Source organism: Eumetopias jubatus, unplaced genomic scaffold (assembly GCF_037043125.1).
Source record: "Eumetopias jubatus isolate StellerSeaLion01/CBP00866 unplaced genomic scaffold, mEumJub1_p1.0 scaffold_11, whole genome shotgun sequence".
In the NCBI taxonomy this organism is placed as follows: Eukaryota; Metazoa; Chordata; class Mammalia; order Carnivora; family Otariidae; genus Eumetopias; species Eumetopias jubatus.
In genome coordinates this window covers 20000871-20072959 of record NW_028274817.1, presented here as the reverse complement: position 1 = coordinate 20072959, position 72089 = coordinate 20000871, and the positions used below count along the sequence as shown (strand labels likewise).

Here is a 72089-nt window from a genome sequence, read left to right as displayed (position 1 = left end):
TCATAAATTCAGTTCCTAGTATCCATCATTTTAACCAATACCTAAACTAAATGCTCAAATTCTTCAAAAAGAACAATGCCTAAAGCTAAGTTATCGGCCCAAATTTCCAGAGAGTGGGTTCAATTTTTAATTAAAATAGACCATGAGGAATCATTAGCTACTCCAGAACACCTCCAAACATATTATTAGTATTTCTCTAACCCTCAGGCATTCTAGAATACCAGAGTCCAGACCAGCATAAAGAAGTATGTTTTCAAAAAAAGGGAAATTCAAAATGAGAAATTACAGAAGGAAATTGAATCCACCAGACAAATTTTCAGCAAGAAATTAACATAAGCCACATTTGCAAAAAGGATAAAACAACTCACTCTCCCAAATATCCATATTTTAAATTAAACCTTTATTAAATATTGAGATCAGTTGAGTTCCCATCAATATTACACATGTCCTGCAATATTGTAATCATACATATTTCATTAACTACATATCCACAGCTTTCTAATAAGATTTCCATTTGGGCTTCCTGTCACTGGAGCTTATATTAGCATATAGGCACTTGGAGTCCATGAGGAAGGGAAGGAAAAACATAACCACCAAAATGTGCTTTCATTCTCACTGTCAGCAGGAACTGTAGCTTGAGACACATAATTGAAAAGCAATACTGGCTTGAAATACTGCATTAGAGAAGAAAAAATACAGCGGCAGATTCAGAACAGAGAAAAGAAAGCGTAACATTGTTTATCACAGGTAATTGCAGGTTTTCAATATTTTTTAATTTATTAGATATCGTTTCACCAAATTTCCTGTGTTCATTTGCATGAAAGAAAGAACTCTGACATTTGCTTCTGCAAAATACTCATTATCTGGTAGAATTTTGAAATCTAGAGCACACAGTAAGAGGCACAGACAGGCAGCCCTAAAGTTACAAGCCAATGACTCACAGTGTTCTGTTATTACTTGCTTAATTTCTGACACTTGCCTTTCAAGCCATCTCTTCAATTTGAATGAATGCTGCATGCACTTAACCTTCACCTTTATTTTTTCTTTACCATTTTTCAGGTCACGCTTGTCTTAACTTGACCAAGTAGAGCAGGACAGGGTCACCATGAAATGTCAGTGCCAAAATAGATTTGCAAAAGCAAAATCAGGGATAGCCTGGGATTTGTTTGCCTGGAGAACAGGGGCAGGCTGCCACAATCTGGCCTTTGAGGGAAGGAGAATTGGGAGCAGATTTAGGATCAAATATAGGGTCATCCCAGCAGGGAATGACAGATCCAAGCAGATGAAGGTGAGAGTTTACATCCATGGGCAAAACTGAGGTCAAAGCTATAAAAGGCCTGACAACTAGGGTGGATACAGAAAAATCCTATGTATAGCATTTCCTTGTTTTCAGGTACCTTTTGAAGGCATAGGACCCCAGTCCCTTAGATGTGCCTCTATCAGTATGAAGAGCACAGATCTCTTCACATTAAACTCCTATGATACCTAGCATGCAGTAAATGCTTAGAAATTATCTAAATAGTGTGCTATAAAATACAAGTCCATGATCCTTTATATGCAATTCCAAAATACAAAGCTCTCTGAAATGGAAAGATATTTATAACTCATTTGGCATCAAAATCTGACATGAACAATTGTGAGGTTATTTATAGTCTACATTTATCTTTCTTAGAGTGACTATTTATACATTTTGCTGCAGAAATATTACTGTGTTTGATTATGAAGCACTGCCCCACACTCCACTATGGACATCATAAAATGTTCGGTATACACACTGGATTACCCTACCAAAATCTGAAAAATTCTGAATTTCAAATCACAGTTGGTCCTAAGAATCAGATAAGGGATGTGGACCTGTATTAAAAGCAGTTGTCAGGGTGCCTGGGTGGCTCAGTCTGTTAAGCAGCCAACTCTTGGTTTCAGCTCAGGTCATGATCTCAGTTTCCCAGGATCGAGCGCCACACTGGGCTCTGCTTGAGATTCTCTCTCTCCCTCTCCCTCTGCCCCTCCCCTGCTCACATTTCTCTAAATAAATAAATAAGTCTTTAAAAAATAAATAAAAGCAGTTGTCTCTAAATACTGGAATTGTATACTTTGTTTTTTAAACTTTTCTGTATTTTCAGTATTTTCTATAGTACACATATTCTTTTTATAATTATAAAAATATCTTAATAAAATACCTATTCATCACAGATATTGCAGGACATCTCTCTACTCATATCCTTTTAATAGTTAATTCATTACATACACTTAAAACAGTTCTCTAAACATTAAATAAACATTATACTATAAATCAGGCTTTTTATCAATAGAAACTTTCACTTTATTCCAAATGAGGATGAGAGGTATTGCATCTTAATTTTTCTTCCCCAACCATTCATTTTTTAAATGAGTAACCTCAGACCAACATGCATATTTTAGAGGGAATTTATGTATTGAGTGACATTGTTTTTCAAACTCTTCTGCCAAGGCAGAAGAGAACAAACAGTTACTCCTAGGGGGCTGAGGGCATATAAAGTCTGTCTGCTTGGTTCTCCATTGTAACCTAGGTGCCCAACTCAGGTCCGGGCAGGAGTGAAATGAGTAAAAAAATAAATAAATAAGCTAATAAGCGGTCTGGGAACCTGTCAGGGAGGGTAGGAGTGTAAGAAAGGGAGGAAATGCAGGCCCATCAAGGGAAAACAAAAAAAATTAATGCAGCAGCTAAGGGCAAAAAACACTAAGAACAAACTGCTAGCTTTAACAGTTTTGCTAAAGACTGACTTCAATAGATACCAGAGCCAGGATATGGATTGGGGAAGTGGGGCACCTCAGCAAAGGAGCGGAGGAGACAGACAAGTATGTGGAGGAAACTGTAAGCCAGATGCATCTGCTCAGGGTTCACACAGTTGTTCCTACTTCTCTTTATGGTAAATGTAATTCAGACCACTGAGCGATCTAAGTCTTTCCTCCCTGTCCCACTCCCCTATACTCCTGGACAGGTTCCCAGACTCACCAAGATCTTGTTTCTAGTCTGAAGACTGCTTGAGTATGTGATTATAAAACAGGAAGTCACACAGGGCCCTTTAATGAAATCAAGGCCACAAATACTGTCTATGAAAGGCTTCCTGCACAAAATTAGGGTAAGACAAAGTGTCACTTGTCATAAATCTGTGCAATTATAGAAGAGATAAATCCACATTTGGAGCGTGATGTTGATGGATCAAATTCCCAATCTCTCTCTCTCTCTCTCTCTCTCTCTCACACACACACACACACACCTCTCACATTCTCCCTTGTCATTCTCATAAATACATACCTAAAAACACCAATATATCACCTACATCTTTGAGAATCTTATATTCTGAAGCATCTAAAATGTCCTTTGACAAATAATTAGAAAATATTTCCACTAAAGGCCAATTATTTTTAAATTAAAAAAAATCTCTAGATTCCAGCTTTAGTCTGCACCCTGACTCTGGACACAAACTTGACATCTAATTTTAATTATCCATCTTACAAATGTGTAATGAAACAGGTAAGGGGATATCAATGTGAAAGTATGGGTGACAGAACAAACACATCCCCAATGATGGAAAAACTCCAGAAAGCTCCTCTTCTTCCCAGAAGATCATCTTCATATTACAGAGGATAATGCATTTTGCTTTCTTCAGTGAAAGGAACACACCTGACAGGCCAGTTTTAGAGCATGCCAGTGACTTCAATGAAGGCCTCCTCCTTAGAAGACACTTGTCATCAAGTTTTCCATGCCACTCAGCCCCAGTGAAAAAGCTTAAGGCAAAATCCAACAAGTTCAATCAGTTTCAACTTCACAAAGGCAGAAAAATACCCAGCTAGATTTGCCTTCATGAGAAAGTACCTTTAAATATGCTTAGAGTCTTTTTTTTTTACAAGATCCCTCTGTTTGCATCTGATCTGCTCACTGCAATATAACACACGCATAAAACAGTGCAACTGTGTTTGTTTTAATAATCCCATTTTGAGCAGCTGTTTAATGATCCATGGTGTTAAATGAAAACTACAGGTGTTCCAAATGCAAACCTTATGGCCCAGGGCCCCCCTTATTACTGCTTCACAATTAGCAGCCAACTGCTCTTAGGCTGCGCAAAGAATTGCCACCATCATCATTACATTATTTCTTAATTTCATTCTCTACCTAAGTGTCTTCCCACAAAGGAAAAACCTGCTTGGCATGGGAAAGCATAACAGTGACAAAACTAAAAGGGAAGGAGAACACAAACCATTCCCTGTCCAATCACAGGCAGGCCTCATTTAAGGGGGAAAAAGCTGGCTGAAAGGCTCAGACACTTGAGGAATACTCGAGTGGCTTGATGGTCAAACTGAATAAAGCCTTCTTGAAACTATCAGTGTTCATGAAGATTCCATTGACTCTTTCCTCCCCATGATTTTCCAAGCTTTATTACTCTCCTAAACCAAATTACCAGAAGCCACGTAACTGAACCCTATCACTCTGGCTTCTGCTTTTACACAACTATCATTTTAACCTCACAACTTCAGCTTTCACTGAGGGTACATATAATAAGCAGTAAAGGAGAAAATTTTCCTTATCTCATGTGAAATTGCTAATCTATAGCATCATTCATTACATAGCTCAATGCCCCTTACATAAACATGCCTGAGACAAAATTAATCAGAGCTCAGCAACAAGTTTATCTTTCCATATCAATGGGTATTCTTTCTTCTATAAAAGTAGTAGTTCTCAATTCTGGCTGCACATTAGAATCATCTAATAGTCAGCATATTCACATGCCATCCCCATCCTAGACCAGTTAAATTTGGATTTCTAGAAGTGGGTGCTGGACAGGGCTGTTGAGTTGTGCAGCATCAGGGGTCACCATTTACAATGTGCTTGGCTAAGCTCCAGGATTATACTCTGCAGCCAAGATTGAGAACCACTGCCCCAGAAAATGAGAGTTTTATAACTCACTGCCTTTGCCTCTTCATTTTGGTTACTAAGAAGCTCAAAACTAATTGTGTTGAATTGCAGTTTTCTTCTGCCAGACTTTTTCAATATAATTTTCCCTCTGAATCCCCTTGCATTATTGGTTTTACCAGTACTTTAATGTAAGCTACCAAATACTCTTTTTGTAGATAAAGCAAAATAAAACAAGCAAATAAATAAAGTAAGAATTTGTTGGGAGGCAAAGGTAGATCAATATATATCTTTAATAATCACTTCAAACATAAGATGGCCAAAAATGAGCCCCTGGTTCCCCTCATACTAGCTCTTCCCTAATTCTTCCCCATTGCAGTAAAGGATGCCCCATTTGCTCAGTTGCTCAAAAGTGATCCTTGACTCTTCTCTTTCATCCCACATCTTGGAAACATCAGCAAGTCTTTTTAGTTATACCTTCAAAATATATGTAAAATTAACCACTTCTCACCATTTCTACTGTTACCAGTTTTTTGGGGGGGAGTTCGTTTTGTTCATTTTTGGGTTTGGGTTTGTGGTTTTGTTTTTATTACTGTTTTTGGTAGCTTCAAACAATCCCAGAATCTCTGGGGCTTCTGGAAATATTTATTTCTTGCTCAAGTTACATGAGGGCTGCAACTCAACTGAATTCTGCTGGGTTCCACTGGGATGAACTGTTTCATGTGTCTACAAAGGACCCTGAAGGCCATGATATTCTCATAGTGGAGAACAGAAGCTCAGGGGCAGCAGAGCCAAACCATAAGTGCATTTGCAGCTCTGCTCTGATAGGATATAGGTTACATCTTCTCAAATTTAATTGGCCAAGTCAAGTGACATGGTCAAGCCCAAAGTTAAGAGGGAGGGAAAATATATTTAGCCTACAGGAAATCATGGCAAGAAAGGAACAAATACTTTCGAACAAATATACAATTACCACAGTCTCCTAATGGCTATCCCAGTTTCCACCTTTGATGCCTTTAGTTTTTTTCTCAACATAGCAGCCAGAAGATTCTTATTAAAATTCAAAACTGATAACATAACTCCCTTGCTTAAAACCCTCCAATGGCTTCCCAACACATTTAGATTCAAATATAAATAATTTGTTTGTTTGTTTAAAATTCCCTTCATGATCTGGCCCCTGCCTACCTCTATGGTCTTCTCTTAGTACTCTCCTCTTCACAAAATCTGTTCTGGCTATATTGATCCTCAAATATACCTTCCCCCACTCAGGGCCTTTTCATTGGCTATATCCTCTACCTGGAATATTCTTCCGCTTGGTCTTTGTAGTCTGGCTCCTTCTTTCACTAAAAACTAAGTATTTCCTCCTCAGAGAACCCTTCCCTGACAACATAATCTAAGGTTGCTCACCCCACTCACTCTATCACATATGCCTATTTTAATTACCTGCATGCCATGTATCATTACCAGTAATCATTTATATTATTTTATTTACATGTTATATAAGCCCTCCTTACTCAAGTTTAAACTTTTTTAAGATTTTATTTATTTATTTGAGAGAGAGAGAGCAGAGGAGCAGGGAGAGGGGCAGAGGGAGAAGCAGACTCCCCACTGAGCAGGGAGCCCAACACAGGACTCGATCCCAGGACCCCAGGACCATGACCTGAGCTGCAACTGAGCTACCCGGGCACCCCAAGTTTAAGCTCTTTGGGGGCAGAGGCCTCATCTGTTTTATTAACTGTTTTATCTTATAGCACTTAAAACAGCATCTGAAAAATAATAGGTGCTCAATAAATATTCATTGAATGACTCAATCACTCCCCAAGTAATGCTTATACTTGTAAATATTTAAGTAAATATAGTCGCTATAGTTTCTTCAAGCACAGGACAGGGAATTGGACAGATTACCTTTTAAGTCTCATCAAATCTTAAGATTCTATGGTTTTCTAGCCAAGTCCCTACATTTGTACAGCAATTTTCCACCTGCAAAGACATTCACAATCATTACCACTTTTGATTCTCACAAGAACCCTGTGGGATTTCCAGGGCAAGGTATTAATACAAGTGAAGAAACTGCTTTATACATTGGGTCAGGATAAGGGAGAGGCAACAACTGAGAAGAACACTGTTACTGACTGACCCTTTAGTACATGGACAGATGTAAGCAGTAAGATCTAACCTCTTCAGGTTCTACACTTTCCCCCTCTGATCCCCTTAAGACATTCAGACACTGATACTAGTGTTGTACACCAGCCCCAACCATCTCTTTTTTCTTCAGAATCCAGACTTTCCTATCCTATACTCCTCCACTCAACTGAATCTGGTCAGAGAAGTCCATGACTAGATTGTGACCTTTTCCCAAAGCAGTTTGTCCTCCTCCAGGAGAAAGAAACAATCTCCAGAAGTAAACAAGGTGAGATTCTCTGGCTGGTGTAATGCTTTGAAAAGAGTCCAGACCATGGTGAGGAGTGTCTCACTATTCCCCTGTTTACAAGTAAGCAGAGAGAGAAACAGATGGGCCAAATTTACCATCTTACAAAAAACAGTGTTTTCAATACGGTTTCCAATATGGAATTTTGTTGGGGGACTGGATGGCCAAAGAAATTATTTCAGGAAGACAACAATAAACCTAGTTATGGGCAAGCAGCATGTTTTTTGATTGATAGCATTAATTAAAGTGTGGACCAACAAATGAGCCAGTCTTCTGCAGTATGTAACCATCCTTGGAACAAAGTTCAGGTACAGACCGAGCCTGTTGAAGCATGCCCAAATCCTCTACCTCCCACCTGCCAGTGTTTGGAAGTCTTCACAGAGAGCCTTGCCTCTGTTGGTTCTGCTAACAGAGTTGGTGCCTGCCTCTGGCTTCTGAAGAACCCTGCTTTACTCTAGGTAAGATCACCCACACTGGCTTTGTCTATTCTCACTAAGAAGCAGGTTAAATCAGAGCAGAGGAAAATAATCCTGCCCAGTGAGACAGCAATACATCAGTGGGGTTCAGAAAACACTTTCCTTTTTTTCCTTCAAATTTATTTAAATTCTAGTTAGTTAACATACAGTGTAATATTGGAGAAACTGCTTTTAATCTTAACTTTGGGGAACACTACGCTTAATGAAAGGTAAAGAGGAATGCAGATGATCACCATATGGCCATGTTTAGAAAATAGGAAATGCATAATGATGGTGGAGTTTAACGATGCTTAACTTAATTCCCGATTTCTGATCCCCAACTACCACCACCCCTTAGGTAGATCCTAGTATAATTCCCTCATTTCCAAATGAGAACTCCCATTTAAGGTTATTTTAGCAAGCATAATTTGTTAGGTCAAAGGTATAAGACAAGCAAAAAAAAAAAAAAAGCACAAGGCAAGCATAACTGGAACATAAAATTGTATATGGATGCAGGGGAGTCAAAGTTTGGAAAAATAAAGAGGAATCTGATCATGCCAGATGTTGCATGGAAGGCTGAAGAGTTTAGACATTCATTTAATTGTAACTCCTGACTTGGCTGGGGAAAGTTGGTGGGCAATAGTGAATATAACAAAGGAACGACTTGTGAATCCTAGCTCTAACATTACTCACAGATAAAAATAAGCTGTTTAACTACAGGAATTTGAGCAGCACCAACAAGTCCCCATGCTTTGTCCATACCCTCTTCCCACTGACCCAGCCGCTACCACCACGCCCAAAATCCCAATAATGTAATAACAATAACAACATTAGTCACTAACCTTTACTAAGCACTTACTATATTCCAGAATCTATTCTAAGCACAACACATAGATTATTACTCATTCCTCTAGTTCAAGACACTAAAACTTCCTGACAAAATGCATAAGTTTCTGGAAATAATACATTAACCCATTATCAATGACTAACATCTAAATATTCACTGGATCATATTAATGAAGGGTGGTATGCAGAGAAATAACATGATGAAAAAAGTTTCTGGAAGATTCATTTGACAGCTGTATAGAGAATCAATTAGGACTAGAAAGAACATAGAGCCCTGCAAATGAGTTAAAGGCTGTTCTATAGGAAATCCTGTTGTCAATCCTGTCAATTAAGTTTTAATTGATATATGTTTTATAAATTTAGATATATATGTGTGTATATGTATGCATGTATACACACACACATACACACACACTCATTTATGTATATACTAGTAAACAAACCCAATCAGATGGGCCCTTTTAAGCAGTAAATGTACAACTGAAAGTATGCAAAGGGAGGCCCAGAATTAAGTTTTGGAGTTAGCACTAGAGAGCCTAATTGCTCTGCATAAGAAAATTTGTAATACCTTCAGATTCCTCCTGAGAGGATAGGAGCAAAAAGTAAAGAAAAGGGAAGAGGCCATGAGGAAAGATCAAGGAGGCTAAGCAACATGGTGGGAGGCTGGAGATTGGGCTAAGGGACTTTGAAGGACAAGAATAGTTACTACTCCATTTAAAGTTGTTTGCATGCCTGTGGTAAAAATCCCCCCATATCCCCCAAGCTTCATTAAAATCAGCCACATCCACTTTCCTTGTGTGAGTGGGTTTTTGGAAAATTAAGGCTAAGTTCTGAGTTTGAGACAACATACTATAGAACAGAAACTGCACATACAGCAGAGTGAGAAGACCCTGACATGGCAAGTGCTCAGAGCTACGAGTGACTGCAATGGCACTCACAGCTCATGGAGGGCTTTGGACTTTTCACAGTCACTGGGATAGAGGTTCCAGCCAATCTTATTTAGATTCTAAGGATGATGAGGGTGACTCTAGCTGACATTATATTGCATGTGTATAGGATTTTCTTAAAATGAAATGCAAAAGCAACAGGAACTAGGAAGTTTTCCAACACAATTTGGTTGCCATAGACCCCTAAGCTGAGCTATTTTTTTCTTTTTCTTCTCATTTACGTGTGTGTGTGTGTGTGTGTGTGTGTGTGTGTGTGTGTGTTTTCCCCTTTCAAAGCTGGAAATAGGAAATTACAAAAAAAGGTCTAATAATTCCAATCCCAGGTATATCATGCCTGCATTCTGCAATCTGTAAGTGAGCTTTATGAAGAAAGAAAACTGATCAAGGTAGAAGAATATTGCAAGCCATATGCCAGTGTCAGGCAGGAAAGCTGCAGCTGCACTATCAATTAGAACATTCTAATACCCGGTTATGAAGACTGACACTTTGAAAGTAATTAAGTATTAGATATTTTTAGGTAATTGCTGCTGCAGGAACATACAACCTGTGCATTTGGGAGATCGAAGACTTGATAGTGGCATCTTCCTTGGAGGCTGCACTACCTTAATTGTCCCTAATCATTTTCAACACCTATGGTGTTTTGTGATTGCCTCAAGCATAGCAATTGGTCAAATGTGAACCAAGGGAGAACCACCGCCTCTTCTTTTTTGCTAAGTATCACGGAAATCAGCAGGGGCATATTGGAATATCAAACTAAACCACAATGACAGAAATAGCCCATTGACATGCTAGATTCCCATTAAAAGCATACACTGCTACAGCTAATTTCCTATGGCTAGTAGGGGATTCTAGGAGGCAATAATCATTCTGTCAAGATGCTGAGATCGTCAGAGATGTCTCTTTCTCGCTGGGGTAAAAAGAGAGGAAAATCTTAGCCGATCATTATTTTAGTTAACATATTGGCATTGTGTGTCCCTACCATGTGATCAAGCCCTAGGCCACACATTGTGGGGGAGACAGAAGGGCCCTCAATAACAACAAAGAATTCACAGCAGCACCTTTGCATAAAATCATAGAATTGTAAAGAGCTTCCAAGAACTACCATACCTGAGACTCACCCTTTACCAATCAAATCAGAATTTTGGGGAGGGGGTGGGCATTGGACATTGATATATTTTATATATATTTTAGAGCTCCCCAGATGATTCTAATGTCAGCCTGGGTGGAGAACCACTTGTTCATCCAACCGCCTTATTTTACAGGGGAGAGAACTGAAATCCACAAGGTCACACATTTATGACAAATCTACACCTAGAATCAAGCCTCTGAACTCCCAGTGAGAGCTCTTTTCTCTGTCACGTAATGCTGCTTCCTGTCTAAGGAACCAAGATTGATAGAAGGTAAGGAACTTACTCAAGGTCACACATCTTGTAAGTGGCAGAACGGATATTTGAACCCAGACAGTCTGATTCCACAGTCTGTGCATTTAGCCACTATGCTGTTTACATCCCAAAACAAAGCCAATCAACAGGATCAGGCCAAATGATAATGACACCAACAGTGCTGTAGGAATGTAGAGAAAGGAGCAGTGCATAGAGGGAGGCCATGTTTGAATTGAACCTGGAGATCCAGTAAGATTTGGAGATGCTGACTTGCCAGGTTAAGGAGAATTGTTGTGGGAATGGTATCAGTGAGGGAATGGATGGGAATCCACAAGGTATACTCATAAGGGAAACAGTTGCCATCATTCTTTGAAAATAATTTCAAACTTAAAAGTTACAAGAATAGTACACAGAATGCCTGTTTGCTTTTTACCCAGGTTTATCTCATTCTCTTCCTGCCATACACACAAGCACACATGTTGATCAGCTTTGTTTTCGGATGCAGATAGCAGAGTAGCCAAATGCATAGACTGTATATATACATACATACATGTGTGTATGTATAATTTATTAAATACAACTAATTTCTATATCTTATATAGAATTTTATATATATTTAATATATGTATATATATAATTTGTTTTCAGAACCATTTGAAGGTAAATGACATACATCAATCCCCTTTGCCCCCTAATACTCCAGTTTGTACTTCTCCTAAGGACAAAGATATTCTCTTAGATAACCACAGTATAGTTATCAAATTTAGGAAATCTAACATTGTTACAATACTTTTATCTACTGCCCATATTCTTATTTCATCAATTGTCCCAATGTCCTTTATGGCATTTTGGTTCCTCCAGCATAGGAAGCAACCCAGCATCATGACTGTGTTTAGTGTCATATCCATTTAGCTTCTCTTAATCTCAAACAGTTCCTCAGCCTTTCTTTGTCTTTTATGACATTGACATTTTTGAAGAGTAGAGGCACATTATTTTATAGACAGTTCCTCAATTTTGGTTTGTCTGATGTTTCCATATGATTAGATTCAGTTTATGCATTCCCAGCCAGAAAACTACATAAGCAATGTGTCCTACTCAGAGCATCACATTTTGAGGACAAAATGTCTGCCTATGATATTGATTTTGACCACCTGGTCAAGGCATTGTCCAGTTTTTCCACTATATAGTTATTCTTTTTCACATCATAACTAAAAAGCCATCTATGATGAGACATTTTGGGACTATGCATATATCTAGCTCTTCATAAAAATCCCCCCGCCAAAGTTAGCACCAGTTAATGATTCTTGCCCAAACCCTACTATATTATGATGGCAGCAAAACGATGATTTCCCAGCTCTACCACTCCCTCCACATAAATCAGTTGGCGTTCTACTATAAGGAATCCTTTCTCCCCAATTTATTTGTTTATCTATTTATTACTAGTGCACACTTTAATGGTTCCTACACCTGACTGCTATTCACAATAGAGGCTGGCTAAAATATTATGGTAGAATGGGGTGCCTGGGTGGCTCAGTCAGTTAAGCATTGGACTCTTGGTTTTGGCTCAGGTTATGATCTCAGGGTCACTAGATCAAGCCCCACATAGGGCTCACGCTCAGCACTGAGTCTGCTTGAGATTCTTCCCCCTGCCCCACTCCTCCCCTTGCTCTCTGTCAAATAAATTATTTAAAATATTATGATAGAAGCCAGTGGAGGTTCCAAATATATGCAAAAGGGTTTTGGCACTTTATGAGAGAAACAAGGCATGCACATCTGGAGATAAAAGGAAAAAACTAGTAAACCTATAGGAAGTCCTGGTGGTGGTTAAATCAGATATAATGCCCATTAAAAATGCAGCCAACTATTCATAGTAATAAACCTGAAATCCAAACAAAAGTACTTTGCTGTTTGCTTGAAAGCACTGTACCTATTTACATGTAGCATCTCAATTTTCAACCACCAGCCCAGCAAGGATTGTTTCAAGAACCTAGTTTTGTCCAAAAAAAAAAAAAATGCATTCAGCTAAATGCATCTTGACAGTTAGATTTCTCACAGCTACAGAAATAGCTTTCTTGAGGTGGGTTTGCAGAGAATGAGGGATTGGACTACAGGAGGTGGTAATAAATCTGATAAAAATCGCTCAAACTGTGAAAAAATTAATCCTGCTGAGATTTCAGGGTATGTTAGCAGTTCAGTTAGGGTTTGTGCAAACCATACCAGCAACACTGAAATACTTTAACAATTAAGAGCTGATGAGGCCCAGGGGAGACTTTATTATCAATAAATTAAAAAATAGGACTGCAAATCCAAAGAGTGCTTTACACATCAGTGGATTTAGATTCAGGTTGAAATAAGTCATGTGAGGAATATGCATCAAATTTCTTCATTAAAGCACACAGAGAAGGCCATCTCTTTTCCCAAGTGCTTTTTTTCCCTCCTATTTTACCCCCTTCCCAAAAGCATACTCAAATGTGAGTCTGCTTTGGTCACAGCTAGGTCTGGACAGACCAAGTAAGTATGGGGTTACCTTCTCTCTGCAGCGCCCTCACATAAAGAGGCTCCAAAAAAATGATTTCCTTATATTTTCTGAAACTGAATTTCCCAATTATGGTAAACAAGGCTGATACCAGCTTTGCCTCATGCTGTCTTACAAAAGATTTTTGTGCTGCCTCAGAATGTAAAAAGTTGTAAGGGAGATACACTCTGCATGAGAAAATGTTGGAATATTTCGGGAGTGTCAATAGTTAAGGGGTCTGAGAGGACAGATTTTAAAAAGATCTCATTCCAGAAAATTAAGAACACTGGGCTGATGTACAAATATAAAACAACAGGGATTTCTTGGCACTCATTTTATTAAAGTTTGATTGAGTTTTTAAGCCTTTTTGGAAAAAGGATAGATGATTTCAAGGTAATAACTGTAACTGGTTTACATAAAGGATTCAGGTTCTAAAAGCCACAAGTGAATTCCCTAATTTCAAACCATATGATGGGTCCATTGTTCCATCAAAATGACTTTTTTTCTTTAAATTTTTTATTGTTATGTTAATCACCATATATTACATCATTAGTTTTTGATGTAGTGTTCCATGATTCATTGTTTGTGTATAACACACAGTGCTCCACGCAGAAGGTGCCCTCCTTAATACCCATCACCAGGCTAACCCATCTCCCCACCCCCCTCCCCTCTAGAACCCTGTTTGTTTTTAAGAGTCCATTGTCTCTCATGGTTCGTCTCCCCCTCCGATTTCCCCCCCTTCATTATTCCCATCCTGCTATCTTCTTCTTTTCTTTTTCTTAACATATATTGAATTAATTGTTTCAGAGGTACAGGTCTGTGATTCAACAGTCTTGCACAATTCACAGCGCTCACCATAGCACATGCCCTCCCCAATGTCTATCACCCAGCCACCCCATCCCTCCCACCCCACTCCCACTCCAGCAACCCTCAGTTTCCTGAGATTAAGAATTCTTCATATCAGTAAGGTCATATGATACATGTCTTTCTCTGATTGACTTATTTCACTCAGCATAACACCCTCCAGTTCCATCCACGTTATTGCAAATGGCAAGATCTCATCCCCTTTGATGGCTGCATAATATTCCATCGTGTATATATACCACTTCTTCTTTATCCATTCATCTGTCGATGGACATTTTGGCTCTTTCCACAGTTTGGCTATTGTGGACATTGCTGCTATAAACATCGGGGTGCACGTACCCCTTCGGGTCCCTACATTTGTATCTTTGGGGTAAATACCCAGGAGTGCAATTATTGGATGGTATGGTAGCACTATTTTTAACTTTTTGAGGAACCTCCATACTGTTTTCCAGAGTGGCTGCACCAGCTTGCATTCCCACCAACAGTGTAGGAGGGTTCCCCTTCCTCTGCATCCCCGCCAACATCTGTCCTTTCCCGACTTGTTAATGTCAGCCATTCTGACTGGTGTGAGGTGGTATCTCATTGAGGTTTTGATTTGGATTTCCCTGATGCCGAGCGATGTTGAGCACTTTCTCATGTGTCTGTTGGCCACTTGGATGTCTTCTTTGGAAAAATGTCTGTTCGTGTCTTCTGCCCATTTCTTGATTGGATCATTTGTTCTTTGGGTGTTGAGTTTGATAAGTTCTTTATAGATTTTGGATACTAGCCCTTTATCTGATATGTCATTTGCAAATATCTTTTCCCATTCTGTCGGTTGTCATTTGGTTTTGTGGACTGTTTCTTTTGCTGTGCAAAAGCTTTTTATCTTGATGAAGTCCCAAAAGTTCATTTTTGCCCTGGCTTCCCTTGCCTTTGGCAATGTTTCTAGAAAGAAATTGCTGTGGATGAGGTTGAGGAGGTTGCTGCCTATGTTCTCCTTTAGGATTTTGATGGACTCCTGTCTCACATTTAAGTCTTTCAACCATTTTGAGTCTATTTTTGTGTGTGATGTAAGGAAATGGTCCAGTTCCGTTCTTCTGCATGTGGCTGTCCAATTTTCCCAACACCATTTGTTGAAGAGACTGTCTTTTTTCCATTGGATGTTCTTTCCTGCTTTGTCAAAGATTAGTTGACCATAGAGTTAAGTGTCCATTTCTGGACTCTCTATTCTGTTCCATCGATCTATGTGTCTGTTTTTGTGCCAGTACCATACTGTCTTGATGATGACAGCTTTGTAAAAGAGCTGAAAGTCCGGAATTGTGATGCCGCCAGCTTTGCTTTTCTTTTTCAACATTCCTCTGGCAATTCGGGGTCTTTTCTGGTTCCATACAAATTTTAGGATTATTTGTTCCATTTCTTTGAAAAAAAGTGGATGGTATTTTGATGGGGATTTTACCGAATGTGTAGATTGCTCTAGGTAGCATTAACATCTTCACAATATTTGTTCTTCCAATCCATGAGCATGGAACGTTTTCCCATTTCTTTGTGTCTTCCTCAATTTCTTTCATGAGTATTTTATAGTTTTCTGAGTACAGATCCTTTGCCTCTTTGGTTAGATTTATTCCTAGGTATCTTATGGTTTTGGGTGCAATTGTAAATGGGATCGACTCCTTCATTTCTCTTTCTTCTGTCTTGTTGTTGGTGTATAGGAATGTCACTGATTTCTGTGCATTGATTTTATATCCTGCCACTTTACTGAATTCCTGTATGAGTTCTAGCAGTTTTGGGGTGGAGTCTTTTGGGTTTTCTACATAAAGTATCATATCATCTGCAAAGAGTGAGAGTTTGACTTCTTCTTTGCCAATTTGGATGCCTTTTATTTCTTTCTGTTGTCTGATTGCTGTGGCTAGGACTTCTAATACTATGTTAAATAGCAGTGGTGAGAGTGGACATCCCTGCCATGTTCCTGACCTTAGGGGGAAAGCTCTCCGTTTTTCCCCATTGAGAATGATATTTGCTGTAGGTTTTTCATAGATGGCTTTTATGATATTAAGGTATGGACCCTCTATCCCTATACTCTGAAGAGTTTTGATCAAGAAAGGATGCTATACTTTGTCAAATGCTTTTTCTGCATCTATTGAGAGGATCATATGGTTCTTGTTCTTTCTTTTGTTAATGTGTTGTATCATGTTGATTGATTTGCGGATGTTGAACCAGCCTTGCAGCCCAGATATAAATCCCACTTGGTCGTGGTGAATAATCCTTTTAATGTACTGTTGGATCCTATTGGCTAGTATTTTGGTGAGAATTTTTGCATCCATGTTCATCAAGGATATTGGTCTGTAATTCTCCTTTTTGATGGGTCTTTGTCTGGTTTGGGGATCAAGGTAATGGTGGCCTCATAAAACGAGTTTGGAAGTTTTTCTTCTATTTCCATTTTTTGGAACGTTTTCAGAAGAATAGGTATTAATTCTTCTTTAAATGTTTGGTAGAATTCCCCTGGGAAGCCATCTGGCCCTGGGCTTTTGTTTGTTGGGAGATTTTTGATGACTGCTTCAATTTCCTTAGTGGTTATAGGTCTATTCAGGTTTTCTATTTCTTCCTGGCTCAGTTTTGGTAGTTGATACATCTCTAGGAATGCATCCATTTCTTCCAGGTTATCTAATTTGCTGGCATAGAATTGCTCATAATATGTTCTTAGAATTGTTTGTATTTCTTTGGTGTTGGTTGTGATCTCTCCTCTTTCATTCATGATTTGGTTGATTTGGGCCCTTTCTCTTTTCTTTTTGATCAGTCTGGCCAGGGGGTTATCAATCTTGTTAATTCTTTCAAAGAACCAGCTCCTACTTTTGTTGATCTGTTCTACTGTTCTTTTGGTTTCTATTTCATTGATTTCCGCTCTGATCATTATTATTTCTCTTCTCCTGCTGGGTTTAGGCTTTATTTGCTGTTTTTTCTCTAGCTCCTTTAGGTATAAGGTTAGGTTGTGTATTTGAGAACTTTCTTGTTTCTTGAGAAAGTCTTGTATTGCTATATACTTTCCTCTTAGGACTGCCTTTGCTGCATCCCAAAGATTTTGAACAGCTGTGTTTTCATTTTCATTTGTTTCCATGAATTTTTTAAATTCTTCTTTAATTTCCTGGTTGACCCATTCATTCTTTAGTAGGATGCTCTGTAGCCTCCATGTATTTGAGTTCTTTCCGACGTTCCTCTTGTGATTGAGTTCTAGTTTCAAAGCATTGTGGTCTGAAAATATGCAGGGAATGATCCCAATCTTTTGATACTGGTTGAGACCTGATTTGTGACCTAGGATGTGATCTATTCTGGAGACTGTTCCATGGGCACTAGAGAAGAATGTGTATTCTGTTGTTTTGGGATGGAATGTTCTGAATATGTCTGTGAAGTCCTTTTGGTCCAGTGTGTCATTTAAAGTCTTTATTCCCTTGTTGATCTTTTGTTTAGATGATCTGTCCTTTTCAGTGAGGGGGGGTGTTAAAGTCCCCCACTATTATTGTATTGTTGTCAGTGTGTTTCTTTGCTTTAGTTATTAATTGCCTTATATAATTGGCTGCTCCCATGTTAGGGGCATAGATATTTACAATTGTTAGATCTTGTTGGATAGACCCTTTGAGTAGGATATAGTGTCCTTCTTCATCTCTTATTATGGTCTTTGGTTTAAAATCTAATTTGTCTGATATAAGGATTGCCACCCCAGCTTTCTTTTGGTTCCATTAGCATGGTAAATGGTTTTCCACCCCCTCACTTTCAATCTCGAGGTGTCTTTGGGTCTAAAATGGGTCTCTTGCAGACAGCATATCGATGGGTCTTGTTTTTTTAATCCAATCTGATAGCCTGTGTCTTTTGATTGGGGCATTTAGCTCATTTACATTCAGGGTAACTATTGAAAGATATGAATTTAGTGCCATTATATTGCCTGTAAGGTGACTGTTACTGTATATTGTCTGTGTTCCTTTCTGATCTATGCTGCTTTTCGGCTCTCTCTTTGCTTAGAGGACCCCTTTCAATATTTCTTGTAGGACTGGTTTCATGTTTGCAAATTCCTTTAGTTTTTGTTTGTCCTGGAAGCTTTTTAGCTCTCCTTCTATTTTCAATGACAGCCTAGGTGGATATAGTATTCTTGGCTGCATATTTTTCTCATTTAGTGCTCTGAATATATCATGCCAGTCCTTTCTGGCCTGCCAGGTCTCTGTGGATAGGTCTGTTGCCAATCTCATGTTTCTACCATTATAGGTTACATATCTCTTCTCCCAAGCTGCTTTCAGGATTTTCTCTTTGTCTCTGAGACTCGTAAGTTTTACTATTAGATGTCGGGGTGTTGACCTATTTTTATTGATTTTGAGAGGGGTTCTCTGTGCCTCCTGGATTTTGATGCCTGTTTCCTTCCTCACATTAGGGAAGTTCTCTGCTATAATTTGCTCCAATATACCTTCTGCCCCTCTCTCTCTCTTTCTTCTTCTTCTGGGATCCCAATTATTCTAATGTTGTTTTGTCTTATGGTATCGCTTATCTCTCGAATTCTGCCCTCGTGATCCAGTAGTTGTTTATCTCTGTTTTCCTCAGCTTCTTTATTTTCCAACATTTGGTCGTCTATATCGCTGATTCTCTCTTCTGCCTCATTTATCCTAGCAGTTAGGGCCCCCATTTTTGATTGCACCTCATTAATAGCCTTTTTGATTTCGACTTGGTTAGATTTTAGTTCTTTTATTTCTCCAGAAATGGTTTCTCTAATATCTTCCATGCTTTTTTTCAAGCCCAGCTAGTATCTTTAAAATCATGATTCTGAACTCTAGGTCCGACATCATACTAATGTCCGTATTGAGTAGGTCCCTGGCAGTCGGTACTACCTCTTGTTCTTTTTGTTGAGGTGATTTTTTCCATCTGGTCATTTTGTCCAGAGGAGAATAGATGAATGAGAGAACAAAATGCTAACAGGTTAACAACGTCCCCAGAAAATATACTTTGAAGAAATCAGAAAAGACCTGAAACCAGGGGAAAAGAAAGAAAAAAGAAAGAGGAAAAAAAAGATAAGATAAAAACAAACAAAAACAGAACAAAACAAGAAAAACATCATAGGATCAAATATGATCAGGTGGTGCAGAGATCAGTGCCACACACTAGATTTTGGGTGTATTTTGGTCTGTTAGAAGAAAGGGCCTCCCAAAATTTTAAAGAAAGACTTATATATGTACAAAATAAGGGTTGATATGATGAAGGGATGGAATATGACTGTAAAGATGAAAATTATAAAAAATTTTATAAAAGGAATTGATAAGATAAGAAGTTGTTTGAAAAAAGAAAGAAGAGAGGATTTAAAAAAAAAGAAAGAAAGAAAGAAAAAAAAGGGGAGAGAATGTGATCAGGCAGGAGACTAGAACAAAGCCACACACTAGAGATTTAGGGTATATTTTGATCTGTTAGAAGAAACTGTATCTCAAAATTTTAAAGAGAGAACAACTTATATATATATGCCAAAAATAAGGGTAACTACTATGAAGGGATAGAATATGACTCTAAAAATGAAAAATAAAAATGTTTTTTTAAAAAAGGAATTGATAAGATGTTGACTGAAAAAGGGAAAAAGAAAAATTAAAAAAAAAAACAGTTAAAAAATTAACTTTGAAAGACTAAAGAATCACGGTAAAAAAAGGCCATGAATTCTATGTGCAGTATTCCCCTAGCGCTGGAGTTCTGCCATTCTCATTGATCGGTAAACTTGGTCTTGGCTGGCTGTTCTTGCTCATCTTCTGGGGGAGGGGCCTGTTGCCGTGGTTCCCAAATGTCTTTGCCGGAGGCGGAATTGCCCCGCCCTTGTCAGTCCGGGCTAAGTAATCTGCTCGGGTTTGCTCTCGGGAGCTTTTGTTCCCTGCAAGCTTTCCGTATAGCTTTGGAGGACGAGAGTGAAAATGGCGGCCTCCCTGTCTCCGCCCCGGAGGAGCAGAGAACTCGGGGTCCCGCTCCTCAGTGAGCCCCCAGAAAAAAGCAATCACTCCCGTCTCCCCGGTTTCCAGCCACACTCTGTGCTCACCCGGCCTGTGACGGAGCATTTCTATCTCTGGCACCCGAGCCCGTGTGGAGTCTCCAAACCCAGCAGATCCCTGCGGTGCGCTCCCGCGCCACTCCTACCAGGGGAGGAAGGGGAGTCTCCCTGGATCTGCTGCTTGTTGGGTCCCTGCTGGAGGAGCAGTGGCCCGACTGTGTGACTGATCACAATTTATGGCAACCCCGAGCTGAGAGCCCGCGCCTCGGCTCTGTCTCTGCAGCCAGCTTCCCTGCTCCAATACCTGGGAGCTCTGCCGCACTCAGATACCCCCGGTCTTTCTGCGACCCCGAGGGTCCTGAGACCACACTGTCCCGCAAGGGTTCCACCCCCTGCTTAGCCGCTGGAGCGATGTCCCTCCACGGAGCAGACTTCTAAAAGTTCCGATTTTGTGCTCCGCAGCTCTATCACTTGCTAGAAGCGGCTTCCGGAGGCCCCCTCCCCCGCCGTCTATTCTCCCGAATATCGCCTGGGATTCACTTCTCTGCACGTCCTTCCTTCCAGAAAGTGGTCACTTTTCTGTTCAGAGAGTTGTTGCTACTCTCCTCTTCGATCTCCTGTTGAGTTCGTAGGTGTTCAGAATGGTTTTTTCCCTATTCAGCTGAATTCCTGGGACCAGACGAAATCCAGGTCTCCTACTCCTCCACCATCTTGCTCCGCCCCCAAGTTCAAAATGACTCTTTTGCACCAACAAAGCCTGACTTCCCAAGTTCATCCACCATGAGAACCTTAAACAATTTGTTGGTGACCAAGTAGTTAATCAAGTCCCTTCTTGGGAGAATTGAAGTTTCAGTTCCTGGAAGGTCCAAAGCAGAGGAATACTGGCTGTTGTGCACAAACCACCCACAGGATGCTTTAAAGGACTCTTGACATGTTGGAGACATTAGATTCAAATTTGCTATTAAGCTGCTGTAATATTGTTCAATTTCTGAAATGATTTTGTGATCTTTAGAACGATGGGATTTCTCATAGAGCTCTTTGGCCTTGAAACATACTTATTCACAACATTTGTAATATGCAGCGACATTCAGCTACAGCAGAGTAAATAGGTTTAAAACAGTGCATTCTGCCTGCTGGAATGCTTTATCATTATACTTTGGCATCCTCAACTGCAATAAATGTGGAAATTTGGAATTGAAGGGCTTGATTTTCAGTCTCATTGGCCTCTCTCCCTTTGAATTAATGTGCTGCCATTGAGTTCAGCAATAAACATCTCATGCTAACAGAGAGAAAATATCAACTTTCTTCCTGTGCATATGTGAATTTGGCAAAATATCAGTAAGAAGGCAATATAAAAGTAAAAATTATTTAGCCATCATGAATATTAGAAGGTGAATTTGATGCATAACTAACACCCTGCAGAATTTGTAGTTCTGGCATATTGGACGAGGTAAGACATTAATTGAGTTAAGCTTTGGAAGAAAACCCTTTTTCTATTGATAAAAGCAAAGTAGTATTCTGAATGCTTTTCTCTAAGTAATATTACATTTAAATCACCTTATCATCATCATCATCAACAAAGAATTGCTGTTTAAAATTTCCTGTTTCTAGGCATGCATAGTATAGAGAAGGCATTATACATATTCTCCCATTCTTAGCTCTAGTGTCTTGCCTGGTTCCTCTCCTCTCTCGTTGTGCCACTCCCTTGGCTAAAGCCATTTGCAAAATGAGCCACAAGCTTGGGACCAACATGTTCCTTATCCCTGCTCCAACCATGCAGGGCAAAAAATGCTAATTATCCCCAACTTTCATTTCCCCTTCTTCCAGTTTTAAAGCCACCCAATCCAGATGCCACCAGGCTTCCACCTCACCAAATATCTTGTGTTTGTGCATTCTTTCTGCTTCTAAACTCTGCAGTGCTGTTCTCCTCTGTTCAGGAAAATTGTGCCCTTGACAGATCTGATGCTGGCCATCTACCTGAACTGCTTCCTGTTGCCTGTACTAGATTTTTCTGGACATGAAGCTGAATCCATTACTGAGTTGGGATCTCCCAGACATGTTGGTTTAGTTTCCCGTTCCAGATCTTTCTTGCCCTTGCCCATCATGCTGTCTTCTAAAACATCTAACACTGTTTCACACATTTACCACTTAACCATACCCTGACTTGTTTATGACCAACTATTTACTTCATGTATTCTTGAGTAAAGTCAATTCCTAACTTTTCCTCTAACACCACCTTCCGATGGGCAGAAAGAACCATTTATATACAAAAGGTCATGAGAGACTATGGACTCTGAGAAACAAAGTGAGGGTTCTAGAGGGGAGGGGGTTGGGGGGATGGGTTAGCCTGGTGATGGGTATTAAAGAGGGCATGTACTGAATGGAGCACTGGGTGTTATACGCAAACAGTGAATCATGGAACACTACATCAAAAATTAATGATGTATGGTGATTAACATAACATAATAAAATTTAAAAAAATATACAAAATGTCAGACTGGGTAGCTCAAGAAAGCCTGTATTTCAAGAAAATTATACTTGTATAAGGTACATTAAAATGTATTTCTAAAATCCCTGAAGGTTATCAAAGGCCAGGACAAGTGAGACACTGCCCTTGGATGCAAAATGTAAGGAGGTAGCAAAAGACTCAGAATCAAGATAAATAATATTTTAATGCAACCATTTTTTAAATAAAAAATAATACAAAATACATGATGAACAAAATATCAAAATTTTAAATAAAGACAGGATCAGAAAATGGCAGTATCTAGCCATATTGGGGCCTGAAGGCAAAAGAAAAAATCAGCAATATTGATTGTCATAAGTAATGTTCCCTGCCTTCTAAAGATGAAGATCCCAAACAAAATGGAAGCCTGAGTTGCTACACGAGGATGTAAACTGAAGAAGCTCAGAGAAAAGTTAAATTGCTCTCTGTAAGAAAGGAGACAGGGTGCCTGGCTGGCTCAGTCAGTAGAGCATGCGACTCTTAATCTCAGGGTCATGAGTTCAAGTCCCACATTAGGCATGGAGCCCACTTAATAATAAATAAAATTAAATAAAAATAAAAATTTAGGGGTGCCTGGGTGGCTCAGTTGGTTAAGCGACCACCTTTGGCTCAGGTCATGATCTCAGTGTCCTGGGATCGAGCCCCACATCAGGCTCCCTGCTTGGCGGGAGGCCTGCTTCTCCCTCTTCCACTCCGCCTGCTTGTGTTCCCTCTCTTGCTGTCTCTCTCTCTGGCAAATAAATAAATAAAATCTTTAAAAAATAATAATAAAATAAAAATTTTTTAAAAGCAACAGAAAGGGGATAGAAGTAAAATAGAATGTAGGAGGAGGCAAGAGAGCAGAGGAACTGAGGAGACAGGAAGAGTAGAGTAAGAAAGAGGGGAAAGACCTAAGGAGAGTTAGAGACTTTGGGAGAGATATGTCCAATGAAGGAATCAGATTAAGTTTTACTCTATGGTGTGCAATGTAACCAGGTCTTCCATTCCCCCACGAAATGTCAGCAAATTGCACATTGCCCATCAGTGGAAGTGGATTTATTTGTGGGATAAATGACAGAGTGATGAGTCTTATCTCAGGAAAAGCATAGGGCAAAAGAAGAGGCTACCCACAGGGAGTACAGTCTAAACCTTCTTCATCTAATCACTCACAAAGCTCTAGTAATGCTACCTCTTAAATATTTCTTTAATCTGTCTACTTTTTTCCATCTATACTGCAATTATCACCTTAGATCATCATCTTTCACCTTAACTATTGCACTAACCTTCTAACTGATCAAGGTTTCACCTCCCCTGCTCTTCAGTTCATTCCCCATGCTGCAGTTCATTTCTAAAAACCTCATGTCACTCCCACTGCTCCTAGGATAAAGTTAAAATAGTTCAACGTGGCTTTCAAAGCTCTTCAGAATCTCACCCTGCTATTATCTTTTACCATACCCCATTATAATCAATGCACCAGCTACAGTAGACTTCTTCAGATTATTTGAATGAACACACTATGATAAAGTTGGGAAAATTAAAAAGCATAAAGGTAGTATTTGAATGAATGCACCATGATAAAGTGGGGAAAATTAAAAAACATAAAGGTAGCACATAGGAAACAAGTTGCGAGTTCAAGAGCTATACCTCAAAATTATAATAATTAAAGGAACAGTAGGATAAATGGAAGCTAATCAAGTCTAAGATCTGCTTCATTACCCAAAGACACTCATTTGGTTTATGGTTTATCATTTTTTCCTGTTTCATTCTGTAGTTCAAGTCACCAATAGTATGATATTGAAATAGAAATTAAGTTTTTTGGCTTTGACTGAATTATAAATGTCCCATATAAAGATGGAACTCTGGTTATTATATCAGCAGCACAGAAGAAACATTAATAAATTCTTTAATCAAAATCTTATTTACATTTCTTTTGTGAAATATTCATTTCTCTGCTTCAAACAAGATGCATTACTTCCATTAAATTCATTAATACCCATTAGTAATGGATAATATGTTTGAACTTTCCATATCCTTAGATTGACCACAGAGACACATGCTGCACAAATACTGGCATGCTCTCATCTAAAATCAAGGTGAAGGGTCTATCTAAAGCTAAAAAAAGCCTATTCTTCTCAATAGAGGTATAAACTGAGCTTAGACATATGGATTTTCTGGTTGTTCTCTTTTCCTTACAGTTTTGTTGCTCTTGGATCTGGAAACTGACCTAAATTCTATGCTATGCTGCCCAATATGGTAGCCACTAGCTCGCAAGGCAATTTAATTTCAAATTAATTACAATTAAATAAAATTTAAAGTTAAGTTCCTCAGTCACACTATCCACATTTCAAGTGCTCAATAGCCATAGGTTGTCAGTGGCTACTGTATTGGACAATGCAGATACAGAACATTTCCATCATTACAGAAAATCCTATTGGACAGAGCTGCTCCCATACATTCCAAAGCCTCCACATCCCCTGCCCCAGTACAGGGATCAAATGGAGATCTAATTTCTCGGTTCCCCCTCTCCCCACATTCTGAAAGATTTAGATATTTTTTTAAATCCCCTATTACAACCCAGCCTAAGTCAAAGTGGAGACTCTGACAGTTTTATTACTACCTTATCAAGTCATTTCATGATTTTTAAGAAATTTTTATTCTAAAAACCCATTTATCCAGACCAGAATTGGTAGCTGTATGAAGTCTATTAATTTAATAGAAACTGACTTCCAGCACATGGTTCCTGGCTTCCTTGCCCCCTGATGTGCTCTGTACCCAGCAGCACTCACAGTATACGTCCTTTCCAAGAAAGTTTCCTTCCATCAGCCACATTCACAGACCCATTTAAAATCATGTTAAGGCATTCACTTTATGTTTTCACAGTCACAGGAAATTACCTCTTTCACTTGAGTTTCATTTTTTCCCTTCCATTTTTTTTAAAAAAGACTGTCACCCATGGCAATAAAGCATTTGTGCTCTCTGCAGTTGGATAATTGGAGAAGAAACACTGACAGGCATATTGCTATATCAATAATGCACTGCCCTTCACAGACAAAAGGTACAGCTACTGACCCACATCTAGTAAAGCACAAGCCTTGAACTGGGTCTCCAGTGGTGAGAATGGGTTTGCCTTAACCCATCTGATAATGATCATTTGTGTAATAGCTGTGTAGAGTTTAGGTGCCAACTGTGGCCAGAATAGGGCTCAATCTGTGGTAAGGGCCAGGACTCAGCTTTAACTACAGTCAGGAAATGATATTGTGGCCAGAATCAAGGCTCAACTTATATCTAATGCTGATGGTCAGAAAATACATGAGGATTAGGGATTAGTAGTCATGGGTTTTAACCCTTGGACCTACCAAGGTACAGATAATAATAGTTTTTGGCAGAAATCTACAACTTTCTCCTCTACTCCAAGGATAGTACATTTTTGAGGTGTGTGTGCTGTCAATCTCCCATCACATACCTACAGAGCAGACATCACTAATGGGTCGTGGCCTTCTTTCCTGCTGTGTTCAGATGAGGCCTCAAATGACTTCACCTTGCAGTGGCCTATGCAGCCATTACTATCCAATCAGAATTGGCCCCAAATATAAAACCTATTTATCATCTTTGCTCCAGAGAAGTCCATGAACCAAGCAGCAAATTACTCCTGCAAAGAAGACCGTTATGATTCTGAACATTTTTTGAGATCAGAAGAAGGTATGGAACAACTTAAGGGTAAGACCTGAGGCAAATCAAAGTATCAGGCACTCCCCTGATTCAAAGGTGAAGAGTTGGCACAGTCTGAGGAGGGATGGGTAAAAGGCAGGGAAGTGTTATTCCCAGACCAACTGCCCTAGTCCGAACTTTACATACTGTTGGAAGTAACAGGGTTTTGTACCAATTGGATATATTTGCACCTCTTTCTACCTTTTGCTGTATGAGTCACTGAATAGTTTCAGCTCCTTCTTTCTATGAGCAGCCACTGAGGCACCCCCAAAAATAAGATCCAAAAGATTCAACTTATTTTGCCATCCTCTAGCAATGACTTTGACCAACTCAGAGACAATCTAGAGTAGCACCGTTCTTTTCTGGGCATGCCTTTCAGTCACTGGAAAGCATCTTCCTGAGTTATCTCTTTTCAATTTCAGGACTACACATATGTAATAGATTTACTGTCTTTCCAGAGACTTGGTCCACGATTCCACTGGAAGCTTTAGTTCATCATGCTTGAGAATAAATGGCTTTTATAGTTTTAAGTTCTCAAACTTTCTCCAACTACAATTCCAAAGAATCTCAGTGATGGAAGAACCCTTAAAATTCATCTTGTCTAGCCACCTGTCTATTACTTGAATCTCCTTCCCAGCATCCTCAACAAGTTGTCATTAGGTGATTCTTGGACCATTCCAGAGCCAGAGCCAAACCAACAACCTTACCCAAGGCATTCATTCCATCAACGTCTTTCACTGTACATTTTCCCTATCAGCAGAGTTCCCACTTCTGTATATTTTTTCCTTATATTGTGCCCAAAATCTCTCTCCTGATTTCTTCTACCAATTGGCCCTCCTTCTGCCTCATGATACCTTACAAAAAATGGAATCTGTTTTTTACTTCTGTATGACAGTCTTTCAGATGTCTGAGGACAGTTATCATGACCATCACTGTGCCTTCTCTTCTCCAAGCTAATCAAGCCCTATTCCTATGACTGGTAGCCATCAAGTCCTTTCACCATCCTAGTCATCCTTTTTTTTTTTTTTTTTTTTTTTTTTTTACTAATAAGCCAAGAGCTTTATGATGTAGCAGGCACTTTACAATGAATCCAAGAGGGCCTGTCTTCTCTGGGAAGACAGGATGTCTGTACAAACCCTCGAAGTTTTACTTCAAAAAAACAAGCTCTCCCTTTTACCACAGCCTCTGGATCTGTACCTGCCCAAATTGCCCTCCCCCATTTGAAATAGGCAGAGCACACAGGTATACTGACCAGCACTGGCCAGCCACTCCAATAGACAGTTACCAGTCAGTTCTGTGTTACTCGTGGACAAAGGCATAGACTATCAGATCCTGCAAAGGATTTAGGAAACAGATGAGTTCTCCCTCTACCTTGAAAATAAAATACACTTTAGCAGATGCATGTCCTGAAATAGTTTAGTTGGGAGTTCCTAGGAAGACGGTCCATTGTCAATCCCTTCTTTATCAGCCTGTACGTCCAAAATTCTTCTCAAGGTAACATGAATCCTTTTACTTTTTTAAAACAGTCTTTCTTCCTGTAAGAACCCTTATAACGGAGCCTAGTCCTCCTACTGCTAATGCCTTTTCATGCCAGTGGAGTAACACTGAGCTGCTGTTTTCTGTGGGCTTCTCAAACCCTTTATAAATGTACTTCATTAGCAAGTAAATGCCATTTCTGTCCAGTGACTGCACAGCCTGCTCAATTGCACTGCTCTTAAAGTTTGTAAGCACGTTCAGCACCACATGCTAGGCTCGTTCCTTCATGGCTTGATTCTTGGTGTTGATAGGAGAGTTCCATAAGGCTGCATGGAATGTCTGAAGCATGTCCCCTTGCTACAGAAAGCCATCCACCTCGCTAGGGTCCGGGCCTGGCTTGGCTGCTGCCGCTGCCACCTCCTCCTTCTCATCTACGAATTTGTTCTCATCAAACTCGTCGATGTCCAGCTGATGGAAGCACGAGGACAGCATGCTCTGGGCCGTGGCGGGGACTCGGCGCCCACTCAGCCGGCTCTGCTCCAGGTCCGACCTCTGCTCTACCCCACTCGGCATTGGCTCAGGCTCGGGCCTACCTAGTCATCCTTTTTTAAGCATGCTTCGGCTTATCAATCTCCTCAAGTCTCAGAACTGGATGCCTTTAAGTTTGGCTTGATCATAGCTGTTAAGTCAAAGCTGTTATTTTTCTTTCTCTAGCTATTATACTTCTATTGATGTAGTTTTTAAATTTATACTCCTTTCCTTTGGAAATCATCTCACACTCTTGACTCAGAGAGCTTCCTAATCACCTTTTCCCTCCTTCCCAACAGTTCATCCAATCTATCAAGTCTTCTTTTAAAATACTTCTTGGGTCTCTCCCTTTCTTCCATTCCAGTAACTCCCAACTATAATTTGGGCGTAATCACCTCCTGAATTACTACAGTGGTCTCCTAACTGGTCCTCCTCTCTCTAGTCTTTCTCCTATTCCTATTCATCCTCTGGCCTACTGCCACTTCCTAATGCATAATTTTGATGGTAGTTTAGTATAGTCATTCAGGGCTTAGACTTTGGAGCTAGACTGTTGGGTTCAACAAGCTCTACTGTTTATGAGCTCTGTGAGCTCGGGGAATTCACTTAACCTAAAAGAGCATTATTGCATTCATCTTTCAAATATGGCTAATAATGGTATCTATCTCCCAGAGTGGAGTAAATGAGATATCACATACAAGTTAGCCTCAGGCTTGGTGCATAGTAAACATGCAATATGTGTGAACTATTATTATATCTGCTGTTATCACCCTGCTGATAAAAAATCCCCAGTGTTTTCCACTGCCTATCAAAAAAACTGAAATATCTTTTACAGAACATCTGAAGCTATAATGCCAAACTACTATAAACCAGCTTGATTACTTTGAACAAGTTACCTGTTTCTCCACCTATAAAATGAGGGGGACAGATTAAATTATCTCAAATGACCCTTCAAGACCAGACATTCTATAATTCAACCTTTCTAGTCATTTTTCCTTTCCTATCCAATTGTACTAATCATAGTTCTCAAAAAAAAAAAAAACTGTCCTTTCCAGCATCCATGTCTTTGCTCATGCCATTTCCTCCATTGGAAATGCCACTCCCCACTTGTCCTTCAAGATGTTGTTCAAATGGTATGCCCTCCATGAATCCTTCAATCAGAAGAGATCACTCTCTTCTCTGAAGTCCAAGAACTATGAGTTTCCTTGGCTCTGTGATACTCTTCACATTCTACCTATGGACATATGTCTTATACCCCCCACCAGACTATAATACAGGTACTGTATCTTTTTCAGCTATGTATTCAGCTCATTGTATTCAGTACTATGCCTCTTACATTGTAGGATATTACAATGCTTATTGAATACTTGAAGAATGAAGCTTTGCTTATATGTGACACAGAATTTTCATCACTTGATAGTGTATGTATCTTCAACCAATTCATGTTTCTTTGACATATATTTTAAAGAATATTCAGGAACACAAAAAACAAATAATCCAATTTAAAATAAGCAGAGGACCTGAATAGACATTTTTCCAAAGAAGACATACAAATGACTGACAGACACATGAAAAGATACTCAACGTCACTCATCATCAGGGAAATGCAAATCAAAACCATAGTAAGATATTGCCTGACACATATCAGAATGGCTAAAATAAAAAAGACAAGAAATAACAAGTGTTGGCAAGGATATGGAGAAAGGAACCCTTGTACCTTCTTGGTGGGAATGTAAATTGGTATGGCCACTGTGGAAAACAGTATGGGAGTTCTTCAAAAAATTAAAAATAGAAATACCATATATCAAAAACTAATGATGTAATGTATGGTGATTAACATAACATAATAAAAAAAATAGAAATACCATATGATCCAATAATTCCACTACTGGGTATTTACTCAAAGAAAATAAAAACACTAATTCAAAGAGATATATGCACCCCTGTGTTTACTGCATCATTATTTATAGTAGCCAAGATATGGAAGTGTCCATCAGTAGTTGAATGGATAAAGAAGATGTGCTATGTATATACAATGGAATATACTCAGCCATAAAAAAAGGATCAGATTTCTGCCATATGTGAAAACACGGATGGATGTAGAGGGTATTAAGCTAAGTGAAATAAGTCAGACATATACCATATGATTTCAGTTATATGTGTAATCTAAAAAACAAAACAAACAAAAAGCAGAAACAGACTCATAAATACAGAGAATAAACTGACGGTTGCTAGAAGGGAGGGGAGTAGGGGATGGGAAAATGGGTGAGGGGGAGTAGGAGGTACAGGCTTCCGGTATGGAATGAATAAGCCACAGGGATGAAAGGCAGAGCATAGAGAATATAGTCAATGGTATTGTAATAGTGTTATATGGTGACAGATGGTAGTTATACTTGTGAGCATAGCATACCGTATAGACTTGTTGAATCACTATGTTGTACTCCTGAAACTAATGTAACATTGTATGTCAACCATCTTTCAGTAAGAAAAATATTCAGGAAATCAGCAAATGCCCACCATACCCATGCTGAGCACTGGTTGTACATTCCTTATTCCTTTGGAAACTTCTAATTACAGATGTTTAGACAAAAGCACTATTTTTAATAAAATAATTTGTTCCCTAAAAATGAATGTGTCAGAAGAGTTAAAGTCTAAGAACTGTAACTGTAAAGTCTAGAAACAGTTAAATTCTAGGAAATTGAATAAGGAGAGAACTTAACCAAATCAAGAATGCTGAAAAAACAAGGAAGACCCATCCTCTCACCTAAGGGAAATAGGTGCTGGAGCCTGCTCAAGAAGATGGGCTGAATGCTCCATGAAGATCTCCTGTGACAAACCTCTTTAGCTATAACATCTTCAAATATCAAAATAGTTGAAGTTGTGTCTCCCTCATACATAGGGGAAGTGTGATGAGGGGCAGTGCTCAGAGGTTTCCTTACATAAAGCTCTATCCCACCTGTCAGCTTATGTGACACAAACTCTCAGAAATCCCCACCATTACTCATTTTGTCCTACAATGATACTGCAATCCTTGGTTTCTGATTAGACACTGTAAAAAGGGAAGGAGTATGAAAGACAGCACAGAAGACACTACTTAAGCTACAATTTTGTCTAAGGCATGAGATGTTATAGTGCTGAGAGTTTTGAGAAACATCTATAAGTTCCTGTGGGCAGAAATAACCTTGCCTCCACTCCCTTACTATGAGGGGAAGTCCTCCCAACTTTATGTAGCATTCCTTGGAGATGGAATATTTCAGAGTTGGGAGACATTCCTCCATACTCAATATTATCAGTACAAAGCCGTAATACATTTTGATATTTGTCAGTATGTGACCTCTCAGTCACTTTCCACCCTTCAAAGCACTTTCATATACATTTTTATTTGTTTCAAATACTGGAAATAATGACCAGTCACTGTTCTGAGCACTTAACATGAATTACATCATTTAATCCTTACAAAAAACCCTATGGAGTAGGTGGCTATTATTACCCCCATTTTTAAAATGTGCAGATCAAGACATGGGGAAGTAAATAATTTACCCAAAGTCAGACAGCTAGTAAATGATGAAGCCAATATTTACACTCAAATCTGCCTAACTAGAGTCACCACTATTTAACAAATATAGCATACATATCATAGTATATTTACACTTTGTAACCTGCCTTTTCACTCAATAAATATTATAGAACCTTTCTTTTTTTAATTTTTTTATTTATTCATTCAAGACACAGAGATATAGACAGAGAGAGAGAGAGAGAGAGAATGAGCAGAGGGAGAAGCACAGGGAGGGGGAGAAGCAGACTACCCACTGAGCAGGGAGCCCGATGCGGGGCTTGATCCCAGGACCCTGGAATCATGACCTGAGCCGAAGGCAGACACTTAGCCATCTGAGCCACCCAGGTGCCCCAATATTATAGAATCTTTCAATGTCAGTAAATATAACTCTACATTGTCATTTCAAATGCATGTGTAGTATTTCGTATAAGGCTATACCAAAATTTACTTAGTCTCTTATTGATAAAAATTTTGGTTATACCTAGTTTTTCACAATTTTAATATTATTGTGCTAAAAACCTTCTATGTACATAACATCTTCATGCACATATATTACTATTTCCTCAGAATAAATTCTCAGAACTTTTATGTCACTTTCAGGATGTGACAGGAATGATCTATATAATATTCCAAGGAAAGACTCCAAGGAAAGAGCCAAGCAAATGGCCTTATAAAGTTAAGCACAAATTCCAAAATGAAGATGTGTTTAATGGAGAGTACAGAAAGAAAAAACAAAAGCAAAATAGCAAGTATCAAAGAATAAGAAGAATTTATATACAGAGTCAAGGAGGTAAGTGAAGAAGAGAAATCTAAAACAAAACTAAAGACAGGACCTATGAACATTTGATAATGAGTGAGTAAGAGAGAAGAATATTGTCTGGTGGCGGCCTTAATGGACAAAATGGACAGATTGACATTGTAAAATGAGAAATTTGGATCGTGAAGTTCTTTTCAGAATTAGTTTTGGAGCAGAGAGAAGGGAGGGACCATGGTCTTATGTTGAGGCACCACTCAAAGGAGAAAGAGACAGCTAATAGAAGAGCTGACATGAAGGATCCAGAAGTGAGCAGCAGGATCCAGTTGTTGAAAAAGAGAAATACTCTCAGCCCTGCCAGTCTCACTGCTGAGTTCAACACAACATTGGAGGACAGAAGTTTCAGCAAAGCTTTAAAGGCTGCTGTTTTCAGTGGCACCTGGGAGGAAGGGGAAATGGCCTTCAAGGTGACACAAGGAATCCAGCTGCAGAAGGTGCTGAAACTGGCAGAATTCATACTTCTCAAAGTGCTAGAAACAGCAATAAAGGGATAGGCAATATTTGACTGACAAGTATTAGAATTTCTCTGAAATTCTTTAAATGTCAAAGGCTGTGAAATATGTCTGGATCAAAAAAAGTTTTGGTATATGATTTTCTTCTCAAATTCTTGCAGAGAAATGAAATGCCAGATGTATTTATGAAATAAAAGAATATAGCACATAGCAATGGGTAGGTAAGGGAAGAAAATGAAGTAATAGTGAAGCAAGAAACGGCTACCATTATATGTAGAGGCCACACCTCTCTTATGGAAACTGATGCTATGTTTGAAAGAAGCAAAAGTCTAAAGACAAAAAGGGGATGGTTTATATATAACCAGTTAAATATTTTTCAGATGAAATCATTCTGGTAAGATGCACAGAAGGCCAGAGAAGCTAAAATCAGACAAAGTGAAAAGTTATAAATATATAAGTCAAAGGCAGATATGCTAGTACCAAATTCTATAAGTGGTGAAAGTTCTTGGCATCTACTTTGTAGGGAAAAAAGACACAGGACTAACTTGGGAAATCAAAATAAAGATCAGAAGAAAATAAAATAAATGTGGAGAATTTGTAAGTTATAATATAGGCTAAGACTGAGCAAGCAGATTGGGTGATATAAAGTCAACCTAATGGGAACCACTGAAGTAGCTGTCTAGAACAATAAATCCAAACTTCAGGAAGGTCACATTCTAGCACCTGGAAGAAGACAAGGTGGGTGTGATCAAGGTGGAGGTGTTAGAAGAATTAATATAGTGAAGAAAAAAATACCTGAATTTAGGCATCAGACATACCTCAGCTTGTATTTTAGTTCTGAAATTTACTAGTTATATGGCCTTAAACAAGTTATCTCTCTAAGCTTTGGTTTCTTCATTGTAAAATGAGCATAATAATGGTATGGACCACAGAGGGCTATTGTTAAGAAATTGATAAGATAATACTCATAAAGTTCTTAGAGGGGTTCCTGGCGTATAAGAAGTGCTCAATAAATATGGGGATATCAGGAAAAATGTTCCCCAAAATTTTAATAGTAATATCTCTTAATGGTGAGATTTATAGAATTCTTTACTTTACTTCCTCCTTTAATTGTTTTATCTCTTGAATGGACTTTTTTTTAAATTTCAGTTGTTAACATGAAGTGTTATATTAGTTTCAGTACAACATATTGATTCAACAATTCCATACATCACCCAGTGCTCATCACAAGTGCACTCCTTAATCCACATCACCTATTTTACCCAACCCCCTCCTTAATCCCCATTGCCTACTTTACCCACCCCACCCCCACCCACTTCCCCTCTGGTAACCATCAGTTTGTTCCCTATAGCTAAGAGTCTGTTTCTTGGTTTGCCTTTCTCTGTATTTTTCCCTTTGCTTGTTTTTTTGTTTTGTTTTGTTTCTTAAATTCCACATATGAGTGAAATCATATGGTATTGGACTTTCTCTGGCTGACTTATTTTGCTTAGCATTATACTCTCTAGCTCCATCCATGTTGTTGCAAATGACAAGATTACATTATTTTTAATGGCTGAATAATATTCCATTGTGTATATATAGCACACCTTCTTTATCCATTCATCTATCAATGGACATTTGGTCTCCTTCCATATCTTGGCTATTATAAATAATGCTGCTATAAATATAGTGCGGCATGTATCCCTTTAAATTAGTGTTTTTGCATTTTGGGGGCAAATATCCAGCAGTGATTACTGGATTGGGGGGTAGTTCTATTTTTAACTTTTTGAGGGAACTCCACACTGTTTTCCACACTGGCTATACCAGTTTGCATTCCCACTAACAGTGCAAGAGGGTTCCTTTTTTTCCACATCCTCACCAACACTTGTTGTTTCTTGTGTTGCTGATTTTAGCCATTCTGATAAGTATGAGGTGATATCTCACTGTAGTTTTGATTTGCATTTCCCTGAGGATGAGTGATGTTGAGCATCTTTTCATTTGAATGGACTTTTTAAATAACATCTTATTTTGAAATATTTTAAGACTCACAAGAAATTGCAAAAATTATTATAGAGTTCCTGTATACCTTTCACCCGGTCTCTACCAATGTTAATATCTTACATAACCATAATACAACATCAAAACCAGAATGTTAGCATTGCTACAATACTATTAACTACGCTACAGACTTTATTTGAAGTTCATCAGTTTTTATATGTACTTTTTTGGCATACAGTTCTATAAAATTTTATCATATGTATAGATTTGAGTGACTATCATCACAATCAGGACACAGAACTGTTCACTGGGCTTTTTAAAATGACACTGTAGCATGTTTTCCTTCTTTAAAAATACAGTATTTATAACTGTAAAATTATAATATTTTTCTTCTCCTTTAAAATATTCCTACCAAAACTTATAAGATGAAGAAAAAAAAAAGAAGTTTATAGCTATAAACACCTACATTAGGAAAAAAGAAAGATCTTAAATAAACCACCTAACATTACACTTCAAGGAACTAGAAAAAGAAAAACAAACTAAGCCCAAAGTTAGCAGAAGGAAAAAAATAATAAAGATTAAAGCAGAAAGAAATGAAATAGAGAATAGAAAGCAATAGAAAAGATTACAAAACTAAGAGTTGGTTTATTGAAAAGATAAAGAAAATTAACAGACTTTTAGCTACACTAACCAAGAAAACAAGAGAGAGAAATCAAATAAATAAAATCAGAAATGAAACACATTACAACTCATACTCTACAAGTACAAAGGATCATAAGAGACTACTATGAACAATTATAAACCAACAAATTGGACAACCTAAGAGAAATAGGTGAATTCTTAGAAATATGCAACTTAGAAAGATTGACTCATAAAGAAATAGAAATTCTGAACATACCAATTATGACTAAGAAAATTGAAACAGTAATCCAAAACCTCCTAACAAAGAAAAGCTCAGAACCAGATGGCTTCACAGGTGAATTCTAACAAATATCTAAAGAAGAAATAACATAAATCTTTCTCAAACTCTTTCAAAAAATTGAAGAGGAGGGAACACTCTCAAACATATTGTATAAGACCAGCAGTACCCCGATACCAAAGCCAAATAAGGATAGTATGAGGAAAAAAAACTACCAACCAACATCCCTGATGAATATACATGTAAAAGTTCTCAACAAAATACTAGCAAACCAAATTCAACAGCATATTAAAAGGACATATGCCAGAAAATAAAAATTAAAATAAAAAAATAATAAAAGGATCATATGCCATGATCCAGTGGGATTTATCCCTTGGATACAAGGATGATTCAACATATTCAAATCAATAGATGAGATACCTTACATTAAAAGAATGAAAGATAAAAATCATATGATTCAGTAGATGCAGAAAAAGCATATGACAAAATTCATCGTCTTTTCATGATAAAAAAGTGGGTACTGAAGGAACATACCTCAATATAATAAAGACTGTATATGACAAACCCATAACTAACACCATATGCAGTGGTGAAAGGATGAAAGCTTTCCTCTAAGATTAGGAACAAGACAAGGTTATCTATCCACTTTCACCATTTCTATTCACCATAGCACTAAAAGTCCTAGTCAGAGTGATTGGGCAAGAAAAAGAAATAAAAGGCATCCAAGTTGAAAGGAAAAAGTAAAATTGTCTCTATTTGCATATGACATGCTATTATATATAAAAAACCCTAAAGACTACACCAAAAAACTTAGAACTAATACATGAATTCCATAAAGTTGCAGGATATAAAATCAACATACAAAAATCAATTGTGTTTTTATACACTAATAACAAAGTATCAAAAAAGATTTTTAAAAAGTACAGGGGCACCTAGCTGGTTCAGTCAGAGGAGCATGAGACTCTTTATCTCAGGGTTGTGAGTCCAAGCCCCCATTTGGGTGTACAGAATGCTTAAAAATAAAATATTTAAAAAAAGAAAATAATCCAATTTACAATAACATCAAAAACAATAAAGTACTTAGGAATAAATTGAACCAAGGAGGTAAAAGATCTCACTGAAAACTACAAGACTTTGATAAAAGAAATTGAAGAAGACTCATATTAATGGGAATATATCCTGTGTTCATGGATCAGAAGAACTAATATTGTTAAAATATCCATATTATCCAGTCATCTATAGATTCAATGCAATCCCTATCAAAATCACAATGACATTTTTCACAGAAAAAAACACAGTCTCAAAAATTTATGGAAATAAACAAAAATAGCCAAAGCAATCCTGAGAAAGAAAAAGAAAGCTGGAGGCATCATACTTCCTGATTTCAAACGATATTACAAAGCTACAGTAATCAAAACAGTATGGTACTAGCATAAAAACATAGACCAATGGAACAAAATTGAAGCCCAGAAATAAACCCATATAGATATGGTCAACTAATATTTGACAAGGGAGCCAAAAATACTCAATGGGGAAAAGACAGTCTCTTCAACAAGTGGTGTGGAGAAAACTGGATATTTACCCGCACTAGAATGAAATTAGACCCTTATCTTACACCACTCATAAAAATTAACTTGAAATGGACTAAAGACTTAAACATAAGATCTGAAATCATAAAACTCCTAGAAAAAAAAAGGGGGAAAGTTTCTTGGCATAAGTCTTAGCAAAGATTTTTTTTTGATATGACAATGAAAGCACAAGCAACTAAATGAAAAATCAACAAGTGGGACTACATTAAACTCAGAAGCTTCGGCACAGCAAAAGAAACAGGCAACATAATTAAAAAGGCAACCTATGGAATGGAACAAAATATTTGCAAACCATATACATGATAAGACATTAACGTCCAAAACATATAAGGAATTTCTACAACTCAGTTGCAAACAAAATAAAACTAAAACAAAAAGTAACAAAATTTTAAAAATTGGCAAAGGACCTGGATAGACATTTTTCGAGGGAAAATATACAAATAACAAAGATACAAGAAAAGATACCCAACATCACTAATTCATCACAGAAATGCAAATCAAAACTATAAAATATAATCTCATACATGTTAGAGTGGCAATAAATAAAAAGAGGCAAAAAATGTTGACAAGGATGTGGAGAAAAGGGAACCCTCATGCACTGTTGGTGGGAATCTAAATTGGTACAGCCACTATGGAAAACAGTATGGAGGTTCCTCAAAAAATTAAAAAAAGAACTACCCTACGATCCAGCAATTCCATTTCTGTGTATATATCCAAAGAAAATAAGATCATTATCTTGAAGATTTATCAACACCCCCATGTCTATTGCAGAATTATTTACAATAGCCAAAACACAGAAATAAACTAAGCGACCATCAATGGATGAATGGATTAAGAATATGTGACATATATATACAGTGCGGTATTATTATCCATAAAAAAGAAACCCTGCCATTTGTAATAATATTGATGGACCTTGAGGGCATCATGGTAAGCAAAATAAGTCAGAGAAAGACATATACTATATGATCTCACTTAAATGTGGAATCTTAAAAAAAAAAGAAGAAGAAGAAAGAACTCAGAAACAGGTGATTGCCAGGGCTGGGGAGGAGGTGACATGTGATGGTGGTCAAAAAATACAAACTCTCAGTTAGAAGATGAGTAAATTTTGGAGATGTAATGTACAGCATTGTGACTATAGTTAACAATATGGTATTGTATACTTGAAAGTTGCTAAGAGAGTAGATTTTAAATGTTCTAACCATATACAAAAAAATGGTAACTATATGAGGTGATGGGTGTGTTAACAAACCTTATTGTGGCAATCATTTTATAATATATATGTATATCAAATTATCACATTGTAGGGGCGCCTGGGTGGCTCAGTCGTTAAGCGTCTGCCTTCGGCTCAGGTCATGATCCCAGGGTCCTGGGATCAAGCCTGGCATTGGGATCCCTGCTCCACGGGAAGCCTGCTCCTCCCTCTCCCACTCCCCCAGCTTGTGTTCCCTCTCTCACTGTGTGTCTCTCTCTGTCAAATAAATAAATAAATCTTTTTAAAAAATTATCACATTGTATTCCTTAAGCATACACAATGTAATATGAACATTATATCTCACTAAAGCTGGAGAAATTCTTCCATAGGTATCTAGTATATTCGAAAGTTAAAAAGGTGGTCTGATTGCTGTTGCTAGGACTTCTAGTACTATGTTGAACAATAATGGTGAGAGTGGGCATCCTTGTTGTGTTCCTGATCTTAAGGGAAAAGCTCTCAGCTTTTCCCCATTGAGGATGATATTAGCTGTGTTTTTCATAGATGGATTTTATGAACTTAAGGAATGTTCCCTCTGTCCCTATACTCTGAAGAGTTTTAATAGGGAAAGGATGCTGTATTTTGTCAAATGTTTTTTCTGAATCAATTGAGAGGACAATATGGTTCTTCTCTCTCCTCTTATTAATGTGCTCTCACATTGATTGATTTGCAAATGTTGAAACACCCTTGCATCCCGGGGATAAATCCCACTTGGTCGTGGTGGATGATCCTTTTAATGTATTGTTGGATCCTATTAGCTAGGATTTTGTTGAGGATTTTGGAATCCATATTCATCAGGGATATCAGTCTGAAATTCTCCTTTCTGATGGGGTCTTTGCCTGGTTTGGGGATTAAGGTAATGCTGGCCTCATAAAATGAGTCTGGAAGCTTTCCTTCTGTTTCTATTTTTTGAAACAGCTTCAGGAAAATTATTTCTTCTTTGAATGGTCAGTAGAATTCCCCAGGGAATCCATCAGGCCCTGGACTCTTGTTTTGGGGAGGTTTTTGATCACTGCTTCAATCTCATTACTGGTTATTGGCCTATTCAGGTTGTCAATTTCTTCCTGTTTCAGTCTTGGGAGTTTATAGGTTTCCAGGAAGGCATCAATTTATTGGCATATAGTTGTTGATAATAATTTCTAATAATTGTTTCTATTTCCTTGGTGTTAGTCGGGATCTTTCCCCTTTCATTCATAATTGAATTAATTTGGGTCCTTTCTCTTTTCTTTTGGATAAGTCTGGCCAGTGGTTTATCGATCTTATTAATTCTTTCAAAGAACCAGCTTCTAGTTTCGTTGATCTGATCTACTGTGTTTCTGGTTTCTAATTCATTGGTGTCTGCTCTAATATTAATTATTTCTCTTCTAATGTGTGGCTTAGGCATCGTTTGTTTTTTTTTTTTCTCTAATTCTTTAAGGTGTAGAGTTAGTTGGTGAATTCAAGATTTTTCTATTTTTTTGAGTGAGGCTTGGATGGCTATGTATTTCCCCCTTAGGACCGCCTTTGCAGTATCCAATAGGTTTTGGACCGATGTGTTTTCATTCTCATTGATTTCCATGAATTGTTTAAGTTCTTCTCTGATTTCCTGGTTGACCCAAACATTCTTGAGCAGAGTGGTCTTTAGCTTCCAAGTGTTTGAATTCCTGCCAAGTTTTTTCTTGTGATTGAGTTCCAGCTTTAAAGCATTATGGTCTGAGAATATGCAGGGAATAATTTCAATCTTCTGGTATCAGTTGAGACCTGATTTGTTACTCAGTATGTGGTCTATTCTGGAGAAAGTTCCATGTGCTCTAGAGAAGAGTGTGTATTCTGTTGTTTAAGGGTGGAATGTTTTGTATATAACTATGAGGTCCATCTGGTCCAGTGTTTATTCAAAGCTCTTGTTTCTTTGTTGATTTTCTGTTTAGATGATCTGTCTGTTGCTGAGAGTGGAGTATTGAGGTCTCCTACAATTAACGTATTGTTATCAATATGACTCTTTACTTTGGTTAACAGTTGGCTTATGTAGGTGGCTGCTCCCATGTTGAGGGTGTAAATGTTTCAATTGTTAGATCACCTTGTTGGATAGACCCTTTAAGAATGATATAGTGTCCTTCTGTGTCTCTAACTACATTTTTTAGCTTAAAATCTAATTTGTATGATATAAGAATTGCTACCCCAGCTTTCTTTTGAGGTCCACTGGCATGGAAGATGGATCTCCATCCCTTCACTTTCAGTCTGGGTGTATCTTTAGGCTCAAAATGAGTCTCTTGTAGACAGCATATGGATGGGTCCTGTCTTTTTATCCAATCTGCAACCCTGGGCCATTTTATGGGCACATTTGGGTCGTTCATGTTGAGAGTGATTATTGAAAGATATGAATTTATTGTCATCATGTTGCCTGTGAAGACCTTGTTTTTATAGCTTGTCCCTGTATATTTCTTTTCTATATCACTCTTGTGGTCTTTCTCTTTTATAGAACCCCCTTAATATTTCTTGCAGGGCTGGCTTAGTGGTCACATATTCTTTCCATTTCTGCCGGTCTTGGAAGCTCTGCATCTCTCCATCCATTCTAAATGACAGCCTTGTCAATATGGGAATATTTCAGAGTGTTGGAAACTATAGATAAAGGTTTCTAATAGAAGTACCTTTGATTAAAAGGGGAGGAAAGTACCTTTGGTTAAGAGGCTGTTTTTTATGGCCTTTCAAATTCAGTTTCTCACATGCACATCTCACAGCAGCCAGCCAACTTTAACCTGCCTCCTAAACCTGACAAAGAAAAATCAAAGAATGGAGGCAGATAAGATGCTTTAGACTACTGTTAGACAATGTATACCCTGGGAGCTTCACCTTGGAGCTTTTTGTAAATGAAGAATCTCAGGCCCCACCCAGAACAACTGAATCAGAATATTTACTTTAACAACATCTGCTGGTGATCATTATGCACATTAAAGTCTGAAATGTGCTGTTCTAGGGATATGGCAAAATTAGAAATGGGAATATATTTTTAAGCATATTTATTTCTTCATCAGAATGAAGGACCAATAAGGACAATGAAAACAAGAGAGGAAACACCAGCCGATAAAAGATTTGAAGAAATACTTTAGAAGACAGAAAGTAGATGAAAGAGTGGTCACTGGTTTGGCGAAGTAGAGAAGCTCATGACCTAAAACATGCAGAGAGGGGATTTTAATGAAAAGATGCCTGAAAAGATTCACAGAGTCCAGGAGAGGCTCAAATCTTAGAAGTATCATTTCTGGCAGTTGATAGGAATGGAGTTCTGGGGTAAAAATAGGGATAGATTGAAAATGTATATATGGAATAATCAAAGTTTGCCCCCTACACACACACACACACACACACACACACACACACACACACACACACACACACACACTACTCCTCACACTCACAGAACATCCTCAGCCAGAACCTACTCACCTACTCTGTAAGCCAGAAGCCAATGGAGATTTATTAACTGGTAAAGCTAAACTTAAAAATCTTAGGAATCAGGGACAGCAAGAAAGATGATGGGTGAGGGTAAATACAAAATTGGATGTAAGTTGAAATGCTGCATATGAAATGGTCAGACACCCATGCATACCCCTTCCTCTATACTGTGGTCAGAAAGTCTTAGAACCAAATTAATAACCTAAGGCAAGTAATTGAAAGAGCAATCTCTGGAGAAAAATGGCTTAAAAGAAAAGACTCTACATAGTGACAGTTTGGGTCCCCAATGAACTACCTGAACAATCAGGAGTAAACTTCTCCAGACTGTACACCCTGCCCATATACACAAAGCTCCCATTCAGCTTTTATGTATCAAACCTACATATGAGCAGGTAACCAATCATCATCGTATCACTGAGAAAAGCCCTCAACACATGAGAAAAGCAAAAATAAACAGAAAGAGACTCAAGAAAAGAATTCAGAGAATAGGAAAAAGGGTACAAAATATGAGAAAGTGTGCCTTCCATGAAATAGACATAAAATGTTATGAAAAAATCAGGAAAAAAGTTAAAAACTTAAAAAATTAAACCTTAATAAGAATTCATATAATTCATTTTTTACATAAAATCAATACATATAACTTAACAAAATAAAAATTCAATAGAAAATTAGAAATAAAATCACAGAAAATTCCCTAAAAGTAGGACAAAAATGAATGGGAGTCAAAAAATAGAAAAAAATTAGTGTCCTCCAGAATCAATCCAAGAGAACTAATATCCAACTAATTAATGTTAGGTCCTGAAAAAAAAGAGTAGAGAAAGTAAAGAAGAAATTTTCAAAGAAATGCCATAAGAGAATTTCCCAGACCTGAAAAACATGAGTATCCAGATTAAAAGTGTTCACAAAAGTTCCAACAAAATGAATGTTAAAAGCTTTGCCTATACCAAGGCACAGCACTGAAACTTCAGAAAAGTCCCAAGATGATACCTGTAGAGTAGGCTAAGGGACTAACCAGTCTAGACAGGAAAAAGAAAGCAAAGGACCTCAAGGAAAAGAAATTTTTAGGAAAAAAAAAGCCTTATGGTAGATAAGTTAATATGATGAAATATTTGAGAGAAGAGAAAAGGACAGGTGGGAGGCATGTTTGATGGAACAACTTGGGAAAAATTAAAGAATACTATTTATTATAATAATATAAACACTGATACCAGTTTAATGAAAAAAATGGTGACATGACTATATTGAAAAGATGATGAAAATGAGGTAAAATATATGAGAAAACTAAATCCTTATCTACCACCCCAAAAAAATCAATAGATATATTAAATTTTTTAAGTCAATAAGTAGTGGAGTGAGCATATTGTCTAGAAACATGGAAGGAAATAATAGAAGAAACAGCTAAAAATATTGAAAGTGGTTGCTTCCAAAGATGCAGACCCAGGCATATGTAAGGAAGGGGTAGGGGACTGCAGATTTTTATCATAAATGCCTTAACTTTTCAAACTATGTAAATAAGTTACTTTGATTTTTTAAAAAATAAAATATTTCTGCTTCTTGGAATTTGGAGTAGAAATATTTTTCCTTATTCTCCCCACTAAGAACAACTAAAAACCCTGGAAATTATATATAAAACAAGCATAGGAAGACTCTTGAAGGTGGAGAAAAAAAGACAGACCAGCTAGGGACTTCAGTTGCTGAGGAACAACACAGTTGTAAATTCCTCCAGTTTTCTTTTTGCTTAATATATCTCAGACTTAGAGATGAAGAATCTAGCAACCGAGAAACACCAGTGGGTGCAGACAAAAAGAAAGCACAAATTAAAGACTGCTTTCACTAGTCCAAGGATCAGGAAAGCCTAGCAACGGTAAACTTTTAGACAATTAGCATTATACTCTAGTCAAACACCACAGAAAACAACAGTAGCGCCACCTTTACCCATGCCAGCAAAGGCTGAATGGGAAAGAGGCATGCATTCTTGCTGCCCAAAACCTCCATTGGGTCGTACCAGAGAAGACCATGAAAGGAGTTGGAACTTCATCACTCCTGGGCAATAATGAGGCCCCCAATAGTAGAAATCACCTGAGCAGCCTAGACTTCCACACACCCCCAGAAGTAACAAGGTGACCTCCACACTGATGGAGGTGATGTTAGAGAAAGCTGAGAGTCAGATTTTTCACCACTGTCCAACATAAATGAGACCTTCCCAAAACTTTCAGTATTAGGGAAAGTCAGATGGGGAGCAGTAACAAGACATATCTACCCTTCCCAGCCAGGGAGTCATCAATGGAGGCCTAGTGAGGAGATGGAAATCCTACCCTTGACCAGCAGTAATGAAGATTCCCCCATTCTTGGCTGTCAATTGAGAGTGAATAGGGAATATAGACTTCTATCCCAACCTGGAAATAATGAGGTGACATCCCTTTTACCCTGCTAATTCAGTATCCAAAAAGGCCAGCTAAAATAGAAGGTTTAAATAAGATCCAGAGCCTCATAATATAAGAGCCAAAATGTCCAAACTTCAATTAAAAATTACTTAGCTTACAAGGAACCAGGAAGATCTCAAACTGATTGAAAAAAAGACAAAATAAATGGTAACACCAAGATGACATAGATGCTAGAATTATCCTGTCAAATATTATAAACCATCATCATAATCATGCTTCAATAGGCAATTATAAAGACACTTGAAGCAAATGAAAAAATAGAGAAACACAGGAAAAAATAGAAAGTCTCAACAAAGGAATAGAAGATATAAAGAACAAAATGTAAATTTTAGAACTAAAAAATAAAATCACCAAAATATAAAGCTCTGTTGATGGTCCCAACAGCAGAATGGAGGGGATAGAGGAAAGAATCAGTGACCTAGAAGACAGAACAACAGAAATTACCCAATCCAAAAAATAGTGAGAAAATATAGTGAAAAATAATACACAAAGCTGCACTGACTTGTGGGACTATAACAAGACATCTAGTATTTGTATCATTGGAGTCCTGGAAGGAGAGAAGAGAGAGGGTGGGTCTGAAAAAATGCTCAAAGAAATAATGGCTGAAAAGTTCCCAAATGTCATAAAAGATATAAATGTACAAGTTCAAGAAGTTAAGTGAATTCCAAAATGGTAAATGCAAAAAAGTCCACACACATCATAGTCAAACTTCTTAAACTAAAGTCAAAGAAAATAAATATTGAAAGCAGTGAAAGAGTAATGATTCCTTATCTATAGGGGGAAAACAATTTGAATAATAGCAGACTTCTCATCAGAAACCATGAATGCCAAAATAAAGTAGTACAACATCTTTCAAGTGCTGAAACAAAAACTATCACTCCAGAATTCTATATCCAGCAAAAATATCCTCAGGAATGAAGGGGAAATCAAGACATTCTCAGATGCAGAAAAACTAAGAAAATTTATCATGAGCAGAACAACCTATAAGAATGTCTAAAGGAAGTTCTCTAAACATATAGAAAATGGTAAAAGAAGGAACCTTGGACATCAAGAAGAGAAAGAACATGGTAACCAAAAATATGGGTATATACAATAGGTTTTCCTTCTCTTGAATCTTCTAAATTATGTTTTATGGTTGATGCAAAAATTATAACATTGTCTGATATGGTTCTAAACATATGTAGAAAAAATATTTAAAACAATCATATTTTAAATGGGAAGGGTAAAGGGACAATCATTTTAAATGGGGAGGGTAAAGGGACATAAAGGGAGCTAAGGTTTCTATACTTCATTCAAACTAGTAAAATGATGACACATGTGATAAGTTACATACATGTATATAAATGTAATACCAAAAGCAAACATAAAAATCCTATACAAAAATATAAACTCAAAACCACTATAGATAAATCAAAATGGAATTCTAAAAAATGTTCAAGTAATCCACAGGAAAATGAAATAAATAAAACATATAAATCAAAAATAGGGAACAAATAGAATACAAAAAATAAAATGGCAGATTTAAATCCTAACATATCAATAATTTACAATGGTCTAAATACAACAACTAAAAGACAGATTAGCAGAGTGAATTTAAAAACATGATCCAACTTCTGGCAGGGGAGGAGTTAAGATGGTAGGAGAGTACAGGACCCTAAGTTTGTCTGGTTCCTTGAATTCAGCTAGATAGTTATCAAATCATTCTGAACACCTGAGAAATCAATTGAAGTTCTGAGAAAAGAAATGCTATAATTCTTCAAGTAGAAAAGTGACCACTTTTTGGAAGGTAGGAGGTGCAGAGACTTGAATCCTGGGTGATATATCTGAGGATATGGCAGTGGGGAGGGAGTCTGCTTAAGGAGACTACTGCAAAATATTATAAGCAGCAGAGCACCAAACTGGAACTTTAAGAAGTCTGCTACAGTGGGGTACATACTTGGCTTAAAGTTGCTGAGATGGTGAAGTGGGGTGGAATCCCAGGTGTGACAGTATGGTCTTAGGTCCCTGGGGTCTCAAGAAGGATAGGTGTTGCCTTAGAGCAGCAGAGTTCCCAGGCATTAGAGTGGGGAAGCCAGCGATTCTAGGTGCCAGCTTTCTGCTCTATGTTACCATAAACTGTGAACCACTACACAGCTGTCCAACTGCTTTCTGGGAAGGGGCCCAGCAAAAGGCAGAAGCGTGGTGAGACCCTTCTTGCTCCCCTGGGAGGAACAGCATGGGTGCATGCTCCAGGAGTCCCTAAAACTTGGAGTTTTGAAACTCAGTCACATGCCTGAGATAAAAAACACTTGTTCCAAGGCTGGGTGAACACAGAGTTCTGACGGAAACCAGGGAAACAAGAGTGATTGACTGCTTTTGTATGAGGGCTTACTAAAGAGTGGGGGGGACATGAACTTTCAGCTCCAGGGCTAGAGAGTGGGGCACTACCATATTCATCCTGCCCATCAAGGCTGAAAGCCCATTAGGGAGCAAAACAGCACCACATAGTGGAATCCAGAGCCACTTACACTGAGCCTGGCCCCCTGGAAAGGGAGGCATGTTTCCACAAGTACAAGGGCACCTGAGAATCAGAGCAATAGGCCCCTCCCCCAGAAGACAAGCACATACAAGTGGCTTGCACCAAGTTTACTGGCCATAGAGGCCTGCAAAGCTTCAGCTCTTGGGGAACAGTATACAGCATTCTTTGCTTTTTGTTCTTTAGTCTTTCAGTATTATTTATTCAGTTATTTTCTTATTGTTAATTCTTATTCATTTAAATTTGTATTTTTATGTATATATTATATAGATATACATATATATTTGTTTACTTGCATTGTATTTTATTTCATATATATGCATATATATATCACATATATGCATATATATATATAAGTTTTTCTTTCATTCTTATTTCGGGATCTAGTTTCTTTCAACAAGTAGACCTAAACACACCCAGGATCTAGTTTTTTGTTTTGTTTTGTTTTGTGTTTTTTTGTTTGTGTTTGTTTTGTTTTGTTTTTCTGTTGTCATTGTTGTTTTTACCTTTTCTTTCTTCCTTTCGCTCCTGGACAAAATGATAAGATGGAGAAATTCACCCCAAAAGAAAGAACAGGAGGTCGTACTCACTGTCAGGGATTTAATCAATAGGGATATAAGTAAGATATCTGCACTAAAATTTAAAACAACTATTATAAAGATACTATCTGGGCTTGAAAAAAGCATAGAAGACACTAGAGAATCCCTTACTGTAAAAATAAAAGAACTAAAATCTAGCCAGGCTGAAATTAAGAAATGCTATTAATGAGATGCAGTCCCAAGTGGAGGATATAAAAATGAGGATGAATGAAGCAGAAGAGAGGATCAGTGATATAGACGATAAAGTGATAGAAAATAAAGAAGCTGAAGAGAGAAAGAAAATTATTAGATCACGAAGGGAGACTTAGAGAACTCAGCAATTCCATAAAGCAAAACAATATCCATATGATAGGTGTCCCAGAAGATGAGGAGTGGGATAAAGGGGCAGAAGGTTTATTTGACCAAATTATAGCTGAGAAATTCCCTAGTCTGGGAAAGGAAATAGGCATTCAAGTCCAGGAGGCACAGAGAACCCACCTCAATGTCAATAAAAATAGGTTAACACCAACACATAATAGTGAAGCTTGCAAATTTCAAAGATAAAAAGAAAATGCTGAAAGCAGCTCAAGACAAGAGATCCTTAACTTACAAGGGTAGACACCTAAGGCTGGCAGCAGACCCATCCACAGAGATCTGGCATGCCAGAAAGGACTGGCATGATATATTCAACATGCTAAATGAAAAAAACATGCAGCCAAGACTACTTTATCCAGCAAGGCTGTCATTCAGAATAGAAGGAGAGATAAAGAGTTTCCAGGACAAACAAAAACTAAAGGAATTTGTGAACACTAAACCAGCCCTGCAAGAAATATTAAAGGGGATCCTTCGAGTGGAGAGAGAGCCCAAAAGTAACAAAAACCAGAAAGAAACAATCTACAGGAACAGTGATTTTACAGGTAATACAATGGCACTAAATTCATATCTTTCAATAACTACTCTGAATGTAAATGGACTAAATGCTCCAATCCAAAGACATAGGGTATCAGAATGGATAAAAAACAAAACAAAAACAAAAACAAGACCCATTGATATGCTCCTTACAAGAGACTCATTTTAGAGCCAAGGACTCCTCCAGATTGAAAGTGAGGGGGTGGAGAACCATCCATCATGCTAATGGACATCAAAAGAAAGGTGGAGTAGCCATCCTTACATCAGGCAAAATAGATTTCAAGCCAAAGACTGTAATAAGAGATGAAGAAGGACACTATATCATAATAAAAGGGTCTATCCAACAAGAAGATCTAAATATTGTAAATATTTAGGCCCCTAACTTGGAAGCAGCTAAATATATAAAACAATTAATAACAAAATTAAAAAAAAACTCATTGTTAATAATACAATAATAGTAGGGGACTTTAACACCCCACTCACAACAATGGACAGATCTAAGCAGAAGATCAACAAGGAAACAATGGTTTTGAATGACACACTGGACCAGATGGACTTCACAGATATATTCAGAGCACTTCATCCTAAAGCAGCAGAATATGCATTCTCCTTGAGTGCACATGGACCATTCTCCAGAATAGATCACATACTGGTCACAAATCAGGTCTCAACTGGTACAAAAAGAATGAGATCATACCATGCATATTTTCAGACCACAACTTGAAGTCAACGACAAAAAAAAAATTTGGAAGGACCACAAATACAAGGAGTTTAAAGAACATCCTCTAAAGAATGAATGAGTCAGGGGCGCCTGGGTGGCTCAGTTGGTTAAGCGACTGCCTTCGGCTCGGGTCATGATCCTGGAGTCCCGGGATCGAGTCCCACATTGGGCTTCCTGCTCAGCAGGGAGTCTGCTTCTCCCTCTGACCCTCTTCCCTCTCGTGCTCTCTATCTCTCATTCTCTCTCTCTCTGAAATAAATAAATAAAATCTTTAAAAAAAAAAAAGAATGAATGAGTCAACCAGGAAATTAAAGAATTTAAAAAAAATACACGGAAACAAATGAAAATGAAAACATGACAGTTCAAAACCTTTGGGATGCAACAAAGGCAGTCCTAAGAGGGAAGTATACAGCAATACAGGCCTTCCTCAAGAAACAAGAAAAGCCTCAAATATACAACTTAACCTCACACTTAAAGGAGCTGGAACAAGAACAGCAAATAGAGCCTAAATCCAGCAAGAGAAAAAAAATAAAGATTAGTGCAGAAATCAATGATATAGAAATAAAAAAAAAAAACAGTAGAACAGATCAATGAAACTAGAAGCAGGTTCCTTGAAATAATTAATAAAATTGATAAACCCCTAGCCAAACTTGTCAAAAAGAGAAGAGAAAGGACCCAAATAAATAAAATCACGAATGAGAGCGGAGAGATCACAACCAACACCAAAGAAATACAATTATAAGAGAATATTATGATCAATTACAAAAATTAGGCAATCTGGAAGAAATGGATGCATTCCTAGAAACATATAAACTACCAAAATTGAAGCAGGAAGAAATAGAAAACCTGAACAGACCCTTAACAAACAAAGAAGTTAAATTAGTAATCAAAAATCTCCCAACAGGGCGGAGCAAGATGGCGGAGGAGTAGGAGACCTAGATTTCGTCTGGTCTCAGGAATTCAGCTGAATGGGGATCAAACAATTCTGAACACCTACGAACTCAACAGGAGATCGGACAGGAGAGTAGCAACAACTCTCTGAACAGAGAAGCGACCACTTACTGGAAGGTAGGGCTTGCGGAGAAGTGAATCCGAGGCGATATTTGGGAGGATAGACGGCGGGGGAGGGGCCTCCGCCGGCCGCTTCTGGCAAGTGATAGAGCCGCGGAGCACAAAATCGGACCTTTTAGAAGTTGGCTCGGCGGAGGGACGTCGCTGCAGTGGCTAAGCGGGGGGTGGAATCCTCCCGGGACAGTGTGGTCTCAGGACCCTTGGGGTCACAGAGAGACTGGGGGTGCCTGAGTGCAGCAGAGCTCCCAGGTATCAGAGCAGGGAAGCCGGCTGCAGATACGGAGCAGAGTCGCGGGCTCTCAGCTCGGGGTTGCCATAAACTGTGATCTGCGGCCCAGTCGGGGCACGGCTCCCCCAGCAGGGACCCAACAAGCAACAGATCCGGGGAGACTCCCCTTCCTTCCCGGGGAGGAGCGGTGCGGGAACGCACTGCAGGGATCTGCTGGGTTTGGAGACTCTGCGCGGGGTCGGGTGCCAGAGATAGCAACGCTCGATCACAGGCCGGGTGAGCACGGAGTGCGGCCGGAGACCGGGGACACGGAAGTGACTGCTTTTCTCTGGGGGCACACTGAGGAGCGGGGCCCCGAGTTCTCAGCTCCTCCAAGTGGAGATTGGGAGGCCACCATTTCTGCCCTGGTCCTCCAAGGCTGTACGGAGAGCTTGCAGGGAACAAAAGCTCCTGAGAGCAAACCGGAGCAGCTTCCTTAGCCCGGACCGACAAGGGCGGGGCAATTCCGCCTCCGGCAAAGACATTTGGAAACCACGGCAACAGGCCCCTCCCCCAGAAGATCAGCACAAACAGCCAGCAAGCCAAGACCAAGTTGATCGATCAAGGAGAATAGGAGAACTCCAGCGCTAGGGGAATACTGCACATAGATTCATGGCTTTTTTTTTTTTTTTTACCATGATTCATTATTTCATCAAAGTTAATTTTTGTTGACTGTTTTTTTTTTATTTTTCGTTTTCCCTTTTTCAACCAACATCTTATAAATCCCTTTTTAAAAAAAAAATTTTTTTTTTATTTTTCATTTTTAGAGTCATATTTTATCCCTTCATAGTAGTTACCCTTATTTTTGGCATATATATATAAGTTGTTCTCTCTTTAAAATTTTGAGGTACAGTTTCTTCTAACAGATCAAAATATACCCTAAATCACTAGTGTATGGCTTTGTTCTAGTCTCCTGCCTGATCACATTCTCTCCCTTTTTCCTTTTTTTTTTTCTTAAATCTTCTTTCTTTTTTCAAACAACTTATCTTACCAAGTCCTTTTATAAAATCTTTTATAATTTTCATCTTTACAGTCATCTTCCATCCCTTCATTGTATCAACCCTTATTTTGTACATATATGTCTTTCTTCCTTTAAAATTTTAGGAGGCACTTTTTTCTAACAGACCAAAATACGCCCAAAATCTAGTGTGTGGCACTGATCTATGCACTAGCCTGATCATATTTGATCATATTCTGCCTTTTTTGTATTGTTTTGTTTTGTTTTTATCTTTTTTTTTTTCTTTTTCTCTTTCTTTTTTCTTTCTTTCCCTTTCTTTTCCCCTGGTGTCAGGTCTTTTCTGATTTGTATACAGTATATTTGCTGGGGACGTTGTAAACCTGTTAGCATTTTGTTCTCTCATTCATCTATTCTCCTCTGGACAAAATGACAAGACGAAAGAAATCACCTCAGCAAAAAGAACAAGAGGTAGTACCGTCAGCCAGGGACGTACTCAATACGGACATTAGTACGATGTCGGACCTAGAGTTCAGAATCATGATTTTAAAGATACTAGCTGGGCTTGAAAAAAGCGTGGAAGTTATTAGAGAAACCCCTTCTGGAGAAATAAAAGAACTAAAATCTAACCAAATCGAAATCAAAAAGGCTATTGATGAGGTGCAATCAAAAATGGGGGCACTAAATGCTAGGATAAATGAGGCAGAAGAGAGAATCAGCGATATAGAAGACCAAATGATGGAAAATAAAGAGGCTGAGAAAAAGAGAGAGAAACAACTACAGGATCACGAGGGCAGAATTCGAGAGATAAGTGATACGATAAGACGAAACAACATTAGAATAATTGGGATCCCAGAAGAAGAAGAAGAGAGAGAGAGGGGCAGAAGGTATATTGGAGCAAATTATAGCAGAGAACTTCCCTAATGTGAGGAAGGAAACAGGCATTAAAATCCAGGAGGCACAGAGAACCCCTCTCAAAATCAATAATAATAGGTCAACACCCCAACATCTAATAGTAAAACTTACGAGTCTCAGAGACAAAGAGAAGATCCTGAAAGCAGCTCGGGAGAAGAGATATGTAACCTACAATGGTAGAAACATTAGATTGGCAACAGACCTATCCACAGAGACCTGGCAGGCCAGAAAGGACTGGCAAGATATCTTCAGAGCACTAAACGAGAAAAATATGCAGCCAAGAATACTCTATCCAGCTAGGCTGTCATTGAAAATAGAAGGAGAGATAAAAAGCTTCCAGAACAAACAAAAACGAAAGGAATTTGCAAACACGAAACCAGCCCTCCAAGAAATATTGAGAGGGGTCCTCTAAGCAAAGAAAGAACCTAAAAGCAGCAAAGAGCAGAAACGAACACAGACAACAGACAGTTAACAGTCACCTTACAGGTAATACAATGACACTAAATTCATACCTTTCAATAGTTACCCTGAATGTAAATGGGCTAAATGCCCCAATCAAAAGACACAGGCTATCAGATTGGATTAAAAAACAAGACCCATCAATATGCTGTCTGCAAGAGACTCATTTTAGACCCAAAGACACCCCCAGATTGAAAGTGAGGGGGTGGAAAACCATTTACCATGCTAATGGACACCAAAAGAAAGCTGGGGTGGCAATCCTTATATCAGACAAACTAGATTTTAAAACAAAGACTGTAATAAGAGATGAGGAAGGACACTATATCCTACTTAAAGGGTCTATCCAACAAGAAGATCTAACAATTGTAAATATCTATGCCCCGAACATGGGAGCAGCCAATTATATAAGGCAATTAATAACAAAAGCAAAGAAACACATTGATAACAATACAATAATAGTGGGGGACTTTAACACCCCCCTGACTGAAATGGACAGATCATCTAAGCAAAAGATCAACAAGGAAATAAAGACTTTAAATGACACACTGGACCAAATGGACTTCACAGACATATTCAGAACATTCCATCCCAAAACAAAGGAATACACATTCTTCTCTAGTGCCCATGGACCATTCTCCAGAATTGATCACATCCTAGGTCACAAATCAGGTCTCAATCGGTACCAAAAGATTGGGATCATTCCCTGCATATTTTCAGACCACAATGCTTTGAAACTAGAACTCAACCACAAGAGGAAAGTCGGAAAGAACTCAAATACATGGAGGCTAAAGACCATCCTACTAAAGAATGAATGGGTCAACCAAGAAATCAAAGAAGAATTAAAAAAATTCCTGGAAACCAATGAAAATGAAAACACAACTGTTCAAAATCTTTGGGATACAGCAAAGGCAGTCCTGAGAGGAAAGTATATAGCAATACAAGCCTTTCTCAAGAAACAAGAGAGGTCTCAAATACACAACCTAACCCTACACCTAAAGGAGCTGGAGAAAGAACAGCAAATAAAGCCTAAACCCAGCAGGAGAAGAGAAATCATAAAGATCAGAGCAGAAATCAATGAACTAGAAACCAAAAGAACAGTAGAACAGATCAACGAAACTAGGAGCTGGTTCTTTGAAAGAATTAACAAGATTGATAAACCCCTGGCCAGACTTATCAAAAAGAAAAGAGAAATGACCCAAATCAACAAAATCATGAATGAAAGAGGAGAGATCACAACCAACACCAAAGAAATACAAACAATTATAAGAACATATTATGAGCAACTCTATGCCAACAAATTAGATAACCTGGAAGAAATGGGTGCATTCCTAGAGATGTATCAACTACCAAAATTGAACCAGGAAGAAATAGAAAACCTGAACAGACCTATAACCACTAAGGAAATTGAAACAGTCATCAAAAATCTCCCAAGAAACAAAAGCCCAGGGCCAGATGGCTTCCCAGGGGAATTCTATCAGACATTTCAAGAAGAATTAATACCTATTCTCCTGAAACTGTTCCAAAAAATAGAAATGGAAGGGAAACTTCCAAACTCATTTTATGAGGCCAGCATTACCTTGATCCCAAAACCAGACAAAGACCCCATCAAAAAAGAGAATTACAGACCAATATCCTTGATGAACATGGATGCAAAAATTCTCACCAAAATACTAGCCAATAGGATCCAACAGTACATTAAAAGGATTATTCACCAGGACCAAGTGGGATTTATTCCTGGGCTGCAAGGCTGGTTCAACATCCGCAAATCAATCAATGTGATACAATACATTAACAAAAGAAAGAGCAAGAATCATATGATCCTCTCAATAGATGCAGAAAAAGCATTTGACAAAGTACAACATCCTTTCTTGATCAAAACTCTTCAGAGTATAGGGATAGAGGGTACATACCTCAATATCATAAAAGCCATCTATGAAAAACCTACAGCGAATATCATTCTCAATGGGGAAAGGCTGAGAGCTTTTCCCCTAAGGTCAGGAACGCGGCAGGGATGTCCACTCTCACCACTGCTATTCAACATAGTATTAGAAGTCCTAGCCACAGCAATCAGACAACAAAAAGAAATCAAAGGCATCCAAATCGGCAAAGAGGAAGTCAAACTCTCACTCTTTGCAGATGATATGATACTGTATGTGGAAAACCCAAAAGACTCCACCCCAAAACTGCTAGAACTCATACAGGAATTCAGTAAAGTAGCAGGATATAAAATCAATGCACAGAAATCAGTGGCATTCCTATACACCAACAACAAGACAGAAGAGAGACAAATCAAGGAGTCGATCCCATTTACAATTGCACCCAAAACCATTAGATACCTAGGAATAAATCTAACCAAAGAGGCAAAGGATCTGTACTCAGAAAACTATAAAATACTCATGAAAGAAATTGAAGAAGACACAAAGAAATGGAAAAACGTTCCATGCTCATGGATTGGGAGAATCAACATTGTGAAGATGTCAATGCTACCTAGAGCAATCTACACATTCAATGCAATCCCCATCAAAATACCATCCACTTTTTTCAAAGAAATGGAACAAATAATCCTAAAATTTGTATGGAACCAGAAGAGACCCAGAATAGCCAGAGGAATATTGAAAAAGAAAAGCAAAGCTGGCGGCATCACAATTCCGGACTTCCAGCTCTATTACAAAGCTGTCATCATCAAGACAGTATGGTACTGGCACAAAAACAGACACATAGTTCAATGGAACAGAATCGAGAGCCCAGAAATGGACCCTCAGCTCTATGGTCAACTTATCTTTGACAAAGCAGGAAAGAATGTCCAATGGCAAAAAGACAGTCTCTTCAACAAATGGTGTTGGGAAAATTGGACAGCCACATGCAGAAGAATGAAACTGGACCATTTCCTTACACCACACACAAAAATAGACTCCAAATGGTTGAAAGACCTAAACGTGAGACAGGAGTCCATCAAAATCCTAAAGGAGAACACAGGTAGCAACCTTTTCGACCTTAGCCGCAGCAACTTCTTCCTAGAAACATCGCCAAAAGCACGGGAAGCCAGGGCAAAAATGAACTATTGGGATTTCATCAAGATAAAAAGCTTTTGCACAGCAAAAGAAACAGTCCACAAAACCAAAAGACAACCGACAGAATGGGAGAAAATATTTGCAAATGACATATCAGATAAAGGGCTAGTATCCAAAATCTATAAAGAACTTATCAAAGTCAACACCCAAAGAACAAATAATCCAATCAAGAAATGGGCAGAAGACATGAACAGACATTTCTCCAAAGAAGACATCCAAATGGCCAACAGGCACATGAAAAAGTGCTCAACATCGCTCGGCATCAGGGAAATCCAAATCAAAACCTCAATGAGATACCACCTCACACCCGTTAGAATGGCTAAAATTAACAAGTCAGGGAACGAGAGATGTTGGCGGGGATGTGGAGAAAGGGGAACCCTCCTACACTGTTGGTGGGAATGCAAGCTGGTGCAACCCCTCTGGAAAACAGTATGGAGGTTCCTCAAACAGTTGAAATTAGAGCTACCCTTCGATCCAGCAATTGCACTACTGGGTATTTACCACAAAGACACAAATGTAGGGACCCGAAGGGGTACATGTACCCCAATGTTTATAGCGGCAATGTCCACCATAGCCAAACTGTGGAAAGAGCCAAGATGCCCATCGACAGACGAATGGATAAAGAAGATGTGGTATATATACACAATGGAATATTATGCAGCCATCAAAAGGAATGAGATCTTGCCATTTGCAACGACGTGGATGGAACTGGAGGGTGTTATGCTGAGTGAAATAAGTCAATCAGAGAAAGACATGTATCACATGACCTCACTGATATGAGGAATTCTTAATCTCAGGAAACAAACTGAGTGTTACTGGAGTGGTTGGGGGTGGGAGGGATGGGGTGGCTGGGTGATAGACATTGGGGAGGGTATGTGCTACGGTGAGCGCTGTGAATTGTGCAAGACTGTTGAATCACAGTTCTGTACTTCTGAAACAAATAACGCAACATATTTTAAGAAAAAAGAAAAAGAAGAAGATAACAGGAGAGGAAGAAAAGGGGAGTATGTCAGAGGGGGAGACGAACCATGAGAGATGATGGACTCTGAAAAACAAACTGAGGGTTCTAGAGGGGAGGGGGGTAGGGGGATGGGTTAGCCTGGTGATGGGTATTGAGGAGGGCACGTTCTGCATGGAGCACTGGGTGCTATGAACAAACAATGAATCATGGAACACTGCACCAAAAACTAATGATGTAATATATGGTGATTAACATAACAATAAAAAATTAAAAAAAAAAATCTCCCAACAAGAGTCCAGGGCTAAATGGCTTCCCAGAGGAATTCTACTAAGCATTTAAAGAAGAATTAATACCTATTCTTCTGAAACTGTTCCAAATAATAGAAATGGAAGGAAAACTTCCAAACTCATTCTATGAGGCCAGTATTACCTTGATCCCAAAACCAGACAGAGACCCTACTAAAAAGGAGAATTAGACCAATATCCCTGATGAACATGAATGCAAAAATTCTCACCAAGATATTAACTAAAGGATCCAACAGTACATAGAAGGATTATTCACCATGACCAAGTGGGACTTATTCCTGGGTGCAGGGTGGTTCAACATCCACAAATCAATCAATGTGATACACCACATTAATAAAAAAGAAAAAAGGATAAGAATGCACCTGGGTGGCTCAGTTGGTTAAGCGACTGCCTTTGGCTCAGGTCACAATTCTGGAGTCCCGGGATCGAGTCCCACATCGGGCTCCCTGCTCAGCAGGGAGTCTGCTTCTCCCTCTGACCCTCCCCCCGTCTCATGTGCTCTCTCTCTCTCTCAAATAAATGAATAAATAAAATCTTTTTTTAAAAAAAGAAAGGATAAGAACCATATGAACTTCTCAATATATGCAGAAAAAGCATTTGACAAAATACAGCATTGTTTCTTGATAAAAACTCTTTGCAGTGTAGGGATAGAGAGAACATAACTCACTATCATAAAATCCATATATGAAAGACCCACAGTAAATATCATTCTCAGTGGGGAAAAACTAAGCTTTTCCCCTAAGGTCAGGAACATGGCAGGGATGTCCACTCTCACCACTGTTGTTCAACAGAGTACTAGAAATCCTAGCCTCAGCAATCAGACAACAAAAAGAAATAAAATGTATCCAAATCAGCAATGAAGAAGTCAAACTTTCACTCTTTGCAGATGACATAATACTCTATGTAGAAAACTCAAAAGACTCCATCAAAATATTGCTAGAACTGATAGAGGAATTCATCAAAGTCATCCTATATTTTAGGATATATAATCAGTGCACATACTGGGTATTTACCCCAAAGATACAAATGTAGGGATCCGAAGGGGTAGGTGCACCCCAATGTTTATAGCAGCAATGTCCACCATAGCCAAACTGTGGAAAGAGCCAAGATGTCCATTGACAGATGAATGGATAAAGAAGATGTGGTATATCTATAATGGAATATTATGCAGCCATCAAAAGGAATGAAATCTTGCCATTTGCAACGACGTGGATGGAACTGGAGGGTATTATGTTGAGCGAAATAAGTCAATCAGAAAGACATGTATCATATGACCTCACTGATATGAGGAATTCTTAATCTCAGGAAACAAACTGAGGGTTGCTGGAGTGGTGGGGGGTGGGAGGGATGGGGTGGCTGGGTGGTAGACATCGGGGAGGGTATGTGCTATGGTGAGTGGTGTAACGTATGCAAGACTGTTGAATCACAGATCTGTACCTCTGAAGCAAATAATACATTATAGGTTAAAAGAAGAAGAAGAAGAAGAAGAAGAAGAAGAAGAAGAAGAAGAAGAAGAAGAAGAAGAAGAAGAAGAAGAAGAAGAAGAAGATGATGATGATAGCAGGAGGGGAAGAATGAAGGGGGGGAGATCAGAGGGGGAGACGAACCATGAGAGACTATGGACTCTGAAAAACAAACTGAGGGTTATAGAGGGGAGGGGTGTGGGAGGATGGGTTAACCTGATCATGGGTATTAAAGAGGGCACGTTCTGCATGGAGCATTGGGTGTTATATGCAAACAATGAATCATGTAACACTACATCAAAAATTAATGGTGTAATGTATGGTGATTAACATAACATAATAAAAAAAAGAAAAAAGAAAATCAGTGCACAAAAGTCAGTTGCATTTCTATACACTAACAATGAGGAAGAAGAAGGAGAAATCAAGGAATCGATCCCATTTACAATTGCACCAAAAACCCTTAGATACCTAGGAATAAACCTAACCAAAGAGATAAAAGATCTGTACTCTGAAAACTATTGAACTTATGAAAGAAACTGAAGAAGACACAAAGGAATGGGAAAACACTCCATGCTCATGGATTGGAAGAACAAATACTGTTAAAACGTCTATGTTACCCTAAGCAATCTACACATTCAATGCAATCACTATCAAAATACCATCAGCATTTTTCACAGAGCTAGAACAAACAATCCTAAAATTTGTATGGAAACAGAAAATACCCTGAATAGCCAAAGGAATTTTAAAAAAGAAAACCAAAGCTGGAAGCATCACAATTCCAGAGTTCAAGCTGTCTTATAAAGCTGGAATCATCAAGACAGTATGATTCTGGCACAAAAACAGACACATAGAACAATGGAACAGAATAGCTGGACCCTCAACCCTATGGTCAACTAATCTTTGACAAAGCAGGAAAGAATATCAAATGGAAAAAAGACAGTCTCTTCAACAAATGGTGTTGGAAAAACTGGACAGCCACATGCAGAAGAATGAAACAGGACCACTTTCTTACACCATACACAAAAATAAACTAAAAATGGTTGAAAGACCTAAATATGAGACAGGAATCCATCAAAATACTAGAGGGGAATGCAGGCAGCAACCTCTTTGACCTCAGCCACAGCAACTTCTTGCTGGACATGTCTCCAAAGGCAAGAGAAACAAAAACAAAGTGAACTATTGGGACTTCATCAGGATAAAAAGCTTTTGTACAGCAATGGAAACAGTCGACAAAACTAAAATACAACCTACAGAATGGAAGAAGATATTTGCAAATGACTTATCAGATAAAGGGCTAGTGTCCAGAATCTATAAAGAACTCATCAAATTCAACACCCAAAAAAACAAATAATCCAGTCAAGAAATGAACAGAAGGCATGAACAGACATTTCTCCAAAGAAGACATACAAATGGCTACAGACACATGAAAAAATGCTCAACATCACTCATCAGGGAAATACAAGTCAAAACCACAATGAGATACCACCTCACACCCATCAGAATGGCTAAAATTAACAAGTCAGGAAACAACAGATGTTGGTAAGGATGTATAGAAAGGGGAACCCTCTTATACTGTTGGTGGGAATGCAAGCTGGTACAGACATTCTGGAAAACAGTATTGAGATTTCTCAAAAAGTTAAAAATAGAAATACTGACAACCCAGCAATTGCTCTACTAGCACTTTGTCCAAAGAATACAAACATAGTGATTTGAAGGGGCACATGCCCCACAATGTTTATAGCAGCAATATCCACAATAGCCAAAATATGGAAAGAGCCCAGATGTCCATTGACAGATGAATGGATACAGAAGATGTGGTATATATATATATATATATATATATATATATATATATATATAATGGAATATTACTCAGCCATAAAAAAAGAATGAAATCTTGCCGTTTGCAATGATGTGGATGGAACTAGAGTGTATTGTGTTAAGCAAAATAAGTCAGTCAGTGAAAGACAAATGCCATATTATTTCATTCATATGTGGAATTTAAGAAACAAAATGGATGAACATAGGGAAAGGAAAGGAAAAATAAAATAAGATGAAAACAGAAAGGGAGGCAAATCGTATGAGACTCTTAACTGTAGGAAACAAACTAAGGGTTGCTGCAGGGGAGGTTTGTGGGGGGATGGGGCAACTGGGTGATGGGCATTAAGGAGGGCAATTGATGTAATGAGCACTGAGTGTTATATGCAACTGATGAATCACTAAATTCTACCCCTGAATCTATTAATACACTATGTTACTTAAATTTAATTTAAATTAAAAATTCTAAAAAATAAATAATTTAATATTTTTTAAAAATAAAATAAAAACATGATTCAACTTTATGTTGTCTACAAGAAACTCTTTTCAAATATAATGATATTGACAAGGTTAAAGTAAAAGTAGAGAAAAACATATATAATGCAAACATCAGTCAAAGGAGACTAAAAATAGCCATATTAATATCACATAAAATAAGCTTCAAAGAAAATTACCAGAGACACATAGGGGCATTACATAATGATAAAAGGAAAAATCCACCAGGAATAGAATATATAGCAATCTGAAATGTGCATGCACCAAACAACAGGGCTGAAAGATCTATGAAGCAAAAACTGATAGAACTGTTTTTAGAGTTGTAAAAACAGAACTCTCTATTTAGAAAAATAGACAAATCCACAATTACACCAGGTGACCTCAACAGCTCACTCTTAACAATTTATAGAACAACTCGACAGAAAACCTGCAAGGATATAGACTTGAACAACACAACCAACCAACAGGATCTAATATACATATATACAGCTGTACACCCAGTAACAGTAGACTACACATTATTTTCAAGTACCCATGGAACATATACCAACATAGATCATATTGTGGGCCATAAAACGAACCTCAACAAATTTAAAAGAATTTATATCATACTAAGTGTGTTCCCAACCACAATGGAATCAAACATGAAATCAATAACAGAAAAAAATAACTAAAATCTTCAAAGTCTTGGAATCTAAACACACTTAAATTACCCATGAGTCAAAGAAGAAATGTCAGAACACACCAAAAAGTGCTTGAAAATGAATGAAAATGAAAACATGACATATTAAAATTTGTAAGAAAGTTACAGCACTAAATGGATACATTAGAAAGGAGGAATGGGGGTGCCTGGGTGGCTCAGTCATTAAGCGTCTGCCTTTGGCTCAGGTCATGATCCCAGGGTCCTGGGATTGAGTCCTGCATTGGGCTTCCTGTTCCGCAGGAAGCCTGCTACTCCCTCTCCCACTCCCCCTGCTTGGGTTCCCTCTCTCGCTGTGTCTCTCTCTGTCAAATAAATAAATAAAATCTTTTTAAAAAATTAAATAAAAAAATTTTTAAAAAGAAAGGAGGAATAGTCTCAAACCAATAATCTAAGCTCCCAGCTCAAAAATCTAGAAAAAGAAAAGCAAAATAAACCCAATGCAATCAGAAGGAAAAAAATAATACAGAACAGAAGTAAATGAAATTAAAAATAGAAAAATAATAGAGACAATCAATGAAACAGATGGTTATTTTTTTATTTAAATTCCAGTTAGTTAACATACAGTGTAATATTAGTTTCAGGTGTACAGTATAGTGATTCAATCCTTCCATATAATACCCAGTGCTCATCACAGTGCCTTCCTTAATCCCTATCACCTATTTAACCCACACCCTCACCCACCCCTCCTCTGGTAACCATCAGTTTGTTCTCTATAGTTAAGAGTCTGTTTCTTGGTTTGTACCTCTCTTTCTTTTTTCCTCTTTGATCATTTGTTTCTTAAATTCCACAAAAGAGTGAAATCATAAGGTATTTGTCTTTCTCTGACTGAGTTATTTCACTTAGTATCATACTCTCTAGGCTCCATCCACATCACTACAAATGGCAAGATTTCATTCTTTTTTTATGGCTGAGTAATATTCCATTGTGTCTTCTTTATCCATCATCAGCTGATGGACACTTGGGCCGTTTCCATAATTTGGCTATTGTAAATAATGCTGCTATAAACATAGAGGTGCATGCATCCCTTTGAATTAGTATTTTTCTATTCTTTGGGTAAATACCTAGTAGTGCAATTGCTGGATCATAGGATAGTCCTATTTTTAACTTTTTTAAGAATGTCCATATTGTTTTCCATAGTGGCTGTACCAGTATGCATTCCCACCAACAGTGCAAGAGGGTTTCCCTTTCTCCACATCCTCGCCAACACCTGTTGATTCTTGTGTTGTTGATTTTAGCCCTTCACACAGGTGTGAGATGATATCTTATTATAGTTTTGATTTGCATTTCCCTGATGAGTGAGGTTGAGCATCTTCTCATGTGTCTGTTGGCCATCTGTATGTGTTCTTTGGAAAAACGTCTATTCATGTCTTCTGCCTATTTTTTAATTAAATTCATTTTGGGGGTGTTGAGTTTTATAAGTTCTTTATATATTTTGGATACTAAGCCTTTATTAGATATGTCATTTGAAATATCTTCTCCCATTCTGAAGGTTGCCTTTTAGTTTTGTGGAAGCTATAAAACCATGGAAAGTACAGCACGTCAGTGTGTCCTGACAGCTGGGTCCCTGATGGGTCTGGATGACATTAACTCACAGCAGCTGGTAGAGAGGTGAGGTCTGCAGGAACACGAGACTGCCTGGACCCTGTCTATGGTCTCTCTGGGCTGTGGTTTTGTGGGCTCTGTAGTAGGAGGCTAGTAAATGGTTTTGGAGCAGTTCATCCCTAGCGCCACCAAAGTAGATGCACTAAAGAAGATGCTATTGAATCAGGGGGGCTTTGCCCCATGTTTTCTAGGCTGGTTCCTCCCATTGGTAAGAGCACTCAATGGACCGTCAGTCCAGGACAACTGGGCCAAGCTACAGCAGGACTATCCTGATGCCCTCATCACCAACTACTATCTGGCCTGCCATGCAGTTAGCCAACTTCTACCTGGTTCCCCTTCATTACATGTTGGCCGTTGTCCAGTGTATTGTTGTTATCTGGAACTCCTACCTGTCCTGGAAGGCACACCAACTCTAGGCCTGCCTCAATCCATTGTCTCCACCTTGCAGTGATCCAGCTTGACACTGGAGTCATCAGACAAACTCCTCAAAGTGGGCACATCCGTTTTCATGGGGTTCAATTGCCAGTCAGAACTTAATGGGTTTAGCATCTGACTCCTTTTGAAATCATTAAAACCTTTAGAATGGTCCTCTACTCAAAACAAATGATTATTCTTTTAAAAGACCAATAAAGTTGACAAACCTCTAGAAAGACTGACAAAGGAAAAAAGAGAAAACACAAATTACCAATGTAAGTAATGAAACAGGATATCACCACTAACCCTGTAGATATCAAAACAGTAAGAGAATGGTATGTAAAACTGTACACACACAAATTCAACAACTCAGGTGATATGGACTGATTCTTCAAAAAATACAAACTACCACACCCTCACCCAATATAAAATAGATAATTTGACTAGCACTGTAACAAAATTAAATTTAGTAGAATTATACCAAATGTATAAAGAATAAATGCCAATTCCATACAATATCTTCCAGATAATAAAAGAGGAAGAAACAATTCACAATTCACTTCATAAAACTAGTATTAGCCTGATACCAAAACCAAACATAGTGTAAAAAACTATACAGACCAATGTTCCTCATGAATACATATGTAAAAGTCTCTAACAAAATAACAGAAAAAACAATTCAGCTACACATAAAAGTAATTATACACCAAGATCAAGTACAATTTAGACCAAGAATGCAAGGCTGATACAATATTATAAAAATTGATCAATGCAATCCATCATATTAATAGGCTAATGAAGAAAAATCACATGACCATATCAATTGATACAGAAAAAAACATTTGACAAAGTTCAACACCATCGTGATAAAAATTTCAGAAAAATAGGAGAGGAACTTTCTCAACTTGATGTACAGCATCTACATAAATACTACAGCTAACATACTTCAATAGTGAAAGACTGAATGGTCTCCCACTAAGATCAAGAACAAGGCATGGATGTCCATTCTCACCACTCTTATTCAGCCTAGTGTTGGAAGATCTAGCCAGTGCAATAAAGCATGAAAAGAAAAGACATATAGATGGAAAAGAAGGAAGAAAACTGTCCCTACTTGAAAATGACGTGCTTGTCTACATAGAATACCCCAATAAATTTACCCAAAAAAACCCTCCCAACCTGAGTTTTTGTGAGTTCAGCAAGGTTGCAGGATAGAAGATAATCATATGAGAATCAACTGTATTTCTTTTCTTTTCTTTTATTTATTTTTTTATCAGAGAGAGCACAAGCAGGGGGAGTGGCAGGCATAGGGAGAAGCAGGCTCCCTGCTGAGCAAGGAGCCTGATGTGGGACTCGATCCCAGGACCCTGGGATCATGACCTGAGCCAAAGGCAGATGCTTAACCACCACCCAGGCATCCCTATATTTCTATATAATAGCAATGAACACATGGACACTAAAATGAAAAATACCATACCACTTAGAATTGCTTTTAAAATAAAACACCTAAGGGCAAATCTAACAAAATACATACAGAACCTACATGCTGAAAACTACATAACACTGATGAAAGAAGTCAAATACAATCTAAATAGATAAATCTAAATAAATACAATCTAAATAAATAAATAACATGTTCATGGGTTGGAAAATTTGACATAGTAAAGATCTAAATTCTCCCCAAGTTGATATACAGATCTAATGCAATTCTTATAAAACTCCCAGCAAGACTTTTTTCATAGATATACACAAGATTATTCTAAAATGTATATGGAAAGGCAAGGGAACTAGAGTAGCTAAAACAATTTTACAAAAAAAAACGAATAAAGGAGTGCCTGGGTGGCTCAGCCAGTTAAACAGCTGCCTTTGGCTCAGGTCATAATCCCAGGGTCCTGAGATTGAGCCCTGCATCAGGCTCCCTGTTCAATGGGCAGCCTGCTTCTCCCTCTCCACCACTTGTGCTCTCTCACTTGCTCTCTCTCAAATAAATAAAATCTGAAGAAAAGAAAGAAGAGAAGAAGGAGAAGAAGAAAGGGGAAGAAGAAGGAGGAGGAGGAGAAGAAAAAGTGGAAGGAATCAGCTTACCTAAACTCAAGATTTATTATATATAATATATATGTATATAGTAATCAAGACTATGTGGTATTGACATAGAGACACATAAATCAATGGAACAAAAGGGAGAACCTATAAAAAGCCCCATACAAATATGTCTGACTGATTTTAAAAGCAATTTAATAAAGGATGCCTTATAAAAAATTAACTCAAAATTGATCAAGGATTTAAATTTAAAATACAAAACCATGAAAGTTTTGGAAAAAAAACATAGGAGAAACATTTGAGATTTAGTGCTAGGCAAAGAATTCTTAGACTTGACAACAGAAGCACAATTCATAAAAGAAAAATTGATAAATTGGACTTTATCAAAATTAAAAATGTTTGCTCTGAAAAAAGACCCTGTTAAGAGCATGAAAAGACTAACTACACAGTGGGACAAAATATTTGCAAAGTACAAATCTAACAAAGGACTTTTATCTAGAACATAATAAGAACTCTTAAAACTCAAAATTTTAAAAAATCCTGTTAGAAAATAGGCAAAAGACATGAAAAGACACTTAACCGAAGAGGATGTACAGATGGCAAATAAATACATAAAAAGTTGCTCAACATCATTAGCCATTACAGAAATGCAAATTAAAACAATAAGATATGACTACACACTTGTCCGAATGGCTAAAATAAAAAATTGTGACTCTAAATGCTGGTGAGGATGCACAGGAACTGTATCTCTCCTATGTTGCTGGTGGGAATGCAAAATGATATATCCAATGTGGAAACGGTTTGGCACTTTCTTATAAATGAAACATGCAATTATCATACAACCCAGAAATTGCACTCCTGGGCATTTATCCCACAGAAATGAAGACTTATGTTCACACAAAAACCTGTACACAAACATTTATAACAGCTTTATTCATAATAGACAAAACCTGGAAATAACCCAGATGTTCTTTAATGGATGAATGATTAAATTGTGATACATCCATACCATGAAATACTACTCAGCAATAAAAAGGCTTAAACTATCAATACCTGGATAAATCTCCATGGAATTATTCTGAGTGAAAAGAAAAAAAACAGTCCCAAAAGTCCACATACTATATTACTTTATTTATTTAAGAATCTTGAAATCACAAAATTTGAGAATGAGGAACAAATTAGTGGTTTCCAGCGGTTAAGGAGGGGGTGGGGATAGCTATAAAAAGACAACACAAGGGATACTGTGGTGATGGAAATAGTCTGTATCTTTTTTTTTTTTTTGGAAATATTCTGTATCTTGACTGTATCAATGTCAAAATCCTGGTTTTGATAGTGTACTATAGTTCTGCAAGATGTTACCATTGTAGAAAACTGGGCAAGGGTAAATGGGATCTCTCTGTATTATTTCTTACAACTTTTGTGTACATTCATTTCAAAATAAGTTTAATTAAAATAATTATTGTTTTTGGGCGCCTGGGTGGCTCAGTTGGTTAAGCGACTGCCTTTGGCTCAGGTCATGACCCTGGAGTCCCGGGATCAAGTCCCACGTCGGGCTCCCTGCTCAGCAGGGAGTCTGCTTCTCCCTCTGATCCTCTTCCCTCTCGTGCTCTCTATCTCTCATTCTCTCTCTCTCTCAAATAAATAAATAAAATCTTTAAAATAAAAAAAATAATTATTGTTTTTAATCAAGCAAAAAAAAGGAAGCAGTTATTAAATCCAGGATGAACAAAAAGTTGTATACAGAAAGCCATAAGCATCATAGTATGCTACTTGGCTCAGCAGTGCACCACACTTACATAGTTATCCTAAGACAAATACTGAATACTGATTTGAACAATGATGATTTAATTATATTGTGTGGATGTAGAGAAAAGAAGATGAGCAGGGGATAAAGTGAATGCTAAATCCTCATATTCCATAACAGAATGTCAATAGATGTTGTCTAAAATTCATATATCAGGAAATAGCAATAAAAGCATATTATTTATACAAATGGAAAACAACTACCAGAAGATATAGTCAAAAAGACTTAAGTGGACAGGCTAGATGTGAAGGGAGGGAGAGAATGGGCAGGGCCCTGCTAACTTGAAAGCCTTTTGTTAGTATTTTATATTTTACCATTGTGCAATGTATTGATAAAATTTGGTAAACTTTTTAAGGAAGGGGAAGCACCAACCTCCTAAATAACAAATCCAGTGTCCTCTTCTCTAGCCTCAGCTTCCTAGACCTCTCTGCAGTATTTGAAATGATCGATTATTGATTCCTTCCCTGACCAGCATAACAGTGTATCTCTCCATGCTCTCCTGTCCTTTCCATTCCCACTCCTCCAATGCTAGTTCGGAACTTTATTAAATCTCACCCGAACTGATGCACTGGCCTCCACCCTCCTACCCACCTCCTTGGTGCTGTCAAATAAAATTTTCTTATGAAGCATCTGTCATCCTATGAATGCTCTACTATAGCAGTTGGCAACCTAAAGCCCATAGGCCAAATCCAGACTTCTACCTATTTTGGTAAATAAAGTCTTTTTGGAACACAGCCATGCCCATTCATTAATCTATTGTCTATGGCTACTTTGGTGCTACAATGACAGAGTTGAGTAATTGTGACAGATACCTTATGGCTTGCAACGCCTGAAATATGTACTGTCTGGTCCTTTACAGAAAAGTCTGTAGATCCCTCATCTACTACAAGACAAATATACATCTCACTGTACTCAGAAGTACCTTTGTTTGTTCCCAGACCCCTCTTTCACATGAACCAAGGTAGTTATTTCAAAGCTTCTCCAACATTTTCTGAGCCTAATATTCTAAGATCTCTTCCATCAGTCACAGAGGAATAAAGGTCATCAAATAACAATATTTCAACCACTCTGCTTCAAGCCCCAGCACTGCTTGTATTTGCTCTTGTACACACTTCATTCTTTCTGGAATGTAAGCTCCATGCCAACAAAGTTTTTTCCTGTTTTTTTTTTTTAACTGCTACATTTTTAACACCTACAACGGTGTCTAGTAGGGCATAGAAGCTCCATAAACCTTTGTTAAATGAAATTACCTTCAATTTCAGTAGAATAGGTGCCACTCCTCTTACCTCAAGGCTAAACTTTCCACCTGTGCTCTGGATCTCCTCTGGTTCCACCTCTCTAGGGACCTCAGCTCATTGATAGATCCTTTTCTTTCCTACATCTTCAACCTTACCCTCTCCCTTTAGTGTACAACTGTGCTCATGTCTCTCCTGGTATACATGCATGTATAAATAATAAACTATCACCCAACTGCTCACCTCTCATTCACAGCCAAATATCTTGAAAGAGTTGTCTGTATTCAGTCTCCACTTCTTTTCCTCCATTAAATTCTCAATTCACTACAATCTGGTTTCAGCACCCACCACACCACTGAAATGGCTTCAGTTAAAGTTAGCAATCCCCTCCATGGTGCAAATTTAGTTACCCATTCCTGCCTGGTTCAGTCTCTGTCTCTGTCTCTGTCTTTCCCCACCCACCCCCAAGTATCTATCTATTCCTTATATTTCTCCTCTGGAATTGTGTCCTTGGCTTTTTCTGTACTCTACATACTCTCTGCCTAAACTCTGCATTCACTTTAATGGCTAATTGCAATCTATATCAAAGGTGGAAAACTGGCTGCTTGAAAACTCATATGGCTAAGTAGCTGAGTTTTGTTTGGCTGACTTACCAGGTTACTTTTAACTTTAGTGCCCTTGGGCAGGACCTGTGCACATCTCCTCCTTTTGTCATTACCCCGTATCAGCCCCAGCCTGAATCATCCATTTATGTTACCTGCCTGGATCCTAAAGACATTTGATTTGCAACTCCTGGCTACTGTGATTCTCCAAACTATATCTGCAGCCCCAACTACATTCCTGCACACCAAATAATATATCCAACTTTTTACTGTTATCTCCATTTGAATATCTGACAGGCCCTTCACATTCCACATAGGTAAAACTTAGCTATAGGTAAGACTTCCTCTCAAATCTTCTCATACACCTGTGTTCCCCTCTAAGTGAATGGCTTTCTCTGACACCCAAGTCCAAGCCTGAAATTCATCCTTACATTCTATTACCCACCTTGTCACTTGCATTCCATTGATTAGTGAGTCCTGTCAATTCTACCCCCATCAATCTCTCTTAGATATATGTATGACCTCTTCTTCCTCCCCACTGCTATATTTTTAATTCCAAGTTGTGTCATCTTCACCTGGATCACTACAATGGCCTCTTTAAGGCTTTTCATGATCAGCTCCCCATTGACCCCTCCAGCCTCATCTCTTTACCACTCAATTCACACCCTAGGTTCAAGCCTAGCACTCGCAGGAACTCTCCAGGCTCTCTACACCTCAGTGACTTTGCATACTCTCTTTGTTTGAAATGTTCTTCCCATTTTTCTGCTTAAAAAACCCTTCTTCAGTCCTCTGTTTCAGAAAAACCCGTACTCTCCTTCATATTTCAACTCAGACATTACCATTCCTAGAATGCCTCTCTTGACCCCTCACATCCTGTCTAGGAGAGGTGCCCTCAGCACTTTTCACCCATATCCCCCACTGAACTAGTTTCCTGTGATCAGGAAAGGTATTCATCTCTATACACCACACAATTTTTAAAATGCCTAGCACATAACAGTCCATCAATAAGATTTCTTGGTTGAATGTTTCCTGGTATAAAATCTATCTTTATTAGATTGGTGACCAAGAGTTTTTGCAACCCAGCTCCATAGCTCCATTTTCATCCATATCTCTCACTATACCACCAGTACATGTATCTAATGCTCCAAACAATGTAAAGGGTCAAAAATTTCACATTGTATGTTTTGACCAGGGAGAAAGTCTGTAAAATCCAATAGTTATATTCACAAATTTAGATAAATTGCCACTGTGACTCTTGAATAAGTAACCAAATTGGTCTACTTCATTCCCTGAAGCCCCTGTGCTGGTTTCCCACATCTATCATTGCTCATGGTCTCTTCAATATCTCTTCTTATAATAAGTCTGTTTCTCATACACCAGATTAAATGCTGTCTTCCTGAAACCTGACCAGTTCTACCTAGCCAGAAATAGAAATGATTGCTTCTTCCCCTGAGCTCCTCCATACCTTGTATTCTCTGATAACTATCCAATTTTTCCTTGTTTTGTAGTTTTTTGTGTGCACAGCTTTTATCCACTTCCAGACTATAATCTTCCACAGAGCAAGAAACATGTCTTTTTTAACCTTTGAATGCCTTATAACATCCTGAACTTAGCAGGAACTCAGTGCATATTTTAAATGAATATTAAACAAAATCAGATTAGAGGGAGCATTTCACCTAATTACAAATGTATTTGGCATTTGATTATCATCCCCAAATCCAACTGCTTTGTGAATTTGAAAAAAATAAAACTTATCCATGGCAGTAATTAGTAATTATCATGGTGGTACTTCCCATTTACAAATATTAACATAGGGAAAAGGGGTTTTCAAAGTCACTGAGAGGAGTAGACACTGTGGTTTCCATTTCTAAAACCTAAGCTACAGAATCCATTTTTATATGGTCTGCTTGGACAGTGAACTGATTGCCTCAGCCTCCTACTGAAACTATATTGGCAACTCAGAGGTATCTCTTCAAACCCTGAGTAGGTTCCCTGGAGCCTTCCTGAGATAAAGAGCTGTAATTTAATTTGCCATTGCATAACCCAGTCACGGAAATCACGAAGGAGCTCACGTTTTCATTCCCTTCATAGTAGACATTTAATTATATGATAATTACTTACAGCTTGCTGTTCAGCTTCTACTTTTATGAAATGTAAATTACACTTCACTCAAAAGTGCAAGATGAGCATTTAAAATACTTCACTAAATAGATTTAAAGAATTTCCTGACATTTTTCCCCCCAGGCCAAGAATT

The 72089-nt window shown here is 38.1% G+C and overlaps 2 pseudogenes; one reads left to right on the top strand and one right to left on the bottom strand.

Moving 5' to 3' along the window:
* Window positions 1-28010: 28010 nt before the first annotated feature.
* LOC114223754 (actin-related protein 2/3 complex subunit 5-like protein pseudogene) lies at window positions 28011-28472 on the bottom strand (annotated as a pseudogene).
* A 5065-nt stretch (window positions 28473-33537) lies between these two features.
* Window positions 33538-64159, top strand: LOC114223755 (mitochondrial inner membrane protein Mpv17 pseudogene; annotated as a pseudogene).
* Window positions 64160-72089: the final 7930 nt, after the last annotated feature.